Source organism: Ranitomeya variabilis, chromosome 1, assembly GCF_051348905.1.
Source record: "Ranitomeya variabilis isolate aRanVar5 chromosome 1, aRanVar5.hap1, whole genome shotgun sequence".
Classification (NCBI taxonomy): domain Eukaryota; kingdom Metazoa; phylum Chordata; class Amphibia; order Anura; family Dendrobatidae; genus Ranitomeya; species Ranitomeya variabilis.
Genome location: NC_135232.1, coordinates 399,197,977 through 399,270,065, shown reverse-complemented (window position 1 = coordinate 399,270,065; position 72,089 = coordinate 399,197,977).

The window sequence follows — 72,089 nt, the reverse complement described above, 5'->3', positions numbered from 1 at the left end:
CCTCCCAGTGAGATAGGTCAATTGAGCTGTTGATCAAAGCTTTGACAGAGCAGCATGCCCCAGTACAGGATAGGATGACAGAGCTGTCCATCACTGAGTGCCAAAAACTCTAAGCAGAGGAATCGTGACAGTGGCGATACCAAATATGTATATTTTTTATTTTTTTATTGCTTCATTTTTAAAGGGTAGTCATTTTAACTTATGTTTTATAATTCTTTTATATTTCTTTAAAACTTTTTTTTACTTCTTACTTACTTTAATAGTCTCTTTAGGAGACTTGAAACTGCTATCATTTGATAGCCTTTGCTACACATAGCAGGGCTTCAGCCCTGCTATATGTAGCATAAATCATGATCTCCTGTTAACACCGGCCTGCATTGAATTGACAGGGGTGCTGATGGGTGCGTCTTATGATAAACGGGTTTTTATACTGGTAGTTAGGAGAAGCATTGTGTTTGGAACAGGACAGGTTTCTAGGAAGGAATGAGCAAGTGTTTATAGAAAGAAAAGCATGTGGTAGGACGGGAAAAACAGGTTTGTTTTTTTAGGGAAGGATAAGCGAGCAAGTGTAGATAATAAAAATAATTTTTGTCTGTGGTATACGGTTGTCGCCTGTGATAAGATTTTCAGTTCTGTACAAGAGAGACTAGGACCTGGAGTAAGTGACTCGGCCTAGGGGGGCCCGGTAAATCTTGGAGCAATTGGCTCAGTTCGGGCATAATAAATTGTGTAGCGGCTCATTGAAACTTGGAGCAATTGGCTCAGTTTGAGCCAATTAAATTTATAGTTTTTCTTTTTTTTTGCCCCGTGACATCGAGTAATTGACTCTGCACGGGGACCGGTAAGTTAGGGAGCAATTTGACAAAGTAGGGAATAATTGGTTTGTAAAGTACGGAGCACGGAAGTCAGACAGGGACCACGTGACAAGAAGCAATAGGAACTGAGTACTGCAGACTCAGTTCCCTTTAGAATCTCAGGTTTGAGTCATCTCCCCCGTCTTATTGTCTGTTTGGTGTTTGTTATCTTGATAGATAGATATATATATACTGTATATCTATAGAAAGATGGAGAAATTAATGCAGTTATGCCGTATGGGCACTAAGCCAAATTCAGATGGCAAGTTAGACTCATGCACATTAGTGGAAATTGTGTGGAATGCCAGAAGGGGGGATGGTTACAGCCCCTGGAGTGGAAGATTGTCTTAGAAAAAAAAAAAAAAGAAAGAAAGAAAAGGTATCCTAGAAGATAATGGATTGTTGTCTATTGCTAGGGCAGGAGAAAGAGTCTCTGAAAGTCTGTATAAAAAAAATAAATAAATAAATAAAAAAAATTGGAAATTGGGTAGAAGAGAAAAGGAATAGAAAGAATAGAGTTTTGACCTATGTGTATTACAAAAATATATCCTGTGAGCGGCCACCACCGTATAATGGTGGCCCAGAGCCATGTGGTAAATGTAATGGTGGCCATTTTGTTAATGGCGAATGTGTTAAATGTAAAAGCAGTCAAAATGGTGGCCCAGAGCCATGTGGTAAATGTAATGGTGGCCATTTTGTTAATGGCGAATGTGTTAAATGTAAAAGCAGCCAAAATGGTGGCCCAGAGCCATGTGGTAAATGTAATGGTGGCCATTTTGTTAATGGCGAATGTGTTAAATGTGATAGCAGCCAAAATGGTGGCCCAGAGCCATGTGCTAACTGTAATGGCGGCCTTCTTGTTGGTGGTAAATACAATTCTGACGGCAGCCATTTTGTTGGTGGTAAATATAATTCTGACGGCGGCCATCTTGTTGGTGGTAAATATAATTCTGATGGCGGCCATCTTGGTGGTAAATACAATTCTGACGGCAGCCATTTTGTTGGTGGTAAATATAATTCTGATGGCGGCCATCTTGTTGGTGGTAAATATAATTCTGATGGCGGCCATCTTGTTGGTGGTAAATATAATTCTGACGGCGGCCATGTTGTGGATGGCGAATGTGCTGGTTCTGGTGGTGAACATCTCAGACTAAGGCTACACACCACTTCGCTAAATCCTTGTTACCCAGTAATGACCACTGATGGCCAATACTATATTCCTTCAGGAAATAAAAAGGCTTTACCCATGTTTCCTATCTCAGTGTTTCCAATGGGGCACCGACCCTTTCCCCTATCACTCCTGTTGGGAATCCAGCAGTCCTCCCACCTGGATCGTCCCCAGCACCTACCCTTTCTACTGTCACTTCCACTGCCAATTTAGCCGCACACCCACATGAGATGCTCCAAGCAGCGGCCTCTCCTCCCAATGCTTCCACAACAGCACTCTCACGCAGCCTACATAACCCTATGCCCAGTACCTCACAGGCTGTCTCACAGCCAAGCGCACACCTGTATGGGACGGTGGCGACTGTATCAAGGGGGGGCTCAATGTGGGAGGGGGATACCAATAGCACAGGAAGCACAAAGGGGAGGGAATGTTGGCAACCTATTTTTGAAAAAGAACTTCCTGAGGGACCCTTGTTAGTGGTGGGAAAGGGTGACATAACAACAATGGAGACAGACGCTATTGTTAATGCTGCCAATTCTCGGTTAGAGCACAATGGAGGTGTAGCTAGAGCTATAGTGGAAGCAGGAGGGGCGACTATTCAAGCTGACAGTCAAATCATTGTTGAGTCACATGGTCAGATAGCTGTTGGGGACATAGCGGTGACTAAAGCTGGCAATCTTCCATGTAGAATGATCATACATACTGTGACCCCTACTTATGACCCTATTCATCCAGACGTTAGTGCTCAACAACTTCATGCAGCAATAACTCGCATTAATGAGGACAGGACTGTTAAAGCTTTTAAGACTGCCTGCGTCACCTGGAGCCCACACCATGATACTGGAGCTGCCCAAATAGAGCCCCTCATTCCAGGACTGTTACCTCCTCCTGCTCCTCATAAACAAGGGATTACATCTGTACTCGCGGTGCCATCTCTACTCCCGCCTCAGGTGCCACCACCAACAGTGCCGATGCTCATGTCTGAAGAGCCCACCCTCTATGTCAAGTTTACACCCCAGCAAGCTGCTACTCTGTTGAACCAGCTTCCAGATCCAGAAAAACAGCCGATGCCTTTCTACAGGAGCATGCTTCAAATACAAAGGAATTACTCAGCCACTTGGCAAGATCTCATTTCCCTGGCAAATCTTAAAGCGGGCGATGCATATTGGCCTGTTATGGAGGCCGCATTCAATGATGCCTCACTTGCCAGTGACACCACATGGGACTCTGGTATTTTGTTTTGCCAACAACTTAAGACATGGGCCTCGGATAAGTTGGCGGATCAGTCAACATCTTTCAAGGATGTCACGCAGGAACCAGGGGAATCAGTGGAGAGATATCATGCTCGTTTAGCCCAAATGTTTAATGACCTCGGCTTCAGTAACCAAATAAAAGTTCAACGGACACTGCTCATCTCCTCTTTTGTTGAAGGCCTACGAGAAGCCCTGAGGAAGCAATTTCAAGCAATCAGATCTGAATATGCTACATTGGATCCTAAGGATGTTTTAACAATAGCTAAGGGATTCGAAAAAACACTCCCTGAGAAATCGATACCCTCAAACAAAAAGACCCATATTCTATGGACTGATGTGCAATATCAAAACCAGCAACTTCTATCACCTCGTAGCAAAAACGTCTGCTTCAATTGTGGCAACCCAGGTCACCAAAAACGAGATTGTAGGGTCCCTTTTCCAAGACGCAGATTCAGGAATTACAACGAGGATAATCGCAGATTCAACTATCCTCGTTACAATGACCAATACTACGAACGACCACTACAAGCTCAGATGCATCCCGATGTCAATCACACCGCAGCTCTGATGGATCTAAGCACCCGATAGGACAAGGGCAAGCCCGTGTCCACTACTTTGGCTTCCATGTCTGGTCCTATAGCCAAAGTAACTATCAACGTTCAAGGCAAACCCTTACCGTTTCTTGTGGATACAGGTGCAGCCAGAAGTGTTATCAGATTACAGGACCTGCCTTTTCCCGATCTGATATCCTATGAAGCCGTGACATGCGTGGGAGTGGATGGCAAGCCTACTTCTAACAAGCTCACCCGTAAGATACAGGTTGGACCATACGAAGATATGTTTATGCGTCTAGTAGTGTCCCCCACTTGTCCTACCAACCTTCTGGGAGCAGACCTTCTCCAAAAGCTGAGAGCAACTATAGCTTATTCATCAGATGGTCTCACCATCACCATCACTGACCCGCTCGATCCGAGCGAAGAGTGTCAACTTCAAGCTGCACCTCTGCTTATGATGATGGATGAAGCTGCTAAAACAGTCTCGAGTGTTCCGCCAGAAGTGATGTCACAAGTTCCATCTACTCTATGGTCTACTGGCCCTGAAGATATTGGACGTCTTGCTGTGCCCCCGGTGCGGGTCATTCTTAAACCTGGAGCTCAGCTTCCAAGGGTGCCCCAATATCCACTCAAATCTGTCCAAGAAGAGTCTTTGGCCACTCAAATCAAGACTCTCTTGGAGAACGGGGCACTAGTCAAATGTAACTCTCCCTGTAACACACCTTTGTTTCCAGTAAAGAAGAGGACATTAAAAGGAGAAGCTCCAAAGTATCGTATGGTTCAAGATCTCCGGGCTGTTAACGCAGCAACTGTACTAGAAAGTCCAATTGTGCCCAATCCACATACATTGCTGTCGGAAATACCATCAGATGCAGAACGTTTCACTGTCATAGACCTGGCCAATGCTTTCTTCAGCATACCACTGCATTCAGAAGATTGGTACCTGTTTGCTTTCACTTACAGAGGATCACAATATACCTGGACGGTCTTACCACAAGGAGCACAGAACTCACCAAGTCATTTCTCTCAGGCCCTTGCCACTTGTCTACAGCCATGGAGAGAGATTAACCATCAAGTTGTCCTCCTTCAATATGTGGATGATCTCCTACTATGCTGTCCTAATCAGGCGACCGCTGAAGAGTCAAGTCTCAGTCTTCTTCTTCATCTTGCACAACAAAACTGTAAGGTGTCCCTCAACAAAGTCCAGTGGTGTCAGCCTAAAGTCGTGTTTTTAGGCCACTGTCTCTCTCCGAAATTGAAACACCTAACGGATGAAAGGAAGCTTGCTATTAAGACCGTTCCTCTACCAAAAGGACCTAAGCAGTTACAAGCTTTTTTGGGACTTATCACATATTGTCGCCAATGGATTCCAGACGCCTCCAAGCTGATGCAACCGTTGTACGATGACCTTAAGACTTCAGCATTTCCACTATGTCCCAAATCTGTTGAAGCCTTCTATGCTCTTAAACAGGCCATACAGTCTGCACCAGCTCTTGGAATCCCAAATTATCAACTACCTTTTTACTTGTTTGTCAGTGAAGTAGCAGGACATGCTTCCGGAGTCCTAGCACAAAAACATGGGGGAAGAACAAGACCAATCGGCTACTACTCTGCCCGCCTGGACTCTGTGTCTCAAGCTTCCCCGACTTGCCTCAGAGCTGTTCATGCTGCACATATGCTTCTGGACAAAACTTCTGATATCATCTTAGGACATCCGGTTCTCTTAATGGCTCCACACGACATAAAAGCTATTCTAGGCCAGACTCAACCTAAACACCTGTCGCTACAGCGTCATATGAGACTCCAATGTTCCCTCTTGATTCCGGATAATGTTACTCTTGTCCGCTGCACCATCCTCAACCCGTCCACGCTGCTTCCTCTTTCCAGGGGGGATGTGGATGATGATACTGATGCTCTCGGAGAAGATGCCTCTACACACTCAGAGGATCATGACTGTCTCGAACAAATGCAGGAAGAAGCAGCCTCCAAGAAAAACGTGTCTGAAGACCCACTCCCACATGCTGACCTGACGTTCTTCACTGATGGTTCCAGATTTGCAGATGAAACTGGAAGATTCCATACGGGGTATGCTGTGGTTACACATGACCAGGTCATCTCAGCTGGATCGCTACCACCGCACATGTCTGCACAAGAAGCGGAACTTAAAGCTTTGACGTTGGCTTCTCAGGAAGCGACGGAGAAGGTGGTCAACATCTATACGGATTCAAGATACGCTTTTGGAGTGGCTCATGACTTCGGCAGTATCTGGGCAGCCAGAGGATACCTAACGTCCAGTGGAACTCCTGTAAAACATGCTGCTATCATACAAGAACTTGTGGCCGCTCTAGATCTACCTTTGGAGGTTGCAGTAATCAAGATCAAAGCTCACGGGAGATTGGATTCTCCAGAAGCAAGGGGGAATTTCTTTGCTGACAAAACAGCAAAAACCTATGCTGTGCATCCATTCGGGAAAGAAAAAGCAGCGGTGTACGTGTCACAAGACACTGAAGAAGGGATTAAAGGCTCTCTTATGAGAATCATCCATCTACATCAAGACAAGACATCAGATGATGAAAAGAAGTCATGGCAAGAAGGAGGAGCTAAAAAGGATGAAGATGGAGTCTGGAGGATGAACAAAAAGGTCTGTCTACCCCGTAATCTGTGCCCCTCAGTGACAAAATGGGCACACGGTATCACCCACAGAGGCAAGAATCGGATGAATGACCTGATTTGGAAGATTTATATGGCACTTGGGATCTCTACTGTCACCCAAAATTATTTCAAGTCCTGCCTTTTGTGTGCAGCATGCAATCCAGCACCACCTCAGAAAGTTACTCAGAAACATTTGGCTAAACCACTTTATCCCTTTCAGAGAATTCAGATTGACCACATTCGAATGCCAAAAGTAGGGAAGTACGAGTATGTACTGGTAGTGACTGACATGTTTTCAGGATGGCCTGAAGCCTATCCAGTAACAAACATGACTGCCAGAGTGACTGTTAAGAGACTGATGACTGAAGTAGTCTGCAGATATGGGGTCCCAGAGGTAATTGAGAGTGACCAAGTACCCGCATTCATTGCAGCACTGTCTAAGGAACTATGAACATTGGTTATTTGGGTTTACATACTCCATATCAACCCCAGAGCAGTGGGAAAGTAGGAAGACTGAATGGCACCTTCAAAAATAAAATACTGAAAGCCAGTCAGGAGGTCAGACTTCCTTGGACAGACATTTTGCCCATTGCCTTATACTCAGTCAGAAACACTCCAAGGGGTCCCACTAAACTCACACCATACGAGATTCTTTTTGGGGGGCCTCCGAGGTTGGGTCAATATTTTCCACAACAGCTAGCCTTAGGAAGTGATACTCTTGTAAAATATGTAATTGTTGTTACTAAAGAACTGTCAATAACACATGTACAAGTTTTATCATCCATTCCAGGTCCAGATTCCAGTGACGGTACCCATACTTTCTAACCTGGTGACTACATGCTGGTAAAGACGTTCATCAGAAAGACATTCCTGGAGTCGAGATTTGAGGGTCCCTACCAAGTGCTCCTGACTTATAAATTTGTTAGACAGTTAGGGACAGAGTAGGATCTGACCTGCTTGTCAAAGTCCAGCTACAAAGGGAGGTTTTCCACAAGGGAAAACTTGTCTCAAACTGGTGAAAACTCCAATTTCCCCTCCCGGGCAAGACGGTCAGATCTAGGATGTGTACATCAGGGTTAGTCACATGTGTATTTTACTGTAAGTAACCATGGAGATGGGAGATTGGAGAGTAATAGATCCAACAGGTAGGGAAGTCCCGAGGACATGGGTAACGCGCTTCGATATACCTCCTCAGTATACCCATAATTGGTCACACATTCTCTGGTGTCTATAGCATCCATATTGTCATGAAGCTTCTGATGTCATAATAACACTTAACATCGGTGGGTTAGGGAACCATGGTGGGATCAAGATAAAAGAAAAGGTTAATAAAGTATTTAGGGGGGACTGTTGAGGAGAGCCATAAGATCAAATACTTAATTAACCTCAACACATAAGGTAATTGAGGGAAGCAACCTATAACATGTATTGTTTAACCTTACATAAGTTTTCCTCAGACAAAGTAAGACACTTAAGATGGCTGCCATCTCCTCTACCAGAGCCATGTGCTCTGGTATCCAAGATGAACAATGAAGACACTGAAGATGGCCACCATTTCCTGTATCTGCATGCCGTGCGGTCTGGTATCCACAGTGACGCCCACCTTGATGACCTCATGGATCCGCCCATGGACTTGCTCATGCCCAACCCACTAACCAATGGAATACATCCGATCACTCCCATTTTAGAGCTAACCGAGCCCCCTTACAGGAGATATATAACATTGTGTTTGACTAATAAACTCCCCTTCTTGGAGCTGAGCCACACATTGATCAAGGAGAGTTACAGCTGACTGTGTCTGGTGTATTTCTTTAGTGCACATGATCAATATCCATTAGGCCAGGAGTAGGCAACTAGAGAATTGAACATAATATTAATTGTTCAACCCTAATACTTGTATAAAATATTTTGGTTGTGAAATCAGACAGATTTTCATTACAGCAATGCAACTTTGTAAAGGTTGATGCAAGAATAAGTCTCTGCTCACAATAGTGTTATTGGGTTACTTTGGAATTTCTATTGCTATTTTTGACAGTGAGGAAAGCATAGTCTCTCGCTCTGGCAATACTTCATTTTTTATCTGAAGTCCGTTGGAATTTTTTTCACTAGCCTAGACAGAGGTTGAAAATGATAAGGCCTGGGCTTGCTGGGGATCAGGAGTAGACCTGGGATACAGGAGCTCCTAAAGAATCCCTCATTATTAGCTGCATATTGCATACTTTTTGGGAAGAAATACCTCCAAACCTTGTTCAAAGCAATCAAGAACAGGACACAAGATGGAAAAACCAGCCTTAAAGACAGTAAAAACAGCACCAAGACATGTAAGCTCCAGCTGCGGCCTTATTACAGGCCTGCACATGCAAGAGGACAAAGGACTGCACTCAACAAAGTTCTCAGACCCCAGCCCAGATCCAGCTACAAGAAGGCCCCCAGACAAGCTCTCATCCAAAGCGGCTCCAGCACTGAAATCCACGAGACCCTCCATTATTTTTATATAAACTGGAGCTACCTCCATAAGTAGGCCCAAAGCCACGACCTCGCCTGAGCCGGCAAGGCAGGGAAGCAGGAGAAAAGCTGAAACCCCACCCACAACTCCACCCATAGCGCGTGGCAGCCCCGCTCCCAAAGAAATGTACACCGACCCGGCTGCAAGAGGGGCCCCGGGTAAGCTCTTACCACAAGCGGCTTCCGCTATAGGGTCCCCGAGACCCTCTGCTCCATCCTCTCGGGGCGGCGCAACCTCTGGGATCAGACTCAAAGCCGCGGCCCAGCATATGCTGGCGGGACCGGGGAGCAGGAGAGAGGACGAAACCCTGCCTGTTGTGAATTTGCTTTTTGCTCCCTCTAGTGGTTACTAGTTTTTTGACTCTGGTTTTTCTGTCATTCCTTTTATCCGCACCTGGGTCGTTAGTTAGGGGTGTTGCTATATAAGCTCCCTGGACCTTCAGTTCAATGCCTGGCAACGTAGTTATCAGAGCTAGTCTGCTGTGCTCTTGTCTACTGATCCTGGTTCCAGTTATATCAGCTAAGTCTGCCTTTTGCTTTTTGCTATTTGTTTTGGTTTTGTATTTTTGTCCAGCTTGTTCCAAATCTATATCCTGACCTTTGCTGGAAGCTCTAGGGAGCTGGTGTTCTCCCCCCGGACCGTTAGACGGTTCGGGGGTTCTTGAATTTCCAGTGTGGATTTTGGTAGGGTTTTTGTTGACCATATAAGTTACCTTTCTTTATTCTGCTATCAGTAAGCGGGCCTCTCTGTGCTAAACCTGGTTCATTTCTGTGTTTGTCATTTCCTCTTACCTCACCGTCATTATTTGTGGGGGGGTTCTATCCAGCTTTGGGGTCCCCTTCTCTGGAGGCAAGAAAGGTCTTTGTTTTCCTCTACTAGGGGTAGCTAGATTCTCCGGCTGGCGCGTGTCATCTAGAATCAACGTAGGAATGATCCCCGGCTACTTCTAGTGTTGGCGTTAGGAGTAGATATATGGTCAACCCAGTTACCACTGCCCTATGAGCTGGATTTTTGTATTCTGCAGACTTCCACGTTCCTCTGAGACCCTCGCCATTGGGGTCATAACAGTTTGCCAGGCCAGTATTAAATGTTTAATGCATTGCAGAAGAGGGATTATAAGAAAGAAGATTCTGAGTTTTTTTTTTTCTTCTTCCCCTTTACCTCAGAGTGGCTATGCTTGCTGCAGACATGAATGTCCAGACCTTGATTACAAGTGTGGACCAGCTGGCTACTCGTGTGCAGGGCATACAAGACTATGTTATCAGAAATCCTAGGTCAGAACCTAAAATACCGATTCCTGAACTGTTTTCCGGAGACAGGTTTAAGTTTAGGAATTTCGTGAATAATTGTAAATTGTTTTTGTCCCTGAGACCCTGTTCATCTGGAGATTCTGCTCAGCAAGTAAAAATTGTTATTTCGTTCTTACGGGGCGACCCTCAGGATTGGGCTTTTTCGCTGGCGCCAGGAGATCCGGCATTGGCTGATCTTGATGCGTTTTTTCTGGCGCTCGGTTTACTTTATGAGGAACCCAATCTTGAGATTCAGGCAGAAAAGGCCTTGCTGGCTATGTCTCAGGGGCAGGACGAGGCTGAAGTGTATTGCCAAAAATTTCGGAAATGGTCCGTGCTGACACATTGGAACGAGTGTGCACTGGCCGCTAATTTTAGAAATGGCCTTTCTGAAGCCATTAAGAATGTTATGGTGGGTTTTCCCATTCCCACAGGTCTGAATGATACTATGGCACTGGCTATTCAAATTGACCGGCGGTTGCGGGAGCGCAAAACCGCAAATTCCCTCATGGTGTTGTCTGAACAGACACCTAATTCGGTGCAATGTGATAGAAAAACCGCAAATTCCCTCATGGTGTTGTCTGAACAGACACCTGATTTAATGCAATGTGATAGAATCCTGACTAGAAATGAGCGGAAAATTCATAGACGCCGGAATGGCTTGTGCTACTACTGTGGTGATTCTACACATGTTATCTCAGCATGCTCTAAACGTATAGCTAAGGTTGTTAGTCCTGTCACCGTTGGTAATTTGCAACCTAAATTTATTCTGTCTGTAACTTTGATTTGCTCACTGTCATCTTATCCTGTCATGGCGTTTGTAGATTCAGGTGCTGCCCTGAGTCTCATGGATCTCTCATTTGCTAAGCGCTGCGGTTTTACTCTTGAACCATTAGAAAATCCTATTCCTCTTAGGGGTATTGATGCTACACCATTGGCAGCAAATAAACCGCAGTATTGGACACAGGTTACCATGTGCATGATTCCTGAACACCGCGAGGTGATACGTTTCCTGGTTTTACATAAAATGCATGATTTGGTTGTTTTAGGGCTGCCATGGTTACAGACCCATAATCCAGTCCTGGACTGGAAGGCTATGTCAGTCTCAAGTTGGGGCTGTCGTGGTATTCATGGGGATTCCCTGCCTGTGTCTATTGCTTCTTCTACGCCTTCGGAAGTTCCGGAGTATTTGTCTGATTATCAGGATGTCTTCAGTGAGTCTGAGTCCAGTGCACTGCCTCCTCATAGGGACTGTGACTGTGCTATAGATTTGATCCCAGGCAGTAAATTTCCTAAGGGAAGACTGTTTAATCTGTCGGTACCTGAACATACCGCAATGCGTTCATATATCAAGGAGTCTCTGGAGAAAGGACATATTCGTCCGTCTTCTTCCCCTCTTGGTGCGGGATTCTTTTTTGTGGCAAAAAAGGACGGATCTTTGAGACCTTGTATTGATTATCGGCTTTTAAATAAGATCACTGTCAAATTTCAGTATCCTTTACCGCTGTTGTCTGACTTGTTTGCCCGGATTAAGGGTGCCAAGTGGTTCACCAAGATAGACCTTCGTGGTGCGTACAACCTTGTGCGCATTAAGCAAGGTGATGAATGGAAAACCGCATTCAATACGCCCGAAGGTCATTTTGAGTACTTGGTGATGCCTTTTGGGCTCTCCAATGCGCCTTCAGTTTTTCAGTCCTTTATGCATGACATTTTCCGGAAGTATCTGGATAAATTTTTGATTGTTTATCTGGATGATATTTTGGTTTTTTCTGATAATTGGGATTCGCATGTGGAGCAGGTCAGGTTGGTCTTTAAAATTTTGCGTGAAAATTCTTTGTTTGTCAAGGGCTCAAAGTGTCTCTTTGGTGTACAGAAGGTTCCCTTTTTGGGGTTCATTTTTTCCCCTTCTGCTGTGGAGATGGACCCAGTCAAGGTCCGAGCTATTCTTGATTGGACTCAGCCCTCGTCAGTTAAGAGTCTTCAGAAGTTCTTGGGCTTCGCTAACTTCTACCGTCGTTTTATCGCTAATTTTTCTAGCATTGTGAAACCTTTGACGGATATGACCAAGAAGGGCTCCGATGTAGCTAACTGGGCTCCTGCTGCCGTGGAGGCTTTCCAGGAGTTGAAACGCCGGTTTACTTCGGCGCCTGTTTTGTGCCAGCCTGACGTCTCACTTCCCTTTCAGGTTGAGGTGGATGCTTCGGAGATTGGGGCAGGGGCCGTTTTGTCGCAGAGAGGCCCTGGTTGCTCTGTTATGAAACCTTGTGCCTTTTTCTCTAGGAAGTTTTCGCCTGCCGAGCGAAATTATGATGTGGGCAATCGGGAGTTGTTGGCCATGAAATGGGCATTTGAGGAGTGGCGTCATTGGCTCGAGGGTGCTAAGCATCGTGTGGTGGTCTTGACTGATCACAAAAATCTGATGTATCTCGAGTCTGCTAAACGCCTTAATCCGAGACAGGCCCGCTGGTCATTGTTTTTCTCCCGCTTTGATTTTGTTGTCTCGTATTTACCAGGTTCAAAGAATGTGAAGGCCGATGCTCTTTCTAGGAGCTTTGTGCCTGATGCTCCTGGAGTCGCTGATCCTGTTGGTATTCTTAAAGATGGAGTTATCTTGTCAGCTATTTCTCCGGATCTGCGACGTGTGTTGCAGAGATTTCAGGCTGATAGGCCTGAGTCTTGTCCACCTGACAGACTGTTTGTCCCGGATAAGTGGACCAGCAGAGTCATTTCCGAGGTTCATTCCTCGGTGTTGGCAGGTCACCCGGGAATTTTTGGCACCAGAGATCTGGTGGCCAGGTCCTTTTGGTGGCCTTCCTTGTCAAGGGATGTGCGGTCATTTGTGCAGTCCTGTGGGACTTGTGCTCGAGCTAAGCCTTGCTGTTCTCGTGCCAGCGGTTTGCTCTTGCCTTTGCCTGTCCCGAAGAGACCTTGGACACATATCTCCATGGATTTCATTTCTGATCTTCCGCTATCTCAGGGCATGTCCGTTATCTGGGTGATATGTGATCGTTTCTCCAAGATGGTCCATTTGGTTCCTTTGCCTAAGCTGCCTTCATCTTCCGATCTGGTTCCTGTGTTTTTCCAGAACGTGGTTCGTTTGCACGGCATCCCTGAGAATATTGTGTCAGACAGAGGATCCCAGTTCGTTTCCAGGTTCTGGCGATCCTTTTGTAGTAGGATGGGCATTGATTTGTCGTTTTCGTCTGCTTTCCATCCTCAGACTAATGGACAGACGGAGCGAACCAATCAGACTTTGGAGGCTTATTTGAGGTGTTTTGTCTCTGCTGATCAGGACGATTGGGTGACATTCTTGCCGTTGGCTGAGTTTGCCCTTAATAATCGGGCTAGTTCCGCCACCTTGGTTTCGCCTTTTTTCTGCAACTCTGGTTTCCATCCTCGCTTTTCTTCGGGTCATGTGGAGCCTTCTGACTGTCCTGGGGTGGATTCTGTGGTGGATAGGTTGCAGCAGATCTGGAATCATGTGGTGGACAACTTGAAGTTGTCACAGGAGAAGGCTCAGCGCTTTGCCAACCGCCGCCGCGGTGTGGGTCCCCGACTACGCGTTGGGGATTTGGTGTGGCTTTCTTCCCGCTTTGTTCCTATGAAGGTCTCCTCTCCCAAATTTAAACCTCGTTTTATTGGGCCTTACAAGATATTGGAAATCCTTAATCATGTATCTTTTCGTCTGGATCTTCCTGTGTCGTTTGCTATTCACAATGTATTTCATAGGTCCTTGTTGCGGCGGTACATTGTGCCTGTAGTTCCTTCTGCTGAGCCTCCTGCTCCGGTGTTGGTGGAGGGCGAGTTGGAGTACGTGGTGGAGAAGATCTTGGATTCTCGCCTCTCCAGGCGGAGGCTTCAGTACCTGGTCAAGTGGAAGGGCTATGGTCAGGAGGATAATTCCTGGGTGGTCGCCTCTGATGTTCATGCGGCCGATTTGGTTCGTGCCTTTCATGCCGCTCATCCTGATCGCCCTGGTGGTCGTGGTGAGGGTTCGGTGACCCCTCACTAAGGGGGGGGTACTGTTGTGAATTTGCTTTTTGCTCCCTCTAGTGGTTACTAGTTTTTTGACTCTGGTTTTTCTGTCATTCCTTTTATCCGCACCTGGGTCGTTAGTTAGGGGTGTTGCTATATAAGCTCCCTGGACCTTCAGTTCAATGCCTGGCAACGTAGTTATCAGAGCTAGTCTGCTGTGCTCTTGTCTACTGATCCTGGTTCCAGTTATATCAGCTAAGTCTGCCTTTTGCTTTTTGCTATTTGTTTTGGTTTTGTATTTTTGTCCAGCTTGTTCCAAATCTATATCCTGACCTTTGCTGGAAGCTCTAGGGAGCTGGTGTTCTCCCCCCGGACCGTTAGACGGTTCGGGGGTTCTTGAATTTCCAGTGTGGATTTTGATAGGGTTTTTGTTGACCATATAAGTTACCTTTCTTTATTCTGCTATCAGTAAGCGGGCCTCTCTGTGCTAAACCTGGTTCATTTCTGTGTTTGTCATTTCCTCTTACCTCACCGTCATTATTTGTGGGGGGCTTCTATCCAGCTTTGGGGTCCCCTTCTCTGGAGGCAAGAAAGGTCTTTGTTTTCCTCTACTAGGGGTAGCTAGATTCTCCGGCTGGCGCGTGTCATCTAGAATCAACGTAGGAATGATCCCCGGCTACTTCTAGTGTTGGCGTTAGGAGTAGATATATGGTCAACCCAGTTACCACTGCCCTATGAGCTGGATTTTTGTATTCTGCAGACTTCCACGTTCCTCTGAGACCCTCGCCATTGGGGTCATAACACCTGCCCACAACTCCGTCCACAACTCGCAGCCAGCCATGCCTTAAGGTTTGATGCCCCTACATTCATACCTCAGCTCAGACCTCAGATGATGGAGAAGCATTGGGGCATAGGTCCTGGAGCAACGCTGACTATACCAGATGGCGCGTCACAGATAAATCGCTGCTTACAAGCTGCACCGCTACAGAGACCTAGCAGCTGTATCAATCAGGGGGGAGGAACTCCACCACAGAAGTAACATACCCTCTCCCCAATGCAAAAGGGGTGATTGCTGTGGAGAGACCCCCCACTGAGTTAGCTATAGACAATATGTTGAAGGGTTTTTGTGACGTTATAAACAAAAAACTGGATGACTGCTTCCTAATACAAAAAAAATGCTCGTTCCTCTCTTTCAATCCATCAAGCACTGGAACATCTTGTACAGATACAGCATCAGAGTCTTACATAAAAGACGCACTGACATCCGTTACAGAAAGCCTTGATTCCTCCTCGTCCTTATCCTCCTCAAGGTCTTCCCTCTGCGACTACTCTTCGTCAACGCACGACTCATATGCACTCTCTATAAATTCTTCAGACAGCAGTATGGAAGATTTTCCCCCTGGAGATTTCGATCTTCCCCATTTGGATCTACCATCAACTCCTCCTATATCCACTGCTTTGCTAGAAAGTCTGCAAAAAGACATAGATTCACTTAAGTGTAACTTGGCAAGTCTCGAAGACCATAGGCGTAGAAGCAACATGAAAATCAGGGGAGTTTCAGAATCTGTCAAACCCCCCCACTTGAAAAACTATATCCACAAAATGATCTCTCAACTCATTCCTGATATCAACGAACCTAATATCATAGAAAGAGTCTACCGAATTAAAAGACCCTTGTCCCTCTCACTGGACGTGCCAAGAGACATTATTTTCTCCTTTTTCCCGGCCTGAGTTAAGGGTAAACTATTCGACCTCTCCTCCGAAAAAGACTTCCTGCTCACCCCATATGGACACCTAACATTCTTTAGAGATTTATCTAAGGACACTTTGAAAAAGCGACGAGATTTTTCATCAGTTACCCGGGAGGTCTCACTTTGCCTATTCATGGTCTCCTTCATCTACTCTTTTGGTAAAACTCTTGTCCGGGATTGTACATATTGCAACCCCTGAGGAAGGATTATCCTTCCTGCAGCAACATGGACTGAGACCTTCTAAAGCCTCCAATGGTCCTACTTGACTTGTAGTCCTGTCCTACACTTACTAGCATTTGTCTTTATTACTCCTCTTACAAATTACAAATGTATTTCTTCCTAACAGTTAGCTTTGATAATGAGCCAGATATTTTTGCCCATATGCCCTTGTAATGCTTAGGGTGTTCCAAGGGGACGGGCTAGCATTTAATTATATAGTTACTTAATGTTAATGCCATTGTTCTGCGGACACTTCCTCTTACAGATTAAGCAACCTAACCCGTCATTCTCTTCCCCAAGGTGGGATGCTCTTACCATTGTAATTAGCTACCGACCAGCAAGTTCAATTTGTTTAAAGGGAACCTGTCACCACGTTTTTGGAAGATGGGATAAAAATAGCGTTAAATAGGGGCAGAGGTGGGCGTTACATTAGTGTGTTTGTTATGCGTTTATTACCCACCTAAGTTGCCGAAATACCTTTGCAAAGTCTCCGTTTTCGCCTGTCAATCAGGCTGGTCTGGTCAAAAGGGCGTGTTGTCTTCCCCCAGATTTTGCGTAGTTTTCCGTTGGTGGCGTAGTGGTGTGCGCATGCCCAAGGTCCCGAATCCTCTGCCAGGGGATTTAAAAGAGCGCGCTGTTCGTTATTTCATTGGTGATCGGTGGGCGCGGCCATCTTCCTTTGGCTGCGCGTGCGCAGAAGCGGCGCTCTGCTGGCCGCGGCTTCAGGAAAATGGCCGCGGGATGCCGCACGTGCGCAGATGGATATCGCGGCGGCCATTTTCCTGAAACCGCGGCCAGCAGAGCGCCACTTCTGCGCACGCGCGGCCAAAGGAAGATGGCCGCGCCCACCGATCACCAATGAAATAACGAACATCGCGCTCTTTTAAATCCCCTGGCAGAGGATTCGGGACCTTGGGCATGCGCACACCACTACGCCACCAACGGAAAACTACGCAAAATCTGGGGGAAGACAACACGCCCTTTTGACCAGACCAGCCTGATTGACAGGCGAAAACGGAGACTTTGCAAAGGTATTTCGGCAACTTAGGTGGGTAATAAACGCATAACAAACACACTAATGTAACGCCCACCTCTGCCCCTATTTAACGCTATTTTTATCCCATCTTCCAAAAACGTGGTGACAGGTTCCCTTTAAAACCTACCACGATACCTATAGCCATCAGCTTATGTCATGATGTTTTACTTGTTTGTGTGTATTGTACCGTATGTTGCTATCCTACACTCCCTTCCTTTCCCCCCCATCATATCTTTCCCCCCACCCTTTAACTACCATGTTTATTGGAAAACTTAATAAATCTTTGGAAAAGAAAATGATAAGGCCTATTAAGTGCTTTAATTATTTTGGGGGTTTGATCTGAACTATTTAAGTGGTTTAGCCTGACATCTGATTTATAGCAGAGAAAGAGCCTGATAATAGTAAGTACAGTTGGCTTAGACGCTGTTGTCTATACTTTCTCAGCCTTCACATATCATTGGATGAAGATTAGAAGGATAAACTTTAGTTGTTTGGTGGTGAGATAGGACATTATAATATTCTGTTCACACTGGCATCATAACTTCAGAAATTATGAATCAAATGACGATCCTTCATAATCCATTTGATAGATCTGTCATGATCCAGTAGATTCTTTTTTCCCTCTGTGGTAGATCGGTTCACTCGGCTGGACACGGAGGTAGCAAAGGGACTACTGTCTCTTTAAGAAAGTCTTTGATTTATTAGGTGCAGCATAAACCAAGCTGGAAAAAGTAAATACGGCCCTCTGGGCAAAACAGCAAACCAAAATACAACAAAACACAGTCCTTCTGCTTGCGGGAATCAGCCTGCTCTGGGCTAGCAAGGTCTATGGTTCAGGTTTTAGCATAAAACACTTCTCTGGAGTGTTCCTCTCTAGACACTGAACAACGACTGCCTCAGGAGGCTAGCTATTTAATCCCCAGACCACACCTTGGGGTGGAGATAAGATCGACAACCTCTCATCCACTCTATAGTTGTCCACAAAAAACCCAGCCCTTTATTTACATTGACTGTTAACTCCTTTCAACACAAAGTGTGATGAAGGAAAAACTACTTGGTATTTAGATCACTGAACCATGAGCCTCAGTGAAACATATCTCGCCTCCAGCACCTTGCCAGTGACTGTGTCACACCTCTTTGAATAATTGGACTCTGTGGTTTCTGTTTTACTTATTACATAGAATAAAGCAGCATGCTTCACTATTCTAATTGTTGAAGTGCATACTGTATGTGTATGTGCAGAGCCTAAAATATCTCTATTGCAAATAATAAAACATATGAGCTTCTTTTCACCAAAAAATAGGATCACATTATGGTGGCCTCAATACTGGTTCAGCTAGAGTGGTAATAATCTGAACTAACACATTTTAAGAATCTATATGCTCTCATGCTGTAGGCAGAAAAATTGCAAGTCAGTGCGGTTTACAGTTTTCAGTCCAGCGTTTTCTGCAGGTAAAAGTGCTATATGTGGCCTTAGGCTGGGTTCACATTACGTTTGAAAAGTCCGTTAGACGGACAGCGTTACACCCCGGCATAACGCAGTCCGTTAACGCTGCCATTTAGCTCTATTTTCGGGCGCATCGCTAGCGCACACCCAAAATGGGCGTGCTCTAGCAGTGTGCCGTCATTGAGTGACGGACCCTGGGACAAAGACTGCAGCGTTTCCGGGTCTGTCACCGCTAGAGGAGATAGAGCATCTGCTAACTCTATCTGCCCTAGCGATATGACATGTCGGCACTTGCGTTAACGCAGCCCGTTTAACGCATGTTGTTGAACGGGCTGCTGTTAACGCAATGTGAACCTAGCCTTACCCTTACTTGGAAGTAAACCTACCATTTTTTCATAATGAACATCAGGAAGTTTATAAAAAGTGGCACATGATGGGCCCCATAAGCTACAACATTTGATTGTTTGATTGAAAATGCTGCCCTTCATTATAGCTCCAAATGTTTAGGCAGAACCCACAAAAAAAATATAGATGATAGAACACAGACCCTATACTAATAAATTCCAAACCCTAACAATAAATACAGTCTGTAGAGTTCCTAAATAAAAGAGAACCTCAGACCAGACACATAAACACAATCCGTGCATAATGCAGACCCTCAATCAGAAGAACCTTAAAGGTTCTCCCAAAATGAGATTTCAAGGTCATTATACTTACCCAGGTCCATCACACAAATACTTCTCCTCATACCTACAGGCATCTGCTGCGGAAATGTCCTAACATGGGGCAAGTGTCAGAATATAGTTGTTAAGGTGCCAGGAAGTGAAAAGGATGTCAGTAGAACAGAGAGCTGAGTATACTTTAAGAGGTAGTACCAAGTGCCAAGATTTGCCTGCTCTTCCAGGTATTTGGGAGATGTGTCCATTTTTATAGACATACCAGACAAGATGGTAGGCATGCTTGGAAATAATCATGCATATAAGGCACACAACAAAGTATATTTCACATCAGACTAATTGAACCATTGCTATGTTTTTCCAAAGTGGGAGGAAACACAAGTATATAGAGCAAGCAAAGGAAAAATAATACAAAAACTATTTAGCTGCTTCCATAACCCCGGGAGACATTCGTAGCTATCCACCACACACCTCTAGACAGAGCTAAACCATCCTTGTTTCTGTCTTTCCCTTCCTGAACTTCTCAATAGAAATAATTGAATACAACCTGTATCTAGTATCTTTTTCGTTTTTTCATGCGGCTGCATTTGTTTGTGGCAGTGCAGAACAAACCTCATAGTGTCTGTGCATGAACATGTTTGTTATACAGATATTGTGCAGCTCACGGTAAAAGCTGCTCATTACTGACAGTGATGCTGAAGATGCTCCTGGCTATTTAAACACTCACACTAAGGACCTGATTCATTATGGCAGCTCCGCTCTCTGAGCACTGTGGCATGCACAGTTGGCACCATTACAAAGCAATGTGTTGTGGGTCATTACTCCACTCTAGAGGCTGAATAAAGCATGACCCTGGCTGCAATACATCTGAGAAGACAGCAAGATGAGATCTTAAACAATGATCCTAACAGAACATGTATCTGCAGCTGTTAATACGCAAAACAGAGAAAAACCTTTCCAGCTCTTTCAGTATGCAGCACTCCTGAAGACTGACTATTCAGAACAGTGTCAAGTGCCACTGGTCTGACCTATGCACCTTTTGATGCTGCATGGAGCACAAAGGCTAGTAGACACAGAGCCATGGGGAACCACACCAATGTAATGTCCAGCTCAAAGAAAGGCAGGCCACTCCTTTATATGCACATAGTACAAACAGACTGAAAAAAAATTACAGATATGAACTGGGATACAGACTGGAGTGCATGCAGCATGTATGCGCACGTTCACACTGGCCACTGAACAGAAAAAAAGCAAAGACTGAAACACAATGATTAAATACCCTACAGTAAATAAATAAACAGCATAGTGCATGAAAATAATATACGGCACTTATTAACATGTTTTTTTATTAAAAAAATGCAAAAGCCATCTAACCACTTCACGGTGATCCTAATTGAGACGGTCCTAACTCTAATATTAAAAACCTTACCGTTTGTCAAGTGACATGCATGTGTATAAGGGCTGAGAAGGACTGGACCCAGTTAGTAGACGCGCAGCCATGAGGAACCACATCAATATAATGTCCAGCTCAAAGAAAGGCAGGCCCCACCAGTAAAAGCACATGGTGCAAACAGACTGAAAGAGAACTGAAATGTGTAATTCGACTATGTCCACTTCTATGGGAGCAGTAGTGTAATAGAATAATGTGATTCAGTGACCCCTGTTACAGCTAGGGGGCACTGCATGTTCTCCTCAGAATACACACGGAGGCATAAGGAGACCAAGGGAATGCATGGCAGGTGTAGGCATAACTATGATTAGTCCATGAGCCGGGCCAGATATCGGTACCACCCGGAGTGACTAATTTTCTTTGGTATTTTTAGGTAGATGCATGTCTGTAGTTTATTTTTTGATATGATAGCCCTTACATATACGTAGCTTATTAACCCCTTCAGCCCTAGGCCTATTTGTACCCAAGTGCCTAAGCCAATCTGACCTGTGCCACTTCATGGGCTAATAACTTTGGAACGCTTTCACCTATCCAAGCCATTCTGAGATTGTTTTCTCGTGACATATTGTACTTCACGTCAGTGCTAAATGGGAGTCAATATATTTTACCTTTCTATATAAAAAAATGCTAAATATTCGGAAATTTTGGAAAAATCGGCAATTTTTTAACTTTGAAATTCTCTGCTTTTTACAAAAATACTGATACCCCCCATAATAGTTATTAATTTACACTCCCCACATGTTTACTTCATATTGGCATCATTTTGAAAATGAAACCTTATTGTTTTACGACGTAATAGGGCTTATAGTTTTATGCGCAATTTTTCACATTTACAGCAAAACCCACTTTTCAAAGGACCAAGTCACTTCTGAAGTCACTTTAAGGGGCTTACATAACAGAAACCACCCATAAATTACCCCATTTTGCAAACTACACCCCTCAAGCTGTTCAAAACTCATTTTTAAAAACTGTTAACCCTTTAGGTGTTCCACAGGAATTTTAGCAGAATGAAGGCGAAATTTCAAAATTTCATTTTTTTTCCAGATATTACATTGTAATCCAATTTTACCTGCAACCTAGCAAGGGTTAACGGCAAACCCAAACTTGGTTACCCTAATTCTGCAGTTTATAGAAACACCCCACATGTACTCGTAAACTAAAGTATGGGCACACAGCACAGCTCAACACGGAAGGAGCGCTATGTGGTTTTTGGGTGGCGGATTCACTGGAAGAAATCTAGGGGGCCATGTCACATTTGAAGGCTGCCTGAGGTACCCCCACAGTGGAAACCCCAAAAAGTGACCCTATTTTGGAAACTACACCCCCAAGGAATCTTTTAGGGGGTATAGTGACCACTTTGACCCAACCAGTGTTTCACAGTAGTTGGAAACACTTGGTTGAGAAAATGGAAAAAGTGCATTTTTTACATGAAGGTGTCATTTTAGGCTCATTTTTTTATTTTTAAGAGGTGTACCAGCAAAAAATGCACCCCACTATTTGTTCACCAATCTCTCCCGAACACAACAACACCCGATATGTTGTCGTACACTGCAGAGATCTGTGTGTTGAATCCGGTGTAATCGCTGAAGGATCAGTGTCTGGAGTGATGGACGGCCGGAGGTACAACAGAGCAGTGAGACTACACAAGCTGGTCTATGAAGCACTTATGAGGCTTGCATGGAAAAACTTCCTTCCATGGCTAGAAGAAAACCATGCAAGGGACCTTCACCATCTGGATGAAACACTGAAGAACATCACAAACTTTCGCATCAGTGTGTCGCAGGGATCCTTCGAAAAGCTCTTGGATAATGAATCTTGCACACTTACCCTGAAGCTCTTTCAAGTTTATCTTGAGACCCTCAGAAATGAACAACTCTCAGCATTCTGGATGTCATACTTGGACATGGTCGAGACCATGCTGGCCCTGGTTCGAGCTTCAAGAGAAGGCAACTGGATGCTTCACCTAGGAGCAATCCGACAGATGATACCATGGTGTTTTGCCTATGACAAGGTCAACTATGCCCGATACCTAACCTATTACTATGCCACAATGTCTCGGCTGCCCATAGAACACCCAGAGGTCCATGAATACTTCATGCAAGGTGGCTTTTCGGTCCAGATCGGTAGCAAGAATCCTTTTGGACGAATTCCTGTGGACCAGACCATTGAAGAGACAATCAACAAAGACACCCAGACACCAGGGGGCACAAAAGGCTTCAGCCTCAAAGTTGGAGCTGTTTCCAGGTTCTACCTGACATCAGAGTACCGCAGTATGTACTTGAGGCAGCTGAGGGCCCTGGTAGGCCAACAATATACTGACTTCAGCCATTCAGACCTACAGGTGTCTAGGATTAGAAGAGATGAAGCCGATGTCCAATCTTTCGTTCAACTGCTGGAGACAGGTTGGGTGAACCCCTTCAACAAAGAGCATAATGGTGAACTTATCAGTTTGTCAACAGCGACTGTAGCACCACCAGATGTAGCCAAAGACCTTCAAGGGGCATACAGTATAGGAGAGGATGCATATCAAACATTCAAGGATGAGCGTTTGGGTACCGATAAGCCAACTACATTGTTTCATGACAAGATGACGAAGAACAAACTTAAAACGTTCTCTAACATCCAAATGAAGACACGCAGACAAGGTCTTGGCAAGGAGGTAATTTTGAAGGCTGACAGAAACCTATTTGGCCAGATGATACTTGTAGCTGAGAACAGAAAGCTACAAATGAGTGATGTCTTGACTCATCCCCTGGGTCCATTGCCATGGGCACTTGCCAATGGTGATGGGTCTATCCGCAAGACCAACAAGGCTGCCCTCGCAAGGGAGTTGGAGAGGAATGCTCGTCCTGCAGAAGTGATCCCCGAGCCCTCTGCAACCATCATTGATGGGATGAGCCTGGTTCAGAAACTGAAGGGAAACAATGCAACATTTGGCCAGCTAGCAGGCACAGCAATGAGTCGCGCTATCCATGAGGGTGCTAAGAGCAAGCGCATTGATATTGTCTTTGACGTCTACAAGGAGACATCCATCAAAGATACAGAAAGAGTCAACAGATATGAAGGCACAGGGATCCATTTCAAGAACATTCAACATGGGCACAACATCCAGCAGTGGAAAAAGCTTCTAAGTAGTTCCTCCAACAAGGCAAGTCTCATAAAGTTTCTGGTAGAAGAATGGAAGGCGAAACACCACAGGGAGAAGCTTGAGGAGAAGGAGCTGTATGTCACATGTGAGCAGCTCTGCTTTAAGATCACCAAAGAACAGTGGGAAGAGGCTGCTGACCTTAAGTCAAATCAAGAAGAAGCAGACACACGCCTCCTTCTCCATGCTCTTCATGCAGCAGAATCTGGTTACAAGTCGGTCATCATCACTTCGGAGGATACTGATGTCATGGTCCTGTGTCTGGGCATGTGCCACAAAATCCCATCCCACCTGTTCCAGAAATGCGGTACACAGAACCGGACAAGATTCCTGGATATCACCACTCTGAGCCGAACATTGGGAGGCAGCGTATGTGATTCATTGATTGGTATGCATGCATTTACAGGCTGTGACACCGTCAGTGCATTCGCTGGCCGTGGGAAGATGACGACACTCAAGCAGTTGAAGATGAACAAGACATACCAGGATGCCTTTCAGGAAGTTGGTCGTTCATGGGAAGTGTCTACCGAACTTTTTGAGAAGTTACAGGAAATCACCTGCCACATGTACCTGCCAACTACCCAAACAACTGAGGTAAACAGGCTCCGTTATCAGCTGTTCTGTGCCAGACGTGGAGTGGTAGAGTCAAGTCAACTCCCTCCTTGCCAGGACTGCCTTTTCATGCATGCACTGCGTGCAAACTACCAGGCTGCGATCTGGAGGAGAAGTCTGCAGAGCCAGCCATGGGTTGCAAACCCAACAGACTGCGGTTGGATGATAGATAACGACGGAAAGCTTGTTGTCAAGTGGATGCAAGGGGCACCAGCACCAGAAGCTATTATACAGCTACTGTCCTGCAAGTGTGTGCGGTCATGTGAACTTCCTCAGTGTACTTGCCTCAGCAATGGCCTGAAGTGCACAGACATGTGCAGATTACAGACATGCCAGAACAAGGGTACTGAAGACGAGCCAGTAGAACAACAGTCAGATTCAGAGTCCGATGTTGAAGATATTATGGAGTAACATATATATATATATATATATATATATATATATATATATATATATATATAAATGTATATATATATATATATATATATATATATATATATGCACATGACATGTTCAGTGTGTATTTACATAACTTGGATTAAATTTTGTTACAAATACTACATCTAGTCACTCCGGGTGGTACCGATATCGTCATATTTGGTTCTTGGCTCATGCTAAAATTCCTGTGGAACACCTAAAGGGTTAACAGTTTTTAAAAATGAGTTTTGAACAGCTTGAGGGGTGTAGTTTGCAAAATGGGGTAATTTATGGGTGGTTTCTGTTATGTAAGCCCCTTAAAGTGACTTCAGAAGTGACTTGGTCCTTTGAAAAGTGGGTTTTGCTGTAAATGTGAAAAATTGCGCATAAAACTATAAGCCCTATTACGTCGTAAAACAATAAGGTTTCATTTTCAAAATGATGCCAATATGAAGTAAACATGTGGGGAGTGTAAATTAATAACTATTATGGGGGGTATCAGTATTTTTGTAAAAAGCAGAGAATTTCAAAGTTAAAAAATTGCCGATTTTTCCAAAATTTCCGAATATTTAGCATTTTTTTATATAGAAAGGTAAAATATATTGACTCCCATTTAGCACTGACGTGAAGTACAATATGTCACGAGAAAACAATCTCAGAATGGCTTGGATAGGTGAAAGCGTTCCAAAGTTATTAGCCCATGAAGTGGCACAGGTCAGATTGGCTTAGGCACTTGGGTACAAATAGGCCTAGGGCTGAAGGGGTTAATAAGCTACGTATATGTAAGGGCTATCATATCAAAAAATAAACTACAGACATGCATCTACCTAAAAATACCAAAGAGAATTAGTCACTCCGCTTGGTACCGATATCGTCAAATTTGGTTCTTGGCTCATGGACTAGATGGTGAGACAACGTCCGGCATTATTGTAAATGGACGGTATGTGTTGCAGAGGAGATTCTCTGTGCTGTAAGATGATAATTTTACTCTGGGACCTGTAGTCCCACAAGTATTTGTGTAGCTTTAAAGGGAGGCTTACAGGGTTAGTCGGAGAGCTTGGAGGGTCTGACTAACCACATACACCTCCCACCTCTGGGAGCGGTTACAAGTATATAATTTGACCATGGTGTGGTCACATGGTCTCTCTCTGCTTGGAAGGTCCTGTGTGTGGACCAGATTCCTGGGAAGCACATGGTGGAGACATGTGCCTGCAGAGACCGTGACAGCTATCTGGGTTGGGGGAAGCTACCATTCTTCGGTGGGTCTGGAACTAGCTGATGTGTGCCTGCCAGGCAAGTCGGTGATCCACGTAAGGCAGCTTATTCGGAGGTCAGGACCTATGTGATGCCAGTCAATAAAACCTGCAACACTGTCAAGCAGGTAATACAGACTGTGTGTGTCTTTGGCTCCAGAGCGAGCCTGAATTTGGACTCTACTGAGTATGGTCACAGTCCTGATGGAGCAGAGTCTGTGATGGCACTGCATTGGGGAAGCTTCTTCAGGTCTGGACTGTCATGAGTGCCCTGGTCACAAAGACGGTGACCCCAGTAAGACAGCTTCCCCAGGAAAGATAACTGCCAGGAGGTCAGTGTGTGGATCAGGAGCTCCAGGGAGGTAACTCCAGCAAGGGGGTTATAAAGGCAGAGTAGTATCTGCTATTGGAACTGACTAAGCTGTTCCAGACAGGCAAGACGGTGGTTGTTATGTTCCGTTGATGCATATAATGAACTGTATGAACGTAAATGCAGCTGAAATGGACTATATGTTGGTCTTGTGATGTTAAAATGCCCTACCGTGGCTTATGGAGGTATAATAAACCAGGCACGGACTTTTGTTAAAGAAAATATGGTCTTGCTGTGTGTTATATCGCTGCCAAGCTAGTATACCCCAACCCGCTAGTGATCGCGGCATCACAATAAACATCCTGTAGATATATAATTTCACTAGTCCCCTATATATAATAAACTTGCACCATTTAGTGCCTTTTATGTGGCACTAAAAGGTGTTTACCCTAATAAATAAATGAAAAAAACTGACTTGAGGTCCCTCTATTTTTTTGTAGCCAGCCGAGGTAAAGCAAACAGCTGGGGTTCATATTATCAGACTGGGAAAGTCCCTGTTTATTTGGCCCTGCACAATCTAAAAATACCAGTCTGCAGCTGCCCCAGAATTGGAACATCATATTAGATGCACCAATTCTGGTGTTTTGACTGGCTCTTCCCGATTGCCCTGGTGCAGTGGCAATCAGGGTAATGGTAGTTGGGATTGATGACAGCTGTGAATTGTGAAAACTCACATCTGGCATCAAGCCCTGGTGTTAGTAATGGAGAGGTGTCTATCAGCACCCCCATTACTAACCCACTAATGAAAAAAACACAGACAGAAAAATACATTGTATTTGAAAAAACACACCCCAACACTTTTCATGGTTCACCAATTTATTTTTGACAAAAAAACATGCATGTCCAACGCAGTTCAGGGAATCCAACATAGTCCACATATGGAAACCTGAAAAAAAACTAAAACGAGGGAAATAAAGACAAGATACTGTCCCTCAGTTTCCAATTTATTAGAAAACAAAAAGTTCTCCCCAGGTTCGACATAGTCCATTGCGTTCTCACAATGATCCCTGAATCGGACGTCCAAAGGTTATGGAGCCTTGTTCAGAGAACAAAGCTACATAGGCTGTAGCAGCAGCCACTCCGGGTCCCACTGCACTCCACGAGACCCAGCGCGACCTTGATGAGCGGTGATGTCAGTAACTACGCCAGTCATTGGAGTCGCCGAGCCCTCTGTATAATGACCCCATATAGTGCTCCACAGTATAATGGACCCATATAGTGCCCTACATTATATTGTGCTTCAAAATATATGTTCCTCATCTTGGTATTTGTTCCCCATTCTGGTATATGTGCCCCATCCTGATATATGGCCCCCATCCTGGTATATGTCTCCCCATCCTGGTATATGTTTCCTCATTCTTTTATCTGTCCCACATCCTGGTATATGACCTCGGGTTAATGAAGCTGTACACACACCAGGGATTATGTTTGCCACTTCCAAAGAAAAAGAATCTGTATATCCATTAAGAAGTGAGCCGATAGGCACATACCGTCTCGAATCCTTTATTGTGGCATCATCATACCAACAGCAGGCAGATAAAACGATGGAGCAAATACAGACGATGATCGTTTCGCGCTTACATTGCGCTTCAACTGTTGTACGGGACAGTATGTGCCTATCCGCTCTCTTCTTAATGGCTTTAGTCCGCTTGCCCGAGACCGTGTGGACCAGGGGTCAACCCACTGAATGCCTGCTTGCCTTTCATTGTGGGCATAATAATTCCAGGACCGACTACCCCCACCTGTGACACCCACTGAGAGGAGGTAACAACAAGCTTAAGAAGCTGATGGTCCATTGAGGCACGTGGCCAGATGATTAGATGGTGACAACCTGGCTTCTCTGAATGTCTCCATGGAGCCAGAAGACCAAAAGGTCCCAATTCTGGTTTTCCTAAACATATCCATGAGGTTCAGGTGACCGGTGGATCCCAAATGTATCCATGGGTTCAGTGATGGTCAATGGAGCAATGGGGCCGTGGTCTCCTAAGCTGGCATTCTGTTGAATGTCAAATCTGTGTCACTCGTGATGGAGCCATGTCCTGGCTGCTGCTGTTCTGAAAAGTGTTTCTGTCTATGGTTTTGTAAAGAGTCTCTGATCCCTTCAGGAGAGAAAATCTCTTTTTATACCCACTTCTGTGGTTCAGGTTATCATCTACAGGTCAGGGGGAAGGTGGGATGAGTTTTACTCTCATTTTTTGGGTATTTAATCTGTCTGCCTAATTTGTCCGTCTCTGTTTTGCAGGTCAACAAACTAGCTTGACTGATATAATAGGTAATCAACATATTAGCAAACATCTATTGATCAATTACCCTGTATCCCTGTCATCCAAGATAACAATACAGCATTTTACAACAAACATTAACTCAAAAGTCAACATCCAGGCTTGTACAAACAATAGTCTGTGCTTCTTGATCAGCCAAAGAAAAACACATAAACTCAAAAGGCAACATAAAGATAACAGTGTACGCCTCCTAGCCTACTAAAAATAGATGTCTGAATAATTAAGATTAAATGCTGTGTCATCACAGCCCCATCCTGGTATATCTACTCCATTTTGTTATATGTCCCCTATCTTTGTATATGCCCCATCCTAGTATATGGCCCCATTCTGGTATATGTCCCTCAATCATGATCCCTATCCTGGTATATGGCCCCCATCCTGCTATATGGCCCACATTCTGGTATATGACCCCATCCTGGTATATGGCACCATCCAGGTATATGTCCCTCCATTATAATGCCCATCCTGGTATATGGCCCCTCATCCTGATATATGACCCCCCATCCTGGCATATGGCTCCCATCCTGGTATATGGCCCCCATTCTGGTATAAAGCCTTATCTGAAATACTGTGTCCAGTTCTGGGCACCACATTTTAAAAAAGACGTTTTAAAACTGGAGCAAGTTCAGAGAAGAGCTGCCAGGATGGTGAGTGGACAGCAAAGTATGTCCTACAAGGAATAGTTAAAGGATCTGTGAATGTTTAACTTGCAAAAATGAAGGCTAAAAGGAGACTTAATATCTGTCTACAAATATCTGAAGAGATGTCAGAGTGTAGAGGGATCATCCTTATTCTCATTTGCACATGGAAACACGAGAAACAATGGAATTAAACTGAAAGGGTGAAGATACAGATTAGATATTAGAAACAACATTTTGACAGTGGGGGTGATCAATGAGTGGAACAGGCTGCCACGAGAGGTGGTGAGTTCTTCAATTGAAATCTTCAAACAGAGACTGTACAGGCATCTGTCTGAGATGGTTTAGTTAATCCTGCATTGAGCAACTCTAACATTCTATGATTCCCATCCTGGTGTATAGACCCCCATCCTGGTATATGCACCCCATCCTGGTATATTGCCCCACCCTGGTATATGGTCCCCCATCCTGGTATATTGCCTACCAAACAGGCAATCTCCACATGTATTGTGGCTATCTAACAGCCATGAAACATGCATCCACAGGGACTTGAACATATTACTCGAGCACGCCCAAGATACTCGGATAACACCCGAGCATGCTCAGATAACATGATACTCTTGCGTGCTGGGATACCACGATATCTGAGCACACTCGCTCATCACTAATCAGGACATAAAGAATACATCTGGTTCTCAGAAGGTTTTTACCCCTTAGTGACTGAGCCAATTTTAACCTTAATGACCAGGCCAAAGTTTTGAAATCTGACAAGTGAAACTTTATGTGGTAATAACTCTGGAACGCTTCAATACATCCCACTGATTTTGAGACTGTTTTTCATGACATATACTTTATAATAGTTTGATTGTTTGATATCACTTCCATTTATTTGTGAAAAGTAGTGATGAGCGAGCACTAAAATGCTCGGGTGCTCGTTGCTCGGGTCGAGCAAATTGGAATACTCAGGTACTCGACCCGAGCAATGAGTCCAATGTAAGTCTATGGGAAACCCGAGTATTTTTACTGCAATCCCCCCCCTGGGGGGTCCTTTTAAGGTCTAAAAACATCAGGAAATGATGGAAACACTGCTCAGATGACAGAGGAAATATTTAAAGACAAAAAATGGAGTTCATGTCCAAAAGAAGAATACTTCAATAATTTATTAATCAGTTTACAAAAAAATACCCAACACATATGACAATACATTTCAAAAGATACAAAACATGATCCTTACAAAGGCACGAGAGGGTAATAGCACAGATCATAAAAACCGGTGCAGCACTCAGGCTGATGCCAGATATACAAAAAATACATGCATAATGCAGAGTCAAATGCCGGTATTAGACCAGGGGGTAGATGAGGCAGTATGTGAAAGTCTCATGAGCCCTGTACACTGGCTCAAATCATACGGTATAATGTCAGGGATTACCCCTCCCCCCCGGGAGTTCTTACCAAAGCAAAGGCACCAGGACTGGACCGCACCGCTGCCCCAACGCGCGTTTCGCGACCCCGCCTGCCTCATCTACCCCCTGGTCTAATACCGGCATTTGACTCTGCATTATGCATGTATTTTTTGTATATCTGGCATCAGCCTGAGTGCTGCACCGGTTTTTATGATCTGTGCTATTACCCTCTCGTGCCTTTGTAAGGATCATGTTTTGTATCTTTTGAAATGTATTGTCATATGTGTTGGGTATTTTTTTGTAAACTGATTAATAAATTATTGAAGTATTCTTCTTTTGGACATGAACTCCATTTTTTGTCTTTAAATATTTGCTCTAGGAGTGTCCTCATTGTACCAAGTATGTCTTCCCAGTAAACTCACCCACTGTGGTATTGAGTATGTGGAAGAACAGTGATTTGCTGTCTTTCATCTTGGGCTTGTTATATTATTCAGATGACAGAGGAGCATCATGGGGATTGCCCCTGGAAGCGTTTCTGACTCCTAGATCACAGCTGTAAGCAATGTTGTCAGAGTTTCACGCCATTTTTACAGGTGCACCATACAAAAACGTAACCAAAATGGATTTTGCTGGGAAATATGTTACGGTACATCCTTTCCAGGCTAATGACTTATATATAAGGCAAAATAATTTACCCCAGAGGAAAATGTTCAGTTTTTATGCGTTTTTCAACATTAACATTGCTTTCAACCAATACAAATGAATTCACTGGGAAATGTCATTGTAACATTTAACAACCCTAGCTGGCCATGTGGTGTGTGACACATAAGGAGACGCATCTCATTTCATTTATGAAGGAGGGACTCTTAAAGTCACAAAGCCTATTTTTAGAGGGGTATCAGGCGGCATTAATATTCTTAAAGGGCCATTATTAAACAGTGGGCCTCCTATGCTGTTATTGCCTATGCAGTGAGTGGCTGGGCTGCCAAGAATTACAACGCACCCCAATACCTCTTTCACGAGAGGTACAGGAGAGCTTTCTGAAAAAAATGTTGCATTGAACGCAAGGCCTGCCCTGCTATCAAGTCATACGCACCCCAATAAGCCTTTGAACCCAGGTACTGGATGGCCACAGGAAAACCCCCTTCACAGTCTCCAGTTGGTCCTTCCATACAGTTTCCTTATGCATTGAATGCAAGGGCCGCCTTGACCCCAATCCCCCCTTGGAAGAAACATGGAGGAGGGCCTCGTAAAAAAAAGTCCCATTTCAAAGTAGCAGGTCTCCTAAACTCATAATGCCAATACACTAAGTGTATGGGCTGACAAACATTTCCTCATGGGGGGGTACATTTTTTAAACAATTTTTTATGGGGATCATAGACACCCTTGTCAAAAATTTGACTGGCTGTAGCAGCATACCTGGTGTTCTAGTGGTGGTGGATGATGAGACGTGGAGGAAGGCCTCATTAAAAAAAGTCATAATTTAAAGGTGACTTGAAATGCGAGACAAAAGGAGACAAACATTTCCCCATGGGGGTTACATTTAAAAAAACATTTTTTTTACAGGCATCATAAACACCTTGCAAAACTGTAAAGTGGTTTCCTACACAGTTGCTGCTGGGAAGGTGCAGGTCTTTACTAAAAATATGGCAGACGAATCATTGGATGAAGTGATCAGGAAAAAGGCCATGCTGCTGACAGGAATGGGAACGTACATGATTAATAACAGCGGGGCTATGGGACATATGAGATCCAGGATAAAGTCTACAATGATTAGTCATTTAGCCACCCCACCACCAATTACCAGAATGTGTTTCATGCCCATTAGAAGATTGTTGTAATAGATGCACGCATCAGACTCGGCCTAAAAAATGCCCATCAAAAATATGGTGCCAAAGAAGCACGTGTCTGTCTAAAGGGAAAAGTGCAACATGTTTGTGACATGCTGAATTAGAGAAAGCAGATCAGTGTTGGAGTAAAACCAAACAAACTGATTGATGTTTGTGAAATACTAAGTTAAAGAGAAGTGCACCATCCGTAACTATAAACACAACCGTGGCCCAAGCTTCTTCATCTTCACCCATACATATTACCAATAATACCCAATGTCACAGTCGAAAATTATTTGTTCTAAAAGGAATGCCACTAAACGTAGATAACCACAACCCTGGGAAACACCAGATTTCCTCTTTATAAGATATGGGCTATGGTGGTATTGATGACGACTTTGAAATTTGCCACATCCACACCAAGTAGATGAAGATCCAAATTGCAAAAAATGTATCTAAAAGGCTGTGAATGTCTGGAAAATCATTGGCTCTTTGGCAAAATTTCCCTCTTACTAAAGTGGTACCGAATGATTCATCCACAGCTCTCATGTATATTTAGCGTGAGATGGTGGAAAGATGATGTATTACATTTTGTCCATGTCCACTTTTTAAAAGCAAGCAGACAAGGATGAAATAGTGGGAACGTGTGATTTTGGTCAGCAAGGAGGTGTTGTCAGGTACAGATAGGTAGATCTTTGTGTCATCGGCATACTAATGATATTGCAACCCGTGCCATTACATGAGCTGTCCCAGGCCAAAGGTGTAGATGGAGATGAGTAGGGGTCCTAGAACTGAGCCCTGGGGAACACCAAAAGACAGGGTTTGAGGTGAGGAGGTGGTATGTGAGATGAAGACACTGAATGTCCCCGTAACAGTCTGGTTGTTTTTTAAAGACTCTTCCAATAACCACAAAAAGGCGTAGGGGTAGCAAATAGCAAAACTACCAGCCTAAGCACCACCAGTAAACATGGCAGCAAAGCACCCGACTTTGTTGGCCGAACACCAAGCTCCATGAACAGTGTCTGTGGGTGATACCACTGCTGCTTCTGCTGTTGTGCATGCAAGCCAATCAAAATTTTGGTGGTAATTAAATCATTTCACCACAGATAGGTTGTGTTTGTTCTGACTTCTGTAACATTATTTGGGTGATAATTATTCAGACCCATTTGCTTCACAATATATTCATCTTCTTCAAGGCTTCGGAATATAATGTTGTAAAAGTTAAAGAAAGTTGGTGAAGTGTGTGTTAACTGAAATGTGAAAGTAATTGTCATATTGAGTATTTCTCCATTGCGTGTGCAGCAAACCACCTCATTGAACTTATTTTTTGTCTTTGTTAACAAAAAAAATGCTCTATCAATACCACATGCTTTTCCTTTTAATTCATCATGCTGGTAAAGTAGAGGTGAGATTAGGGATCTACATAACATCTGTGGACTGTAGTCAACATGACACTGTGACAAGAACCAATGTGGTCTAGTTAGGAATTTGACATAGTTTGCGTACAGCTGAACAGAGTTGCGAGAAAAACAAAATTTTGATTCAATAAAATGTTGGATGGATTGTCTAGTGGAAACACCCATATAGTTGAAGTTACATCTACGACCACCACGCTCTCCATTTGACATCGTTGTGCTTGACACGCAGCAGCGATCTGGATCCTGCTGTGATATCACTGGTCGTTGCTGAAAGTCCAGAACTTTATTTGGTCATCAGATCGGCGTGTATCGTCGTGTTTGACAGCAAAAGCAAAGATGCCTGCAATGTTTTACAATGGTAACCAGGGTAAATATCGGGTTACTAAGCGCGGCCCTGCGCTTAGTAACCCGATATTTACCCTGGTTACCATTGTAAAACATTGCAGGCATCGTTGCTTTTGCTGTCAAACACGACGATACACTCCGATCTGATGACCAAATAAAGTTCTGGACTTTCAGCAACGACCAGCGATATCACAGCAGGATCCAGATCGCTGCTGCGTGTCAAACACAACGATATCGCTATCCAGGACACTGCAACGTCACGGATCGCTATCGTTATCGTTGCAAAGTCGTTTAGTGTGAAGGTACCTTTAAGGTACCGTCACATTAAGCGACGCTGCAGGGATATCGACAACGATGCCGATCGCTGCAGCGTCGCTGTATGGTCACTGGAGAGCTGTCACACAGACAGCTCTCCAGCGACCAACGATGCCGAAGTCCCCGGGTAACCAGGGTAAACATCGGGTTACTAAGCGCAGGGCCGCGCTTAGTAACCCGATGTTTACCCTGGTTACCATTGTAAATGTAAAAAAAAAAACAGTACATACTCACCTTCTGATGTCCGTCAGGTCCCTGGCCGTCTGCTTCCCGCACTGACTGTGAGCGCCGGCCAGCCGTAAAGTAAAAGCAGAGCACAGCGGTGATGTCACTGCTGTGCTGTGCTTTATGGCCGGCCGGTGCTCACAGTCAGTGCGGGAAGCAGACGGCCAGGGACCTGACGGACATCAGAAGGTGAGTATGTACTGTTTTTTTTTTACATTTACAATGGTAACCAGGGTAAATATCGGGTTACTAAGCACGGCCCTACGCTTAGTAACCCGATATTTACCCTGGTTACCATTGTAAAACATTGCAGGCATCGTTGCTTTTGCTGTCAAACACGACGATACACGCCGATTTGATGACCAAATAAAGTTCTGGACTTTCAGCAACGACCAGCGATATCACAGCAGGATCCAGATCGCTGCTGCGTGTCAAACACAACGATATCGCTATCCAGGACGCTGCAACATCACGGATCGCTATCGTTATCGTTGCTAAGTCATTTAGTGTGAAGGTACCTTTAAATATGTGGCCTGTATATTTATTTTTTACTGATAGTGTTTAGAGCTAGGGTAACACACATCCAAAAAAGGCTTATGAAAGCATCAAAAGCACACTTTGTAGGCCACAGATAGATGAGATGTGTCATGGAAATACCACTCTGTAATATATGTGGCCTTTTTAAAAAAAAAAACTGACTCCAAAATAGTGTTTACTGTTTAGAGCTAGGGTAACACAGCAAAAAAAGGTGAATGGAAGCCTGAAGAGCACACTTTGTAGACTGTTATGACCTGGTGGTTAAGAGGCCACACTGATATGACCTGGTGGCTAAAACGCAACATGGGACGAGCTCTGAGGAGGTGGTATCTCTACTGACCGCAGTCCCTAATCCTAACAACAACACTAGTAATAGCCGTGGGATGTTCCTGACTCTCCCTAGACACCTCTTCACAGCCTAAGAACTAACTACCCCTAAAGTAGGAAATAGAAAGCTATCTTGCCTCAGAGAAAACCCCAAAAGGAAAGACAGCCCCCCACAAATATTGACTGTGAGTGGAGAGGGAAATGACGTACACAGAAATGAAATCAGATTTCAGCAAAGGAGGCCAATACTAAACTTGATAGACAGAGAGAAAAGGATACTGTGCGGTCAGTATAAAAGCTACAAAATCCATGCAGAGTTTACAAAAATGAACTCCACACCGACTCACGGTGTGGAGGGGCAAATCTGCAACGCCAGAGCTTCCAGCTAGCCTGAATATGACATAGTGACAAGCTGGACAAAAAGAGACATATTTGCAGAGCAATAGAGTTCAAAACAAATGGACAAACAAGAACTAGCAAAAACTTATCTTTTGCTGACAAGGACAGGCCATGTGAGAAATCCAAGGAGAGAACCAAATCCAACCAAGAACATTGACAGCTGGCATGAACTAAAGCCCAGAGCAGGTTTAAATAACAAACCCAGGCAAGGCGATCAGTGAAGGCAGCTGCTACAGCTACCTAAAGGAGCAGCAGTTCCACTCGAAACCACCAGAGGGAGCCCAAGGGCAGAACTCACAAAAATACCATTAGCAACCACAGGAGGGAGCTCCAGAACAGAATTCACAACAGTACCCCCCCCTTGAGGAGGGGTCACCGAACCCTCACCAGAGCTCCCAGGCCGATCAGGACGAGCCAAATGGAAAGCACGAACCAAATCGTCAGCATGAACATCGGAGGCAACAACCCAAGAATTATCCTCCTGGCCATAACCCTTCCACTTGACCAGATATTGAAGCTTCCGCCTCGAAAAACGAGAATCCAAAATCTTCTCCACCACATATTCCAATTCTCCCTCAACCAACACCGGAGCAGGAGGATCAACGGAGGGAACCATAGGTACCACATATCTCCGCAACAAGGATCTATGGAACACATTATGAATGGAAAAAGAAGCTGGAAGGGCCAAACGAAAAGACACCGGATTGATAATTTCAGAAATCTTATAAGGCCCAATAAAGCGAGGTTTGAACTTAGGGGAAGAGACCTTCATAGGAACATGACGAGAAGACAACCAGACCAAATCCCCAACACGAAGCCGGGGACCAACACACCGACGACGGTTAGCAAAACTTTGAGCCTTTTCCTGAGACAATGTCAAATTGTCCACCACATGAGTCCAAATTTGCTGCAACCTGTCCACCACAGAATCCACACCAGGACAGTCAGAAGGCTCAAGCTGCCCCGAAGAAAAACGAGGATGAAAACCAAAGTTACAAAAGAAAGGCAAAACCAAGGTAGCCGAACTAGCCCAATTATTAAGGGCAAACTCGGCAAATGGCAAAAAGGTCACCCAATCATCCTGATCAGCAGACACGAAGCATCTCAAATATGTTTCCAAGGTCTGATTGGTTCGCTCAGTTTGGCCATTTGTCTGAGGATGGAATGCTGAAGAAAAAGACAAATCAATGCCCATTCTAGCACAAAAGGACCGCCAAAACCTAGAAACGAACTGGGAACCTCTGTCAGACACAATATTCTCCGGAATACCATGCAAACGAACCACATGCTGAAAAAATAATGGAACCAAATCAGAGGAGGAAGGCAACTTAGCAGGGGCGTAACAACCGCGGTCGCAGCGGTCGCCATTGCGACCGGGCCCCGCAGGTCAGGGGCCCCGGGTTGGCAGGTCAGTCACCGCAGGGCCGGACTGGCCATCGGGCACTTCTGGCAAATGCCAGAAGAGCCGGTGCCAGTAGTGGGCCGCTGCACTGTTCCCCCCGCCCCCCCCGAGTGCCGCCGCCGCCGCATTTAACTATACCGGCGTCTATGACACCGGTATAGTTCAATGCAATGTGGAGGAGAGAGCGTCTGCTGACGCCCCCTCTCCCATCAGTCCCCGCTCTGCCTCTGACAGTACACTGCGGGTGCGCGATGACGTCATATCATCGCGCACCTGCAGTGTCCTGGGCAGACTGCAGCCGCCGGGAGCAGTGCGGGCAAAAGGAAAGGTGAGGAGAGTTTTTTTTTTTTTTTCTTTTTAACTGGACTGTGGGGCCATTATCGGGGGGGAGATGAGATGTGCGGGCTCTGCTGTATATATCCCTGTGCGGGCTCTGCTGTATATATCCCTGTGCGGGCTCTGCTGTATATATCCCTGTGCGGGCTCTGCTGTATATATCCCTGTGCGGGCTGTGCTGTATATACCCCTGTGCGGGCTGTGCTGTATATACCCCTGTGCGGGCTGTGCTCTATATACCCCTGTGCGGGCTCTGCTGTATATACCCCTGTGCGGGCTCTGCTGTATATACCCCTGTGCGGGCTCTGCTGTATATATCCCTGTGCGGGCTCTGCTGTATATATCCCTGTGCGGGCTCTGCTGTATATATCCCTGTGCGGGCTCTGCTGTATATATCCCTGTGCGGGCTGTGCTGTATATACCCCTGTGCGGGCTGTGCTGTATATACCCCTGTGCGGGCTGTGCTCTATATATCCCTGTGCGGGCTCTGCTGTATATACCCCTGTGCGGGTTGTGCTCTATATACCCCTGTGCGGGCTCTGCTGTATATACCCCTGTGCGGGCTCTGCTGTGTATATCCCTGTGCGGGCTCTGCTGTGTATATCCCTGTGCGGGCTGTGCTGTATATATCCCTGTGCGGGCTGTGCTCTATATACCCCTGTGCGGGCTCTGCTGTATATATCCCTGTGCGGGCTCTGCTGTATATATCCCTGTGCGGGCTGTGCTCTATATATCCCTGTGCGGGCTCTGCTGTATATATCCCTGTGCGGGCTCTGCTGTATATATCCCTGTGCGGGCTCTGCTGTATATATCCCTGTGCGGGCTCTGCTGTATATATCCCTGTGCGGGCTCTGCTGTATATATCCCTGTGCGGGCTCTGCTGTATATATCCATGTGCGGGCTCTGCTGTATATATCCCTGTGCGGGCTGTGCTCTATATACCCCTGTGCGGGCTGTGCTCTATATACCCCTGTGCGGGCTGTGCTCTATATACCCCTGTGCGGGCTCTGCTGTATATATCCCTGTGCGGGCTGTGCTCTATATACCCCTGTGCGGGCTCTGCTGTATATATCCCTGTGCGGGCTTTGCTGTATATATCCCTGTGCGGGCTGTGCTGTATATATCCCTGTGCGGGCTCTGCTGTATATATCCCTGTGCGGGCTGTGCTCTATATACCCCTGTGCGGGCTGTGCTCTATATACCCCTGTGCGGGCTCTGCTGTATATATCCCTGTGTGGGCTCTGCTGTATATATCCCTGTGCGGGCTCTGCTGTATATATCCCTGTGCGGGCTCTGCTGTATATATCCCTGTGCGGGCTCTGCTGTATATATCCCTGTGCGGGCTCTGCTGTATATATCCCTGTGCGGGCTCTGCTGTATATATCCCTGTGCGGGCTCTGCTGTATATATCCCTGTGCGGGCTCTGCTGTATATATCCCTGTGCGGGCTCTGCTGTATATATCCCTGTGCGGGCTGTGCTCTATATACCCCTGTGCGGGCTGTGCTCTATATACCCCTGTGCGGGCTGTGCTCTATATACCCCTGTGCGGGCTGTGCTCTATATACCCCTGTGCGGGCTCTGCTGTATATATCCCTGTGCGGGCTGTGCTGTATATATCCCTGTGCGGGCTGTGCTGTATATATCCCTGTGCGGGCTCTGCTGTATATATCCCTGTGCGGGCTCTGCTGTATATATCCCTGTGCGGGCTCTGCTGTATATATCCCTGTGCGGGCTCTGCTGTATATATCCCTGTGCGGGCTCTGCTGTATATATCCCTGTGCGGGCTCTGCTGTATATATCCATGTGCGGGCTCTGCTGTATATATCCCTGTGCGGGCTGTGCTCTATATACCCCTGTGCGGGCTGTGCTCTATATACCCCTGTGCGGGCTGTGCTCTATATACCCCTGTGCGGGCTCTGCTGTATATATCCCTGTGCGGGCTGTGCTCTATATACCCCTGTGCGGGCTCTGCTGTATATATCCCTGTGCGGGCTTTGCTGTATATATCCCTGTGCGGGCTGTGCTGTATATATCCCTGTGCGGGCTCTGCTGTATATATCCCTGTGCGGGCTGTGCTCTATATACCCCTGTGCGGGCTGTGCTCTATATACCCCTGTGCGGGCTCTGCTGTATATATCCCTGTGTGGGCTCTGCTGTATATATCCCTGTGCGGGCTCTGCTGTATATATCCCTGTGCGGGCTCTGCTGTATATATCCCTGTGCGGGCTCTGCTGTATATATCCCTGTGCGGGCTCTGCTGTATATATCCCTGTGCGGGCTCTGCTGTATATATCCCTGTGCGGGCTCTGCTGTATATATCCCTGTGCGGGCTCTGCTGTATATATCCCTGTGCGGGCTCTGCTGTATATATCCCTGTGCGGGCTGTGCTCTATATACCCCTGTGCGGGCTGTGCTCTATATACCCCTGTGCGGGCTGTGCTCTATATACCCCTGTGCGGGCTGTGCTCTATATACCCCTGTGCGGGCTCTGCTGTATATATCCCTGTGCGGGCTGTGCTGTATATATCCCTGTGCGGGCTGTGCTGTATATATCCCTGTGCGGGCTGTGCTGTATATATCCCTGTGCGGGCTGTGCTCTATATACCCCTGTGCGGGCTGTGCTCTATATACCCCTGTGCGGGCTCTGCTGTATATATCCCTGTGCGGGCTCTGCTGTATATATCCCTGTGCTGGATATACCACTGTGCGGGCTGTGCTGGATATACCACTGTGCGGGCTGAGCTGGATATACCACTGTGCAGGCTGTGCTGGATATACCACTGTGTGGGCTGTGCTGGATATACCACTGCGGGCTGTGCTGGATATACCACTGTGCGGGCTGTGCTGGATATACCACTGTGCGGGCTGTGCTGGATATACCACTGTGCGGGCTGTGCTGGATATACCACTGTGCGGGCTGTGCTGGATATACCACTGTGCGGGGTGTGTTGGATATACCACTGTGCGGGCTGTGCTTGATATACCACTGTGAGGGCTCTGCTGGATATACCACTGTGCGGGCTGTGCTGTATATACCACTGTGCTGGATATACCACTGTGCGGGCTGTGCTGGCACCCAACACCATGTTGCAGTGCAGGAGATTCCTGCGACAGTCCAAGGCGTATCTAGGGGAAGGTGGGGGGGGCGGGGGGACCCGGGGTGGGGTGGGGGGCCCCATTTGGAAGTTCGCACCGGGGCCCATAACTTTGTAGTTACGCCACTGCAACTTAGGCAACGGTACCAAATGGACCATCTTAGAAAACCGGTCACAAACCACCCAGATGACAGACATCTTCTGAGAAACAGGAAGATCAGAAATAAAATCCATGGAAATATGCGTCCAGGGCCTCTCAGGAATAGGCAAAGGCAAAAGCAACCCACTGGCACGGGAACAGCAAGGCTTAGCCCGAGCACAGGTCCCACAGGACTGCACAAACGAACGCACATCCTGCGACAAGGAAGGCCACCAAAAGGACCTGGCCACCAAATCTCTGGTACCGAAAATCCCAGGGTGACCAGCCAACACTGAACAATGAACCTCAGAAATTACCCTGCTAGTCCATCTATCAGGAACAAACAATTTCCCCACTGGACAGTGGTCAGGTTTATCAGCCTGAAACTTCTGAAGTACCCGCCGCAAATCAGGGGAGATGGCAGAAAGAATCACCCCCTCCTTGAGGATCCCAGCCGGCTCAAGAACTCCTGGAGAATCAGGCAAAAAACTCCTAGAAAGGGCATCAGCCTTCACATTCTTAGATCCCGGAATATATGAGACCACAAAATCAAAACGGGAGAAAAACAGAGACCACCGAGATTGTCTAGGATTCAACCGCTTAGCAGACTCGAGGTAAATCAGATTCTTATGATCAGTCAAGACCACCACGCGATGCTTGGCTCCCTCAAGCCAATGTCGCCACTCCTCAAATGCCCCCTTCATAGCCAACAACTCCCGATTGCCGACATCATAATTACGCTCAGCAGGCGAAAACTTTCTGGAGAAGAAAGCACATGGTTTCATCAAAGAGCCATCAGAATTTCTCTGAGACAAAACGGCCCCTGCCCCAATCTCAGAAGCATCAACCTCAATTTGAAAAGGGAGAGAAACCTCTGGCTGACGCAACACAGGGGCAGAAGTAAAACGACGTTTAAGCTCCTGAAAGGCCTCAACAGCCGCAGAGGACCAATTCATCACATCAGCGCCTTTCTTGTTCAAATCGGTCAGAGGCTTCACCACACTAGAAAAATTAGCAATAAAGCGGCGATAAAAATTAGCAAAGCCCAAAAATTTCTGAAGGCTCTTTACAGATGTGGGTTGAGTCCAATCATGAATGGCCTGAACTTTAACAGGGTCCATTTCAAAAGCCGAGGGAGAAAAAATGAAACCCAAAAAAGAAACCTTCTGAACTCCAAAGAGGCACTTAGACCCCTTTACAAACAACGCATTAGCACGAAGGACCTGAAATACCATCCTAACCTGCTTCACATGAGACTCCCAATCATCGGAAAAAAACAAAATATCATCCAAATACACAATCATGAATTTATCCAGATAAGTCCGGAAGATATCATGCATAAAGGACTGAAATACCGATGGAGCATTAGAGAGCCCGAATGGCATCACAAGATATTCAAAATGGCCTTCGGGCGTATTAAATGCTGTTTTCCATTCATCACCTTGTTTAATACGCACGAGATTATATGCCCCTCGAAGGTCGATTTTAGTAAACCAACTGGCACCCTTAATCCGAACAAACAAATCAGAAAGTAAAGGTAAAGGATACTGGAATTTGACCGTGATCTTATTGAGAAGGCGATAATCTATACAGGGTCTCAAGGAGCCATCCTTCTTGGCAACAAAAAAAAAGCCCGCTCCCAACGGTGACGAAGACGGGCGAATATGCCCCTTCTCCAAGGACTCTTTTACATAACTCCGCATAGCGGCATGCTCTGGCACAGACAGATTGAAAAGTCGGCCCTTAGGGAACTTACAGCCAGGAATCAAATTAATGGCACAATCGCAGTCCCTATGAGGAGGCAGGGAACTTGACTTGGGCTCATCAAATATATCCTGGAAATCCAACAAAAACTCAGGAACTTCAGAAGAAGGGGACGAGGAAATTGACATCAAAGGAATATCACTATGTATCCCCTGACAACCCCAACCAGTTACAGACATAGATCTCCAATCCAGCACTGGATTATGTACCTGTAACTGTAACCATGGAAAACCCAGCACAACAACATCATGCAAATTATGCAACACCAAAAAGCGAATATTTTCCTGATGTGCTGGAGCCATGTACATGGTTAACTGTGTCCAGTACTGAGGTTTATTCTTGGCCAATGGCGTAGCATCAATCCCCCTTAAGGGAATAGGGCTCTGCAAAGGCTCCAAGGAAAAACCACAGCGCTTGGCAAATTCTAAGTCCATTAAGTTCAGGGCAGCGCCAGAATCCACAAATGCCATAACAGAAAAGGACGACAATGAGCAAATCAGGGTAACAGACAAGAGAAATTTAGGCTGTACAGTACTAATGGTAACAGACCCAGGGACCCTCTTAGTACGCTTAGGGCAATCAGAAATAGCATGAGCAGAATCACCACAGTAAAAACACAGGCCATTCTGATGTCTGAATTTCTGCCTTTCTGCTCTAGTCAAAATCCTATCACATTGCATAGGCTCAGGACTCTGCTCAGAGGACACTGCCATATGGTGCACCACCTTACGCTCGCGCAGACGCCGATCAATCTGAATGGCCAAAGACATTGACTCATTCAGACCAGCAGGCGTGGGAAACCCCACCATAACATCTTTAAGGGCTTCAGAAAGACCCTTTCTGAAAATCGCTGCCAGGGCATACTCATTCCATTTTGTGAGCACAGGCCACCTTCTAAATTTCTGGCAGTATACTTCTGCTGCTTCCTGACCCTGACACAGAGCCAGCAAAGTTTTTTCTGCTTGATCCACAGAATTAGGCTCGTCATACAGCAATCCGAGCGCTTGAAAAAATGCGTCAATATTGAGCAATGCAGGATTTCCTGGCTCAAGGGAGAATGCCCAGTCCTGCGGGTCACCACGCAGCAAAGAAATAACAATCTTCACCTGCTGAATGGGGTCACCAGAGGAACGGGGTCTCAGAGCAAAAAACAATCTGCAATTATTTTTAAAGTTCAAAAATTTTGATCTATCCCCAGAAAACAAATCAGGAATAGGAATTCTAGGCTCTAATACCAGAGTCTGGACAACATAATCTTGGATACTCTGTACCCTTGCAGCGAGTTGATCCACACGCAAGGACAGACCCTGAACCTCCATATCAGCACCAAAATCCTGAACCACCCAGAGATTAAGGGGAAAAAAAGACAAAACAAGCTACAAAGGAAAAAAAATGACTCAGAACTTTCTTTTCCCTCTTTTGAGATGCATTTAACACATTGTTGGCCAGCTGTACTGTTATGACCTGGTGGTTAAGAGGCCACACTGATATGACCTGGTGGCTAAAATGCAACATGGGACGAGCTCTGAGGAGGTGGTATCTCTACTGACCGCAGTCCCTAATCCTAACAACAACACTAGTAATAGCCGTGGGATGTTCCTGACTCTCCCTAGACACCTCTTCACAGCCTAAGAACTAACTACCCCTAAAGTAGGAAATAGAAAGCTATCTTGCCTCAGAGAAAACCCCAAAAGGAAAGACAGCCCCCCACAAATATTGACTGTGAGTGGAGAGGGAAATGACGTACACAGAAATTAAATCAGATTTCAGCAAAGGAGGCCAATACTAAACTTGATAGACAGAGAGAAAAGGATACTGTGCGGTCAGTATAAAAACTACAAAATGCACGCAGAGTTTACAAAAATGAACTCCACACCGACTCACGGTGTGGAGGGGCAAATCTGCAACGCCAGAGCTTCCAGCTAGCCTGAATATGACATAGTGACAAGCTGGACAAAAAGAGACATATTTGCAGAGCAATAAAGTCCAAAACAAATGGACAAACAAGAACTTGGCAAAACTTATCTTTTGCTGACAAGGACAGGCCATGTGAGAAATCCAAGGAGAGAACCAAATCCAACCAAGAACATTGACAGCTGGCATGAACTAAAGCCCAGAGCAGGTTTAAATAACAAACCCAGGCAAGGCGATCAGTGAAGGCAGCTGCTACAGCTACCTAAAGGAGCAGCAGTTCCACTCGAAACCACCAGAGGGAGCCCAAGGGCAGAACTCACAAAAATACCATTAGCAACCACAGGAGGGAGCTCCAGAACGGAATTCACAACAGTAGACCAAAGATACATGAGGCATGTCACAGAGATACCACACTGTAAAATATGTGACCTGTGTTTTTATTTTGGCCCCAAAAATAGTGTATAGAAATCAGGTCAAAGACAGTAAATACAGTGGAATGTAGCCCTGAAATGTCACAATTTGTAGGCCACAGATACATCTGGCGTTTGACTGAGATACCAGACTCTTCAATATGTGGCCTGTATATTTATTTTTTTACTGCTAGTGTTTAGAGATAGGGTAACACACCGCCAAAAGCGGTGAATGGAAGCCTCAAAAGCATACTTTGTAGCCCACAGATAGATGAGGCTTGTCACGGAACTACCACACTGTAATATATGTTTTTGCTTTTTGTTTTTTTACCAAAATAGTATATATACCTAGGGTATTCGACAGACCAAAAACTGGAATGTATGCATGAAAAACAACTATTTTAGACCACACATAGAATGGGCGTCGGACGGAGATAACAGACTGTTTCAGTATGTGGCCTGCATTTTTTTAATTTTTTAAAACTACAAAATACTGTATACACCAAGGTTACCAGACCAAAAACTGGAATGTATGCCTGAAAAGCAAGGATTTGGAGATCGCAGATAGACCAGGCGTCTGATTGAGATAACAGTCTGTTTCAATATGTGGCCTGTATTTTTTAAAATGTAAAAAAACACAAAATACTGTATACACCACGGGTAGAAGACCAAAAACTGGAATGTATGTCTGAAAAGCAAGGATTTGAAGATCACAGATAGACCAGGCGTCTGACTGAGATAACAGACTTGCAATATGTGGCCTGTATTTTGTAAAAAACTTTAAACCACAAAATTCTGTATACACCAAGGGTAGCAGAACACAAACTGGAATGCAAGCCTGAAAAGCAAAGATTTGGAGGCCACAGATAGACCTGGTGTCTGACTGAGATAACAGACTGTTTCAATAAGTGGCCTGTATTTTTTTAAAATTTTTAAACTGCAAAATACTGTATATACCAAGGGTAGCAGACCAAAAACTGGAATGTATGCTTGAAAAGCAAAGATTTGGAGACCACAGATAGACCAGGCGTCTGACTGAGATAACAGACTGTTTCAATATGTGGCCTGCATTATTTAAAATTTTTAAAAACAAAAAATTCTGTATACACCAAGGGTAGCAGACCAAAAACTGGAATGTATGCTTGACAAGCAAGGATTTGGAGACCATAGATAGACCATGTGTCTGACTAAGATAACAGACTGTTTCAATATGTGTACCCAAAAAAGTATTCAAAAAAATGAATAAAATGTAAAATAAATTTTATTGTATCAAATCATGATTACACACAAAAACATTAATTAAAATATTATAAATAAATCATAAACACATCACAATGCACAAGAATTTTATTAAAAATAATTAAAACCACATGATGTACAATGAAACTAATTTAATATGTAGAAAGATATATAAATATATATATATATATATATATATATATATATATATATATATATATATATATACAGTGCCTACAAGTAGTATTCAACCCCCTGCAGATTTAGCAGGTTTAATAAGATGCAAATAAGTTAGAGCCTTCAAACTTCAAACAAGAGCAGGATTTATTAACAGATGCATAAATCTTACAAACCAAAAAGTTTTGTTGCTCAGTTAAATTTTTATAAATTTTAAACATAAAAGTGTGGGTCAATTATTATTCAACCCCTAGGTTTAATATTTTGTGGAATAACCTTTGTTTGCAATTACAGCTAATAATCGTCTTTTATAAGACCTGATCAGGCCGGCACAGGTCTCTGGAGTTATCTTGGCCCACTCCTCCATGCAGATCTTCTCCAAGTTATCTAGGTTCTTTGGGTGTCTCATGTGGACTTTAATCTTGAGCTCCTTCCACAAGTTTTCAATTGGGTTAAGGTCAGGAGACTGACTAGGCCACTGCAACACCTTGATTTTTTGCCTCTTGAACCAGGCCTTGGTTTTCTTGGCTGTGTGCTTTGGGTCGTTGTCTTGTTGGAAGATGAAATGATGACCCATCTTAAGATCCTTGATGGAGGAGCGGAGGTTCTTGGCCAAAATCTCCAGGTAGGCCGTGCTATCCATCTTCCCATGGATGCGGACCAGATGGCCAGGCCCCTTGGCTGAGAAACAGCCCCACAGCATGATGCTGCCACCACCATGCTTGACTGTAGGGATGGTATTCTTGGGGTCGTATGCAGTGCCATCCAGTCTCCAAACGTCATGTGTGTGGTTGGCACCAAAGATCTCGATCTTGGTCTCATCAGACCAGAGAACCTTGAACCAGTCAGTCTCAGAGTCCTCCAAGTGATCATGAGCAAACTGTAGACGAGCCTTGACATGACGCTTTGAAAGTAAAGGTACCTTACGGGCTCGTCTGGAACGGAGACCATTGCGGTGGAGTACGTTACTTATGGTATTGACTGAAACCAATGTCCCCACTGCCATGAGATCTTCCCGGAGCTCCTTCCTTGTTGTCCTTGGGTTAGCCTTGACTCTTCGGACAAGCCTGGCCTCGGCACGGGAGAAAACTTTCAAAGGCTGTCCAGGCCGTGGAAGGCTAACAGTAGTTCCATAAGCCTTCCACTTCCGGATGATGCTCCCAACAGTGGAGACAGGTAGGCCCAACTCCTTGGAAAGGGTTTTGTACCCTTTGCCAGCCTTGTGACCCTCCACGATCTTGTCTCTGATGGCCTTGGAATGCTCCTTTGTGTTTCCCATGTTGACCATGTTTGAGTGCTGTTCACAAGTTTGGGGAGGGTCTTAAATAGTCAGAAAAGGCTGGAAAAAGAGATAATTAATCCAAACATGTGAAGCTCATTGTTCTTTGTGCCTGAACTACTTCTTAATACTTTAGGGGAGCCAAACAGAATTCTGGTGGGTTGAGGGGTTGAATAATAAATGACCCTCTGAAAAAACTTTTCCCAATTTAAAAAAAAAATAAACAAAGAAATAACATTCTTTTTTGCTGCAGTGCATTTCACACTTCCAGGCTGATCTACAGTCCAAATGTTACAATGCCAAGTTAATTCCAAATGTGTAAACCTGCTAAATCTGCAGGGGGTTGAATACTACTTGTAGGCAGGCACTGTGTATATATATATATATATATATATATATATATATATATATATATATATATATATATATATATACACTCACCGGCCACTTTATTAGGTACACCATGCTAGTAACGGGTTGGACCCCCTTTTGCCTTCAGAACTGCCTCAATTCTTCGTGGCATAGATTCAACAAGGTGCTGGAAGCATTCCTCAGAGATTTTGGTCCATATTGACATGATGGCATCACACAGTTGCCGCAGATTTGTCGGCTGCACATCCCAAAGATGCTCCATACAAGGCAGGATGGATCCATGCTTTCATGTTGTTTACGCCAAATTCTGACCCTACCATCCGAATGTCGCAGCAGAAATCGAGACTCATCAGACCAAGCAACGTTTTTCCAATCTTCTACTGTCCAATTTCGATGAGCTTGTACAAATTGTAGCCTCAGTTTCCTGTTCTTAGCTGAAAGGAGTGGTACCCGGTGTGGTCTTCTGCTGCTGTAGCCCATCTGCCTCAAAGTTCGACGCACTGTGCGTTCAGAGATGCTCTTAGGCCTACCTTGGTTGTAACGGGTGGCGATTTGAGTCACTGTTGCCTTTCTATCAGCTCGAACCAGTCTGCCCATTCTCCTCTGACCTCTGGCATCAACAAGCCATTTCCGCCCACAGAACTGCCGCTCACTGGATTTTTTTTCTTTTTCGGACCATTCTCTGTAAACCCTAGAGATGGTTGTGCGTGAAAATCCCAGTAGATCAGCAGTTTCTGAAATACTCAGACCAGCCCTTCTGGCACCAACAACCATGCCACGTTCAAAGGCACTCAAATCACCTTTCTTCCCCATACTGATGCTCGGTTTGAACTGCAGGAGATTGTCTTGACCATGTCTACATGCCTAAATGCACTGAGTTGCCGCCATGTGATTGGCTGATTAGAAATTAAGTGTTAACAAGAAGTTGGACAGGTGTACCTAATAAAGTGGCCGGTGAGTGTATATATATATATATATATATATATATATATATATATATATATATATATATATATAAAGATGTGCCCAGTAGGGGACAGGGAGCAGCAGACCGTGTGGCAGAAGGCATACAATGTACTATATTTGACAAAATACCACCGGCGTCAAAGGAATATCTATGTGTACTATTATAATAGCATAAAGTGTGTGTTGATCACTCCCTGACGAAGCGGTAGCGAAATGTGCGTTGGAGTGGTGTGTGCAGGGGACGGGTGAGCTCCAGACTGGTGAGCACTGTGGCATTATGTGACTTTTTTTCATTTATATTACTTCAGTACCATTGGCTCTCTGATCACTTGATCACATTCAAGGCATATTTTGCTATTATTTGGCTTCACTTATTTAGGTTATCTATTGCACCCCATTTTTTGTTATTTATTACTTACTCCTTCTTTGTGCACTGTTGCATTTATCACTTGGTATGAATTTTGGTGCATTTTTTATCACTATTGATTGATATCATTAAACTTCTGATCACATATGGAGTATTAATTCACTATTGCATTATAAATTATTTATTGTTTGCATGAACACACTTTATGCTATTATAATAGTACACATAGATATTCCTTTGACGTCGGTGGTATTTTGTCAAATATAGTACATTGAATGCCTTCTGCCACACGGTCTGCTGCTCCCTGTCCCCTGCTGAACACATCTTTTCTTATATATATATTCCTTTATATATATAATTTTATATATCTTTCTACATATTAAATTTGTTTCATTGTACATCATGTGGTTTTAATTATTTTTAATAAAATTCTTGTGCATTGTGATGTGTTTATTTATAATATTTTAATTAATGTTTTTATGTGTAATCATTATTTAACATTTTATTCATTTTTTGAATACTTTTTTGGGTATATATTATTGTTTTCAGTATTCATATAGTTTTTATTGTCATAATAGTGGTATTTCTTTTCTGTATAGGTTTTGTTGTTTCAATATGTGGCCTGTATTTTTTTAAATTTTTAAAAACAAAAAATTCCCTGTACACCAAGGGTAGCAGACCAAAATCTGGAATGTATGCCTGAAAAGCAAGGATTTAGAGACCACAGATAGACCATGCGTCTGACTGAGATAATATGAAGGAACAGATGATTGACCTCGGGGAGAACAAAACATCCAACACTGCAGAGACACCATCACGTGTTTCTCAACGCAGTGATCCAGAACACTGCCCCCATCCCTTATGGGAAATATGCAAACGCATGTAAAGTAAGCTGCGGAGACACCATCACGTGTTTCTCAACGCAAGCAATGAATAGCCAGGCCTTTCTCCGGGAAGGAACAACCACGGGAAGGGCAGCATCCAATAAAGGAGAATATCCAATAAAGGAAGACCACCTATGCCAAGCATGGTATCCATCCACAAACAGCTGTTTCGGGGTTTTTGCCCCTCATCAGTGTGGAGTAGGAAACTGGCTATTAGGAGCAGTGCCTGGTGAAAGGCTATGAAGGAACAGATGATTGACCTCGGGGAGACCAAAACATCCAACACTGCAGAGACACCATCACGTGTTTCTCAACGCAGTGATCCAGAACACTGCCCCCATCCCTTATGGGAAATATGCAAACGCATGTAAAGTAAGCTGCGGAGACACCATCACATGTTTCTCAACGCAAGCAATGAATAGCCAGGCCTTTCTCCGGGAAGGAACAACCACGGGAAGGGCAGCATCCAATAAAGGAGAATATCCAATAAAGGAAGACCACCTATGCCAAGCATGGTATCCATCCACAAACAGCTGTTTCTGGGTTTTTGCCCCTCATCAGTGTGGAGTAGGAAACTGGCTATTAGGAGCAGTGCCTGGTGAAAGGCTATGAAGGAACAGATGATTGACCTCGGGGGAGACCAAAACATCCAACACTGCGGAGACACCATCACGTGTTTCTCAACGCAGTGATCCAGAACACTGCCCCCATCCCTTATGGGAAATATGCAAACGCATGTAAAGTAAGCTGCGGAGACACCATCACGTGTTTCTCAACGCAAGCAATGAATAGCCAGGCCTTTCTCCGGGAAGGAACAACCACGGGAAGGGCAGCATCCAATAAAGGAAGACCACCTATGCCAAGCATGGTATCCATCCACAAACAGCTGTTTCTGGGTTTTTGCCCCTCATCAGTGTGGAGTAGGAAACTGGCTATTAGGAGCAGTGCCTGGTGAAAGGCTATGAAGGAACAGATGATTGACCTCGGGGAGACCAAAACATCCAACACTGCGGAGACACCATCACGTGTTTCTCAACGCAGTGATCCAGAACACTGCCCCCATCCCTTATGGGAAATATGCAAACGCATGTGGAGCGCCCCCACACCGCCGCAGGGCCGAGGGGTACCCGGAGCCGGGCCTCTGAGTCTCAGTCCTGGGGTTGTCACGGTGGCTAGGCCCGGTCCGTGGCCCTGTCTGTCAGTGGGGGACGTCCGATGCAATAAGTGGGGTTAATGGTGGTGCAGGTCGCGGCGAATAACGAGGACACCAGGTTGCAGTCTCTTTACCTCTTTACTGGAGATCTCTGAGTCCTCAGTCCAGAATACGGTTCACCAGGCTGCGCAAGTCCGACCGGTCCAATGGCACCTCCAGAGTTCTCCTCACAGGTGGAAATCAGTGCCCTCCTTCTAGCGCTGTGTGTTGTAGTCCTTCCCTGCTGTGCTCACGGAAAGTACCCCACAACGGTTGTGTCTGTTTCTTAAGTTCCCTCACAACTCGATTACTTGATGTTCTTCTCGTATTCCATCCCGCCCTGTTATTCAGGTTGGAACGGCACCCGTTTGTCAGGTAGGCCTGGAGTTCTTCCGGGACCCTAGAGACGCCCCTCTCCCGCAATTGCCCCCCAAGACTTCATAGGTGATATGTGTTAGACAGCCCGCCTTAAACTGACTGCCCTGCCGCTGTTTGGAGTATGGCTTGAAGCTGTATGCTATTCCACTCCCTCGGCGTTCCGGCCACCGGTAGTGCGCCTCAGTAGGATGTTGCTCCGGTCTTACAGCATGACCCCTACTGGTATTCTCCTTTCGCTTGATCTCGTTTCTCACTCAGCACAATCTATCTCGCTTCTAGTCCTTTCTTAGGGCACCGCCGCTATGCTGAGCAGGCACGGTCCCGTTACGTTCTTTCCAATGCCAAGCCTCTGTCAGGATCCCACCCCTGACAGAGGCCCTACTGTCTCTTCCTCCACAACACCCTCTGCCACAAGGTGTTGCTTCGTTCAATCCAGTCAGCTTTCTCCTCTAACTTCCTGCCTGACCCCCAGTTTACCCACTATGGTGGGGAGTGGCCTAATGAATAGAACCCTTAGCTCCCCCCGGAGGCCCAGCTGTGAAACATATTGGTGTCTGTGATACCTGCTCAGAGGAACTCCTTCAGTGCCATCGAACGCACCATGGCTCCCCATAGTGGCGGATCCACAGTACTGCAACGACCAGGACTCTGGGGCGCTGCACTCCCCCATGGTTAAACACAGTACTCCGGGACTGGGAAGAAAACAACAATACAGGTTAGCAAAAAGGCATACAATTTTGTTGAGTGCAAAACAATAAGTATACTTGAACAGGCTTCCCTTTATGGGAGGTGAGGACACTTTTAACGTTACAAACATAATTAAATATCATAGCAACAGGCTCCAATTAACTCTCATTACCCAACCGGGTATTCTACTAAGTGCAAATTTTGTGAACAATAATTTAACATTGCCTTTAAGGATTCACACTCTAAATCCACTAAAGACCTTCCTATAATCACATTATAAGGTATTCTAACTTTTCATTCGCCTTCTTTGGAATCTGCAGGACCGCCTGTCCTATCGGCGCCAGACCTACTGCCTCTCCTTTCTGTTACAGGACCGCCCCGTTCAGCCAGGGCCTACTGCCTTTTCAACTACTATACATAGTATAGAACATAACTTTACTTTCAATTTGAGAACACTGAGCCGGCTCTACTTGGCTCCTATAAGGACTCGCTCCCTAACCCCTACGGGTTCACTCTCTGTCCTTAGTAACGAACTAACTTTCTATGGGGACTCAGGGTTTACCTTCTATCCTCACCTTCGTTATTACTTCCTTTCTTTCAACTATGCAGGACTCTAATTCTTCCCCTACGGGCTCTCTGCATCTTTCCTTTTAAAGAACATTATCTAGGTTTCACATTTCAAACAGATTAAACACACATAACTTTTCTTTATGCATAACAGTTACATTTCTTCCAGAGCATCATCATATTACGGTTCTAAAACAGTATCACTTTCAAGTTTAGGTCACATATCCCCCTTAAGAGGGGATCAAGTCTTTCTGAGGTAGCTCGTCTTCTCAGCCTACCAGTCTTTGCTCAGCAAAGGTTCCAGAACGGTATCTTCGCAAAGAGTCTTTAAGTAAAACCAGTAGAAAGCGCCTTTAAGAAGGTGCAAACTATTTACACGAAAGTTTGGATCATGCACTGTTCATGATTTCTCAGTTTGTAAAACTTATGCAAAAACTGGTAGGAAAAACAAACAATAGGGATCCCGGGTCAACTAAGGGATCCATAAAGAGTTAACCCTGAACGGGTTTAGCAGCAAACAGTATACAAACAGTTAACGGACAAAACTATTTACATTTTCAGGTTTCCGAGGTTTACTCTTGCTCAGGTGACCGGGGGTCCGGGCCTCCGGCTGCTGTGGCGCCGGTGCCCGTGGCCCGAACGTGAAGGTGAACTCGGCTGGCCAACTCGGTGGCTGCTACCAGGCGCACCGTTGCGATGGTGACAAGGTCGGGTGCTCCTGGGACCAGGTCTGGGGTAGTGAGTGTCGCGGCTCCAGACATACACCGCCGAACGTTCCGTGCATACCACCCGAGCGGGTTCTGGTGACGGTTGTAGGTCACCTGATCCCCCTTTTGCAACGGTTCTCCGCCTCGGCCACAGCAGGGGGTCCTTACGTTACAGTGCGCAACAAAAACATCAGTATCCAATCCCGGCTCATGTATGAGGCCCCATCCCCTTTTTACATGGTAGGCCAACACAGTTCCCCGCCTGACCGCGTCTCGGTCATCCCATGCCGGAGGGGATTGTTGTACTTTCAATGGACCCATCAACTCGACCTCTTTCCGTCCTTCCCAATGTAGGATCAAGCACTGTCTATATTGTTCCCACGTAAGCACCGCAAGAGTGAATCCGTTCTCCCAGGATCCATCTGTCCCAACCCAGGGGTTGTCCCACCGAAGAACTACCCCATCTGGGCTCACATCCACGGGTTCCCCCATTCTAGTCGGCAGCGGTGGCACCATCCTTCCCAGGGCATCGAGGGGTAATACCATTAACCCCGCCGAGAAGCGTCGACCCTCACTGAGATGGGGGCCGATCGTGGAAGCGGGTTCGTGGGGGGGCGCAGGGGCGCTTTCCGTACCTGCGCCTGATGTGGTTCCATCGATGCCGATCTGGTCCATTAACAAGGGTGCTGGAGTCGGCCGCAGCCCGGACCGCGGCTCCTCCAATGGGGTCCCCGAACGCTGTTCCGCTCGCTGTGGTTCCTCCTCCGCTGACTCCGAGGTCGGGATTGGGTGACTCGGCTCCGCTATCTGTTCCAAAGGCTTCGGATCCGCCGGCTGTAGAGGACACAGGTCCACCTCTGGTGAACGAGGGTAAGCCGGGACTGCTCCTTCCCCGTTCCGGTACTTGCCGTTCATCATCGCGGTCTGATAGTCGGTGGCAGTGCATGCATCTGACTCCGCCATTTCTCCGAGGTCGGGCTTCTCCATCACCCGCTTCCCGCCGTTGCAAATCAGGAGGTTGTCCTCTGCTTTGGGGCAGGTCATCTCCTTGCAGCCAGAAGCGCAGGGGGCGGTATCCATTTCTCGCGCCATTCTGGTAGTCTCCTCCCATAGCATGCCCTCCTTCTTCTCCGAAGTAGCAATGGCGGCGGCTTTTGGCGGGAACTTCTCTTGGTCAATGGTAGCACACAGTCTTTGCAATAAAGTACAGTTCAAGCACAACAAATCACAGTTCCAAGGCACACATGACCTGATTCTTCAGGCTTAAGTAGATCCTGTTCGTGACGCCAAGTTGTGGAGCGCCCCCACACCGCCGCAGGGCCGAGGGGTACCCGGAGCCGGGCCTCTGAGTCTCAGTCCTGGGGTTGTCACGGTGGCTAGGCCCGGTCCGTGGCCCTGTCTGTCAGTGGGGGACGTCCGATGCAATAAGTGGGGTTAATGGTGGTGTAGCGGTGCAGGTCGCGGCGAATAACGAGGACACCAGGTTGCAGTCTCTTTACCTCTTTACTGGAGATCTCTGAGTCCTCAGTCCAGAATACGGTTCACCAGGCTGCGCAAGTCCGACCGGTCCAATGGCACCTCCAGAGTTCTCCTCACAGGTGGAAATCAGTGCCCTCCTTCTAGCGCTGTGTGTTGTAGTCCTTCCCTGCTGTGCTCACGGAAAGTACCCCACAACGGTTGTGTCTGTTTCTTAAGTTCCCTCACAACTCGATTACTTGATGTTCTTCTCGTATTCCATCCCGCCCTGTTATTCAGGTTGGAACGGCACCCGTTTGTCAGGTAGGCCTGGAGTTCTTCCGGGACCCTAGAGACGCCCCTCTCCCGCAATTGCCCCCCAAGACTTCATAGGTGATATGTGTTAGACAGCCCGCCTTAAACTGACTGCCCTGCCGCTGTTTGGAGTATGGCTTGAAGCTGTATGCTATTCCACTCCCTCGGCGTTCCGGCCACCGGTAGTGCGCCTCAGTAGGATGTTGCTCCGGTCTTACAGCATGACCCCTACTGGTATTCTCCTTTCGCTTGATCTCGTTTCTCACTCAGCACAATCTATCTCGCTTCTAGTCCTTTCTTAGGGCACCGCCGCTATGCTGAGCAGGCACGGTCCCGTTACGTTCTTTCCAATGCCAAGCCTCTGTCAGGATCCCACCCCTGACAGAGGCCCTACTGTCTCTTCCTCCACAACACCCTCTGCCACAAGGTGTTGCTTCGTTCAATCCAGTCAGCTTTCTCCTCTAACTTCCTGCCTGACCCCCAGTTTACCCACTATGGTGGGGAGTGGCCTAATGAATAGAACCCTTAGCTCCCCCCGGAGGCCCAGCTGTGAAACATATTGGTGTCTGTGATACCTGCTCAGAGGAACTCCTTCAGTGCCATCGAACGCACCATGGCTCCCCATAGTGGCGGATCCACAGTACTGCAACAACCAGGACTCTGGGGCGCTGCACATGTAAAGTAAGCTGCGGAGACACCATCACGTGTTTCTCAACGCAAGCAATGAATAGCCAGGCCTTTCTCCGGGAAGGAACAACCACGGGAAGGGCAGCATCCAATAAAGGAGAATATCCAATAAAGGAAGACCACCTATGCCAAGCATGGTATCCATCCACAAACAGCTGTTTTGGGGTTTTTGCCCCTCATCAGTGTGGAGTAGGAAACTGGCTATTAGGAGCAGTGCTTGGTGAAAGGCTATGAAGGAACAGATGATTGACCTCGGGGAGACCAAAACATCCAACACTGCGGAGACACCATCACGTGTTTCTCAACGCAGTGATCCAGAACACTGCCCCCATCCCTTATGGGAAATATGCAAACGCATGTAAAGTAAGCTGCGGAGACACCATCATGTGTTTCTCAACGCAAGCAATGAATAGCCAGGCCTTTCTCCGGGAAGGAACAACCACGGGAAGGGCAGCATCCAATAAAGGAGAATATCCAATAAAGGAAGACCACCTATGCCAAGCATGGTATCCATCCACAAACAGCTGTTTCGGGGTTCTGGATCACTGCGTTGAGAAACACGTGATGGTGTCTCCGCAGTGTTGGATGTTTTGGTCTCCCCGAGGTCAATCATCTGTTCCTTCATAGCCTTTCACCAGGCACTGCTCCTAATAGCCAGTTTCCTACTCCACACTGATGAGGGGCAAAAACCCCGAAACAGCTGTTTGTGGATGGATACCATCAGGGTCTCAAGGGCCCATTCCACCAGCACCTCGCATTTGGACAGAGTGCCGGCCAATTTATTGTATCCAAAAATGTTGTAAGACACTCCAAAAAAAAACTATAGTACAAAAAAAGGCCAGAATTTTATGTGCACTCACATCTGATGCCTGGGAAAAAAACAACAGTTTTAAATTGTTAGATTTTAACACTCTTGTATTAAAATTACCTGGCTGTAGTCTTCAGTGTGACCAAGCAAACAAATGTTGAAAAAAATGTGGCTCTGGATTTCTTTGTACTAAAATTAGCAGGCATAAGGTGCCCCCCCCCAAAAAAAAAAAATCCTGGCCACGGATACCTGCAGCTAGGTATATATAAAATACGCAGTAGCAGACAGTAATGGAGCGTTTTGATGTATGCAGGGAGATCTATGGACTCACATACAGTGCCTGCATGTCTTGCAGTGATGTGGATATGTGCACATAGACTCCCCTACCTTCCTAGCGCTGCAATCTATGTACCGCCGAATTAGCCCTAAAAAGTTCTGTTAGTTTATCGGGATTTGTGGATTGAACACTAGTAGACCCACACTAATTAATAAAAGAACAAATCTGAACCTATCTCAATGGTAGCTCTCCCTTCACTAGTCCGGAGCAGAATGTGAAGAGCAGTGCGAAGTCAGGTCTCTTATAGACCTGATGCCACCGTGCAGCCAGCCAATCACTGTAATACCACAACACAGATGGCTGCGGTATTGCATGGCAGTCAAGTGCATGGCAGACAATCCCTGCATGTTCATTGGCACTGTAAAGGGCGGGGACACGAGCTCCTGCTTAATAATTCCGGAAATGCTCGGTGCTCGCCGAGTACACCGAGCACAGTTATACTCGGGCAAGTAACGAGTAGTGGCGAGCACGTTCGCTCATCAGTGATCACTAGCGGTGGATGATGAGATGTGGAGGAAGGCCTCATTAAAAACTGGGCCCAATGTAAAGGAGCGTGTCTCCTAGACTTGTAATGCCCATACACTAAGTGCATTGGCTGACAAATATTTCCCCATGGGGGGTACATTTTTTAAAAATTATTTATGGGGATCATAGACACCCTTGCCCAAATATTGAATGGCAGTAGCAGCATACAACACGTTCACCTTGGTGTTCTAGTGGCGGAGAATGATTAGATGTGGAGGAAAGCCTTATTAAAAACTAGGCCCAATGTTAAGGAGAGGGTCTTCACTTGTAATGCCCATATACTAAGTGCATGGGCTGACAAACATTTCTCCATGGGGGGTAAATTTTAAAAACATTATTTATGGGGATCATATACACCTTTGCCCAAAAATTGAATGGCTGTAGCAGCATACAACACATTCACCATGGTGTTCTAGTGGCGGAGAATGATGAGATGTGGAGGAAGGCCTTATTAAAAAATAAGGCCAAATCTTAAGGTGAGGGTCTTCTTCACTTGTAATGCCCATATACTAAGTGCATGGGCTGACATACATTTCCCCATGGGGGAGTAAAATATTGGGGGGTTTAAAATTATTAACGGGCATCATAAAAACACCCTTTTATGAGTGACTTTTGCATCACGGAATACATTCACCCTGGTGTTCATATGGTTGTGGATGATGAGGATGAGGATAAGGAAGCGTATACCATGTGTGGTTGTGAAGACTTGCATGAGAATACACCTCCACAAAAAAGACAATGTATTTGAGGTTATGTTTCGCTGTTTTCACTCAGTGGTGTACAGAAGTCTTGCCCAATCCAGCCCTTGTTCATTTTTATAAGAGTCAGCTTGTCAGCATTTTCAGTTGACAGGCGGATGCGCTTATCAGTTATAATTCCACCAGCAGCACTAAAAATCTGACAAAACGCTAGCAGCAGGGCAGGCCAGGACCTCCAAAACGTAGAGAGCCAGTTCATGCCACATGTCCAGCTTGGATACCGAATAATTAAAAGGCACAGAGGAATCCCGGAGGATGTTTGTACGATCAGCAAGGTACTCAGTCAGCATCTTCCCAAACATTGCACTTCTTTTGACAGCACCTCTTGCCCCTGTGCCGGCACGATGGGGGGGTCTGAGAAAACTGAAGAACTTTGCCATTGTTCCCCTGCCTGTGCTGGACTGTACTTCTTTCTCTCTAGCTTGGACTCCTTGGCTGTACAACAAAATGTGACGTCTGCTGGCAGCATTCTCAGATGGGAATTTTTTAAGTAATTCTGCTAAAAGGGCCCTCTGGTACTGCAACATTTTAGTACACCTGTCTGCCTCTGGAAGAAGAGATTGAAAGTTCTCCTTGTAGCATGGGTCTAGAAGTGTCACCAACCAGTAATGAGAGTAACCAAAAATTTTAATAATGCAAGGGTCACGAGAAATGCAACGCAACATAAAGTCAGCCATACTTGCCAGGCTGCTAACAGGCAAGACATCCATATCCTCACCAACAGGATGACTGACCATGCTGTCCTCCTTTTCCTCATTCTCCTCCTCCCTGTCCTCAGGCCATCCACGCTGAACAGATGGTATGACAGCTGTGCTTGTAGTACCGTCTATAGCGCATGAAAGTAGCTCCTGCTCTTCTTCCTCCTCTTCCTCATTGTCTACCAATCCACGTTGGGAATACATGAGGCTGGGTTGAGTGTAACACCCTGTATGGTTCCTTGCTCCATGTCCTCGTGCTCCGCCTGCAATGCATCCTCTTTAATTGTGAGCAAAGAGGTTTTCAGAATGCAGAGAGGCGAGATGTGACTTTAATTTTGGCGTCATCGCTGCTCACCATCTTGGTGCAGTCCTCAAAGTTTTGTAGAATTGTACATATGTCTGACATCCATGTCCACTCCTGAGATCTTATGTGTAGAGTCTGAACTGTATAACAATGGCCTTGTTGATGCTGGTAGTCAACAACTGCCCTCATCTGCTCACAAATCCTTTCCAACATATGCAGTGTAGAGTTCCAACGTGTCGGGACATCACACACCAGTCGGTGAGCCGGAAGATGCAAGCGCTGCTGAAGCACTGCAAGGGTGGCTGAAGCTGTAGCTGACTTTCTAAAATGGGCAGAGCGATGGCAGATTTTCACTAGCAGATCCGGCAGCTCCGGGTAGCTTTTGAAAAAACATTGAACAACAAGGTTAAGCACATGGGCCAGGTAAGGTACGTGTGTGAACTCACCTTGCCTCAGAGCCGACACAAGGTTCCTGCCATTGTCCTACACGACCATGCCTGGCTGGAGGTTCAGCAGTGTCATCCAAAAATCTGACTGCTCTTTCAACGCTGTCCTCAACTCTTCAGAATTGTGCGGTTTGTCACCTAAGTAGATTAGCTTCAGCACAGCCTGTTGCTGCTTGGCTGAAGCAGTGCTGCAGTGCTTCCAGCTTCTGTCTGATGTGTTCATTTCAGAGATGGAGGCTGATGAGGAGGAGGTACAGGAGCTGTAGACTGTGGGGGGCAACCCTGTTTGACGTAGGGTGTTATGGTTCCCAATGGCAGGGGAACATCAGGAGCATAGAAAAACGGACAAGCTCTCGGGTGATGGAAACTAGAGCTGACCGCGATGCTAAACCTATACACACAACTAATAGTAGCCAGGGAACGTACCTACGTTTTCGCTAGACGTCTCGCACCAGCCGGAGAACTAACTACCCCTGGTAGAAGAAACACAGTCCTGGCTTGCCTCCAGAGAAAGTCCCCACAGGAGATAGTAGCCCCCCACATATAATAACGGTGAGTTCAGATGAAAAGACACACGTAGTATGAAAGCAGATTTAGCACAGCGAGGCCCACTAACTAGATAGCAGAAAGATACAATAGTGGACTTCGCGGTCAGCTACAAAACCCTATCAAATACCATCCTGAAATTACCTTAAACTCATGTGCCAACTCATGACACCGGAGTGGCAATTTCAGCCCACAAGAGCTTCCAGCTGCAGAGAATCACATAACTGCAAACTGGACAAAACATACAAAAATAGACTAAGGACAGAATAGTCCAACTTAGCTGATCAGCAGACTGGGAGCAGGAACATGCAACAGAAAGACTCTGGTTACATTGATGGCCGGAACTATAATGACTGAGGAGCAAGGCTAAATAGGAACTCCCACATCCTGATAGAAACAGGTGAACTGAAAAAGCAAAGCTCACAAGACACCAGTACCACAAGTGACCACCGGGGGAGCCCAATAACCGAATCACAACAGTACCCCCCCCTTAAGGAGGGGGCACCGAACCCTCACAAGAACCACCAGGGCGATCTGGATGAGCCCTATGAAAGGCACGGACCAAATCAGAGGCATGAACATCAGAAGCTGTAACCCAAGAATTATCCTCTTGACCGTAGCCCTTCCACTTAACCAGATATTGAAGTCTCCGTCTGGAAACACGGGAGTCCAAGATTTTCTCCACCACATACTCCAATTCACCCTCAACCAGCACAGGAGCAGGAGGCTCAACAGAAGGCACAACTGGTACCTCATACCTTCGCAATAATGACCGATGGAAAACATTATGGATAGCAAAGGATGCTGGGAGGTCCAAACGAAAAGACACAGGGTTAAGAATTTCCAAAATCTTATAAGGACCGATGAACCGAGGCTTAAACTTAGGAGAAGAGACCCTCATAGGGACAAAACGGGAAGACAACCACACCAAGTCCCCAACACGAAGACGAGGACCAACACGACGATGGCGATTAGCAAAACGTTGAGTCCTCTCCTGGGACAACTTTAAATTGTCCACCACCTGACCCCAAATACGATGCAACCTATCCACCATAGTATCCACTCCAGGACAATCCGAAGATTCCACCTGACCAGATGAAAAACGAGGATGGAACCCCGAATTGCAAAAGAAAGGGGAAACCAAAGTGGCAGAACTGGCCCGATTATTAAGGGCAAATTCTGCCAACGGCAAAAAGGTGACTCAGTCATCCTGATCAGCAGACACAAAACACCTCAAATAAGTCTCCAAGGTCTGATTAGTGCGCTCCGTCTGGCCATTCGTCTGGGGATGAAATGCAGACGAAAAAGACAAATCAATGCCCATCCTGGCACAAAACGCCCGCCAAAATCTGGACACAAACTGGGATCCCCTGTCGGAAACTATATTCTCCGGGATATCATGCAACCGAACCACATTCTGAAAAAACAGGGGCACCAACTCAGATGAGGAAGGCAAGTTGGGCAAGGGCACCAAATGAACCATCTTAGAAAAACGGTCACACACCACCCAGATGACAGACATTTTCTGAGAAACAGGGAGATCAGAAATAAAATCCATAGAGATGTGTGTCCAAGGCCTCTTCGGAACAGGCAAGGACAACAACAAACCACTAGCCCGAGAACAACAAGGCTTGGCCCGAGCACAAACATCACAAGACTGCACAAAAGTACGCACGTCCCGAGACAGGGAAGGCCACCAGAAGGACCTAGCCACCAAATCTCTGGTACCAAAAATTCCCGGATGACCTGCCAACGCAGAAGAATGAACCTCCGAGATGACTCTACTGGTCCACTCATCCGGCACAAACAATCTACCAGGTGGACAACGATCAGGCCGATCCGCCTGAAACTCTTGTAAAGCACGTCGCAGGTCTGGGGAGACAGCAGACAATATCACCCCATCCTTAAGGATACCTGTAGGTTTAGAATCACCAGGGGAATCAGGTTCAAAACTCCTAGAAAGGGCATCCGCCTTCACATTTTTAGAACCTGGCAAATATGAGACCACAAAATTAAACCGGGAGAAAAACAACGACCAGCGCGCCTGTCTAGGATTCAGACGTCTGGCCGACTCAAGATAAATCAAATTCTTGTGATCAGTCAATACCACCACCTGATGTCTAGCACCCTCAAGCCAATGACGCCACTCCTCGAATGCCCACTTCATCGCCAAAAGCTCCCGATTACCAACATCATAGTTTCGCTCGGCGGGCGAAAATTTTCGAGAAAAGAACGCACAAGGTCACATCACTGAACAATCTGAACTTTTCTGTGACAAAACCGCCCCCGCTCCGATCTCGGAAGCATCAACTTCCACCTGAAAAGGAAGTGAAACATCAGGCTGGCGCAACACAGGGGCAGAAGAAAAGCGGCGCTTAAGCTCCCAAAAGGCCTCCACAGCAGCAGGAGACCAATCGGTAACATCAGCACCTTTTTTAGTCAAATCAGTCAAAGGCTTGACAACGCTAGAAAAACCAGTTATGAATCGACGATAAAAATTAGCAAAGCCCAAAAATTTCTGAAGGCTCTTAAGAGAAGTCGGTTGCGTCCAGTCACAAATAGCCCGAACCTTAACAGGATCCATCTCAATAGAAGAAGGGGAAAAAATGTACCCCAGAAAAGAAATCTTCTGAACCCCAAAAACACACTTTGAACCCTTTACAAACAGAGAATTGGTACGTAAAACCTGAAAAACCTTCCTAACCTGTTGAACATGAGACTCCCAGTCATCCGAAAAAATCTAAATATGATCCAAATACACAATCATAAATTTATCCAGATATTCACGGAAAATATTGTGCATAAAGGACTGAAAGACCGAAGGGGCATTTGACAGACCAAAAGGCATTACCAAATACTCAAAATGGCCCTCGGGCGTATTAAATGCGGTTTTCCACTCATCCCCCTGCTTAATTCGCACCAAATTATACGCACCGCGAAGATCAATCTTAGAGAACCACTTGGCTCCCTTAATGCGAGCAAATAAATCTGTCAGCAATGGCAAAGGATACTGATATTTGACTGTGATCTTATTTAAGAGTCTATAATCAATACAAGGTCTCAAAGAACCATCTCTTTTGGCTACGAAAAAGAACCCTGCTCCTAAAGGAGACGAAGAAGGACGAATATGTCCCTTTTCCAAGGACTCCTTAATATACTCTCGCATAGCAGCATGTTCAGGTACAGACAGATTGAATAGACGACCCTTAGGAAATTTACTGCCAGGAATCAAATCTATGGCGCAATCGCAATCTCTGTGAGGGGGAAGAGAATTAAGAGTAGACTCCTCAAAAACATCACGATAATCAGACAAAAAAGCCGGGATCTCAGAGGAAATAGATGAAGCAATGGAAACCAAAGGTGCGTCCCCATGATTTCCCTGACATCCCCAGCTTAGTACAGACATTGTTTTCCAGTTAAGGACTGGGTTATGAGTTTGCAACCATGGCAATCCCAGCACTAATACATCATGTAGATTAAACAACACAAGGAAGCGAATCACCTCCTGATGGTCTGGAGTCATACGCATAGTCACTTGTGTCCAGTATTGTGGTTTATTACTAGCCAATGGTGTAGAATCAATACCCTTTAAAGGTATAGGGACTTCCAGAGGCTCTAGATCAAACCCACAGCACCTGGCAAAGGACCAATCCATAAGACTCAAAGAGGCGCCGGAATCCACATAAGCATCCGCGACAATAGAAGATAACGAACAAATTAAAGTCACAGATAAAATAAACTTGGACTGCAAAGTGCCAATAGCAGAGGATTTATCAACTTTCTTTGTTCGTTTAGAGCATGCTGATATAACATGAGTTGAATCCCCACAATAGAAGCACAACCCATTTTTGCGTCTATAATTCTGTCGTTCGCTTCTGGACAGAAAACTATCACATTGCATACTCTCTGGTGCCTTCTCAGAAGACACCGCCAAATGGTGCACAGGTTTGCGTTCCCGTAAACGCCGATCAATCTGAATAGCCATTGTCATGGACTCATTCAGACCCGTAGGCACAGGAAACCCCACCATGACGTCTTTTACGGCATCAGAGAGACCTTCTCTGAAACTTGCCGCCAGAGCGCACTCATTCCACTGAGTAAGCACAGACCACTTTCGAAATTTTTGGCAATATATTTCGGCTTCATCTTGCCCCTGAGAGAGGGCTATCAAGGCTTTTTCAGCCTGTATCTCTAAATTAGGTTCCTCATAAAGCAACCCTAAGGCCAGAAAAAACGCATCCACATTGAGCAACGCAGGATCCCCTGGCACCAATGAAAATGCCCAATTTTGAGGGTCACCCCGCAGTAATGAAATAACAATCTTAACCTGCTGGGCAGGATCTCCAGCAGAGTGAGGTCTCAGAGAAAGGAACAATTTACAATTGTATTTAAAATTCAGAAAACAAGATCGATCTCCAGAAAAAAACTCTGGTATAGGAATTTTAGGTTCAGACCGAGGAGCATGTATAACAAAATCTTGTATATTCTGAACTTTAGCAGCAAGATTATTCAAATTTGTAGCCAGACTCTGGAGATCCATATTTCAACAGATAAAGTCTGAGCCATTCAGGGGTTAAGAGGAGAGGAAAGCAGGAGACTGCAATTAGAGCTGGAATGCAACTTCAGAGGAGAGAAAAAAAAACAAAATTCCACACAGTTCCCTTTTTCTCCTGCTTCAGCCCATAGATTAAACATGTGGGCCGGCCATACTGTTATGGTTCCCAATGGCAGGGGAACATCAGGAGCATAGAAAAACGGACAAGCTCTCGGGTGATGGAAACTAGAGCTGACCGCGATGCTAAACCTATACACACAACTAATAGTAGCCAGGGAACGTACCTACGTTTTCGCTAGATGTCTCGCACCAGCCGGAGAACTAACTACCCCTGATAGAAGAAACACAGTCCTGGCTTGCCTCCAGAGAAAGTCCCCACAGGAGATAGTAGCCCCCCACATATAATAACGGTGAGTTCAGATGAAAAGACACACGTAGTATGAAAGCAGATTTAGCACAGCGAGGCCCACTAACTAGATAGCAGAAAGATACAATAGTGGACTTCGCGGTCAGCTACAAAACCCTATCAAATACCATCCTGAAATTACCTTAAACTCATGTGCCAACTCATGACACCGGAGTGGCAATTTCAGCCCACAAGAGCTTCCAGCTGCAGAGAATCACATAACTGCAAACTGGACAAAACATACAAAAATAGACTAAGGACAGAATAGTCCAACTTAGCTGATCAGCAGACTGGGAGCAGGAACATGCAACAGAAACACTCTGGTTACATTGATGGCCGGCACTAGAATGACTGAGGAGCAAGGCTAAATAGGAACTCCCACATCCTGATAGAAACAGGTGAACTGAAAAAGCAAAGCTCACAAGACACCAGTACCACAAGTGACCACCGGGGGAGCCCAATAACCGAATCACAACAGTAGGGCCCGCAATCCTCGGCGTGGGGAGGATGTGTTCCATCCCAAGGTCCGACTGGGTCCCGGCTTTTTATGTTAACCTAGTGTGCCATCAGTGAGATGTACCATCCCTGCCCACAAGCACTTGTCCACGTGTCCGTGGTTAGGTGGACTTTCCCAGTAACAACATTGTTGAGGGCACAGGTAATGTTGTGGGACACGTGCTGGTGTAATGCCGGTATGGCACACTGAGAGAAATAGTGGCGACTGGGGACTTGAGTACCTTGGGATGGCCGCCGACATCAGGTTATGGAAAGCTTCCGTCTCAACGAGTCTAAAAGGCAACATTTCAAGTGCAAGCAGACGAGAAATGTTAGAATTTAGTACTGTGGCCTGTGGGGCATTGGCTGGGTATTTACGCTTGCGTTCCAATGACTGAGGTATAGACAACTGAAGGCTGGGCTGGGACAAGGACGTGGACGGGCTTGATGATGGTGCTGGTTGACTGTGGGCATCAACAATTGCAGGGCATGAGGCATCTTCACATGCACGGTGAACTGGAGATTTGCATCTACACAAAACATTGGAAGAAGCAGTAGTGTCACCTGCAGACACTGTTCCTGGAATCTGGGGTTCGGCCCACAAACTCGGGTGCTTTGCTGCCATTTGCCTGATCATGCTGGTGGTGGTCAGGCTGGTAGTTTTGCTACCCCTGCTGATGCGGGCATGGCAGGTGATGCAAATGGCCTGTTTGGGGTTATCGGCAGAGTCTTTAAAAAATAACCAGTCTCGGGAAGATCTAACAGTTGGAATGGCAACTTTTGTCATGTTGGTGTTACGGGGAACGGATGCACGCCTTCTGTCTGCGGCCACCACACTGCTTCTTCCTGCCTGTTGGGGTGATATGTCTCCTTCCCCATGTGTGCTTCTATCCTCGCTCTGCATGTCCTCCTGCCAGGTTGGGTCAGTTACTATGTCATCCACTACCTTCCACATCCGCACCCTGCTCCTCCTCCTGACTTTCTGGTAATTGTGTCTCATCATCTTTTACCTCTTGTGACACTTTCCCACCATTGAGTTTGTGTGACCATGGCTGCTCAAATCTTTGGGCATCTCTACATGCGATCTCATCTTGCCGCACTTCAAGTTGACCGGTCGAGAGTCTGGAATTTTTAAAGAGAAAACTGAACAGCTCTTCGGCATGTCCAAGTGTCGGATCAGTTGTCTCAGGGCACTCAGCATGGTGGGCGGAAGGAGGATCAGGGTGAGTAATATGCGGTCCACACTCACGGCTACTCAGACTTGACTGTGTGGAAGACGTGGTGGTGGTGGCTAAGTGGCTGGAAGCATTATCCGCTATCCATCCAGCAACAGTTTCACACTGCTCTGGCTTCAATAGTGGTGTGCTGCGGTCCCCTAGAAACTGGGACTGGAAGGTCGAGCGAGAAGATGTGGGTCTTTGTTGTGGTCCACTTTCAGCTTGGCCACAGTGTTGACCTCTGCATGCACCATAAGCATCTTGTCCACTTCCCCATCCCTTGCCTTGCTCATTTTAAATGGACTACTGAAATATTTCAAAAGTTCTATAGAAATGGATTAATTTGGAGAAAACTGATATGTGATCAGTATGCCTGAAAAGCAAGTATTTGGAGACCACAGATACACCAGGCATCTGATGGAGATAACAGACAGTTTAAATATGTTGTTGTTGTTTTTTAAAATATTTTTTAACCCCTTTATCCCATATGACGTACTATCCTGTAGACTTAATTCCCAGTGACGGGATAGTACGTCATAGGTGATCAGCCGCGCTCACGGGGGAAGCACGGCAGATTGCCGCCGGGTGTGAGCTGATTATTACAGCTGGCATCCGGCACTATATGCCAGGAGTGGTCACGGACCTCTCCCGGCACATTAACCCCAGGAACACTTCGATCAAACATGATCACAGCGTTCTGGCAGCATAGGGAAGCATAGCGCAGGGAGGGGGCTCCCATCGTGCTTCTCTGAGACCCATGGAGCAACACGATGTGATTTTGTTGCTCCTTGGGTCTCCTACCTCCTCCTCCCTGCAGACCCCAGAACCAAAATGGCTGCGGGGCTCCTTCCTTGTCCTGCAGGGAGGTGGCTTTCAAGCGCCTGCGCAGAGCAGGCGCCGGGGAGCCTCCCTGCAGTGCCTGTCAGATTGCTGATTTGACACACTGCTTTGCAAAGCGTCAGATCAGTGATCTGACACTATAGTATGATGTCCCCCCTGGGACAAAGTAAAAAATAAAATAAAAAAATTTACATGTGTAAAAAAAAAAATAAAAATCCTAAATAAAGAAAACAAAATATTGTTCCAATAAATACATTTCTTTATCTAAATAAAAAAACAATAAAAGTACACATATTTAGTATCACCGCGTCCATAACGACAATACCTATAAGACTGTCCCACTAGTTAACCCCTTCAGCGAACACCGTACAGAAAAAAAAAAAAAAAACAACACTTTATTATCATACCGCCGAACAAAAAGTGGAATAACACGCAATCAAAAGACGGATATAAATAACCATGGTACCGCTGAAAACGTCATCTTGTCCCGCAAAAAACGAGCTACCATACAGCATCATCAGTGAAAAAATAAAGAAGTTATAGTCCTCAGAATAAAGCGTTGCAAAAATAATCGGTATCGGTATTATTATAGGTATCGCTGTAATCATACTGACCCAAAGAATAAAACTGCTTTATCAATTTTTACCAAATGTGGAATGGTATAAATGCCCCCCCAAACGAAATTCATGAATATCTGGTTTTTGGTCATTCTGCCTCACAAAAATCATAATAAAAAGTGACAAAAAAAATGTAACGTGCCCAAAAATGGTACCAATAAAAACGTCAACTCGTCCCGCAAAAAACAAGACCTCACATGACTCTGTGGACCAAAATATCTAAAAATTATAGCTCTCAAAATGTGGAGACGCAAAAACTATTTTTTGCAATAAAAGCGTCTTTTAGTGTGTGAAGGCTGCCAATCATAAAAATCCGCTAAGAAACCCGCTATAAAAGTAAATTAAACCCCCTTCATCACCCCCTTAGTTAGGGAAAAATAATAACATTTAAAAAAATGTATTAAAAATTGCAGCGGCGCTGAGTATAAAAAATCTCGTATTGCTGCAAATTTGGACAACAGCCACTATTTTGTCAGGAAAAAGATATAATGCAAAAATAAATTTGCGCACAATGAGATCAAGGGAAGTAAGGATGTATTTAATAAAGAAACTGAGAGAGTATATAAACAGAGGATCCACGGATGGAAAAAATTGCACTATGCCCACGAAAATAGCCTAATTAAAATGAGTGTTCCCCGAGGATATATAGATGTCCCACCGTAGTTGCAAACCGATATGGAAGAGTTTATGCAAATAGATAGTCAATACAATATATCACAATGAGCCCACAGTTTTCAAAGTTAGTACATCTTGATTAACAAGTCTGTAATGGCGATGCCTACAGCATAACATCGTGTAACCATGCAGAGAAACACTGATGATACGTATTAAAAAGTGATCAATAAATCACAATACGGATGGAACAGGTAGTTACAGCCTAAAGGTCCCACATTATGGGAAAACTCAATGGAGAGCTCACACTGTCTTTGTCAAAGAATGCATGCGAAAAAAAGAATATAATAAATACAAAAAAGGGGAAGCAGCCCCGGCCGGTGGCACAGCTTCGCTAAAAGAGGTAATGCGGCGTACTGCACACGGATTAGACCGGGTCGGAAATCCGATGCATATGCGCCACTGGTTACCTTACACGGAGCGCTGATCTTGAGTGAAAGAGTGGTGCTCCTTCCTTGTTGTCACCGCTTTTATAGATGTCCGGCGTCCTGTGTTGCTTGAAGAATCTCGGCTGTTAGTTACAGTTACTGCCTCCTCGCGGTGCGCGGCAATAGAGCAGGACCTGCCGTGACGTCACGTTGAGCCGCGGGATAATTTGAAGTTCTAGCGGTGTAGAGGTACGGATAGCAGAGAGGACCAAAAATCCAACGCGTTTCGGAAAGAAGCGCTTTCCTTCATCAGGGATGGTCCTCAAAGCCTAGATTATCCCTTATATACGGGAAAGGTCCAATCTGCTAATCCTATATGAAACCAAAAAGTTCAAGCTCACTATTCAGTCCTTTTGGAATGGGAGTATCCAATATAAAAATCCACTTACTCTCGGCTCTGGACATAAAAGCAATATAATTTCATTCACATTCCAAAAATTCCTGTGAAACATCTGAAGGGTTAATAAACTTCTTGAATGTGGTTTTGAGCACCTTGAGAAGTGCAGTTTTTAGAATGGTGTCACACTTGGGTATTTTCTATCATATAGACCCCTCAAAGTGACTTCAAATGTGATGTGGTCACTAAAAAAAAAATGGTATTGTAAAAATGAGAAATTGCTGGTCAACTTTTAACCCTTATAACTCCCTAACAAAAATAATTTTGGTTCCAAAATTGTACTGATGTAAAGTAGACATGTGGGAAATGTTACTTATTAAGTGTTTTGTGTGACATATCTATGTGATTTAAGGGCATAAAAATTCAAAGTTGGAAAATTGCGAAATGTACAAAATTTTCGCCAAATTTCCGTTTTTTTTCACAAATAAACACAGGTAATATCAAAGAAATTTTACCACTGTCATGAAGTACAATATGTCACGAGAAAACATTGTCAGGATCATCAGGATCCGTTGAAGCGTTCCAGAGTTATAACCTCATAAAGGGACAGTGGTCAGAATTGTAAAAATTGGCCTGTCATTAACGTGCAAACCACCCTTGCAGGTTAAGGGGTTATCTACAAAATAATAAGTAGACCAAGGCTAGCAGACAAAACAATGCAACATATGCCTGCAAAGCGAGGATTTTGACACCACAGATACACCAGGCGTCAGACGGAGATAACAGACTGATCAAAATTTGGCCTTGATTTTTTTGGGCCCACCAACATTGTGTCAATAAGTAGGCTATAACACATAAAAAAAATTTGGACTACTAAAATTGTAAGATATTTAGCGCAATGATATGCGATGCGGGTAGCGTACAAATCACAGTGATAAATATAGCAACTGTAGCTAAATATTTTTGGGCCAGCTACAGATTTTTGAGGCAGCAAAATGGTGTCCTAAAATGTTGTAAGACACTCCAACAAAATAATATAGTGCCAAAAAAAGGCCAGATTTTTCTGCGCACTCATATTTGATGCCTAGGACAAAAAAAAACTAAAATAAAATTGGCAGATTTTCAAGCTCTTGTATTGCAATGACCTGGCTGTAGTCTGCAGCGTGACCAAGCGTCTGACGGAGATAACATACCGGTTATATATGTGCGGCTTTGTTTTTTCTTTTTTTTTAAATGTAACCACTAACTAATGAGTAAACCATTTTTAAAAATTTAGGGGATAACTCAGGAGACTCTTTGCTTGGAACTAGACAACTACAGGACACAGTTTTATAAGTGGTAAAGTCTATATTATCACACGGTGATTCAAACAGGTGCAGAGAGAAACTCAAGTCCACAACACTTGGTGCAAATATCAAATG